General features: G+C 35.6%; 7 protein-coding genes and 3 long non-coding RNA genes across 22 annotated transcripts in view; 3 read left to right on the top strand and 7 right to left on the bottom strand.

Annotated features, from left to right (window-relative positions):
* Positions 1-699: 699 nt before the first annotated feature.
* LOC147547449 (glutaredoxin-C1-like) lies at positions 700-1,667 on the top strand. The gene has a single exon (XM_086665575.1). The coding sequence runs from the start codon at positions 787-789 to the stop codon at positions 1,219-1,221; it is 435 nt and encodes a 144-aa protein (XP_086521701.1). The 5' UTR covers positions 700-786; the 3' UTR covers positions 1,222-1,667.
* A 3,160-nt stretch (positions 1,668-4,827) lies between these two features.
* Positions 4,828-9,215, bottom strand: LOC147547450 (Pseudouridine synthase family protein). 2 transcript variants are annotated; one of them, XM_086665577.1, is made up of 13 exons: positions 9,000-9,035; positions 8,854-8,968; positions 8,697-8,740; positions 8,512-8,589; positions 8,319-8,419; positions 8,151-8,238; positions 7,731-7,809; positions 7,469-7,551; positions 7,256-7,321; positions 6,742-6,798; positions 6,115-6,225; positions 5,630-5,874; positions 4,828-5,362 (listed from the first exon to the last, which is right to left on the bottom strand). In XM_086665577.1, exons 2-13 carry the CDS (start codon positions 8,960-8,962, stop codon positions 5,260-5,262), a joined length of 1,164 nt encoding a protein of 387 aa, XP_086521703.1. In that variant the 5' UTR covers positions 8,963-8,968; positions 9,000-9,035; the 3' UTR covers positions 4,828-5,259. The 2 variants fall into 2 exon arrangements, with proteins under 2 accessions (XP_086521703.1, XP_086521702.1); XM_086665576.1 differs by having other exon boundaries at positions 8,854-9,215.
* A 246-nt stretch (positions 9,216-9,461) lies between these two features.
* On the bottom strand, positions 9,462-12,528 carry LOC147547451 (glutamate-1-semialdehyde 2,1-aminomutase, chloroplastic-like). Its single transcript, XM_086665578.1, has 3 exons — positions 12,102-12,528; positions 11,478-11,651; positions 9,462-10,799 (listed from the first exon to the last, which is right to left on the bottom strand). Exons 1-3 carry the CDS (start codon positions 12,303-12,305, stop codon positions 9,732-9,734), a joined length of 1,446 nt encoding a protein of 481 aa, XP_086521704.1. The 5' UTR covers positions 12,306-12,528; the 3' UTR covers positions 9,462-9,731.
* A 1,207-nt stretch (positions 12,529-13,735) lies between these two features.
* LOC147547452 (peroxidase 55-like) lies at positions 13,736-17,305 on the bottom strand. Its single transcript, XM_086669770.1, has 3 exons — positions 16,869-17,305; positions 16,351-16,545; positions 13,736-14,364 (listed from the first exon to the last, which is right to left on the bottom strand). The coding sequence occupies exons 1-3, from the start codon at positions 17,085-17,087 to the stop codon at positions 13,801-13,803; spliced, it is 978 nt and encodes a 325-aa protein (XP_086525896.1). The 5' UTR covers positions 17,088-17,305; the 3' UTR covers positions 13,736-13,800.
* A 6,429-nt stretch (positions 17,306-23,734) lies between these two features.
* Positions 23,735-26,227, top strand: LOC147547453 (uncharacterized). 2 transcript variants are annotated; one of them, XR_015238270.1, is made up of 5 exons: positions 23,743-23,889; positions 23,974-24,032; positions 24,712-24,777; positions 25,844-25,923; positions 26,181-26,227. It is a non-coding gene; the product is annotated as an uncharacterized LOC147547453 (long non-coding RNA). The 2 variants fall into 2 exon arrangements; XR_015238269.1 differs by lacking the exon at positions 26,181-26,227 and having other exon boundaries at positions 23,735-23,889; positions 25,844-26,113.
* A 236-nt stretch (positions 26,228-26,463) lies between these two features.
* LOC147547454 (uncharacterized) lies at positions 26,464-27,425 on the top strand. The gene is made up of 2 exons (XR_015238271.1): positions 26,464-26,603; positions 26,715-27,425. It is a non-coding gene; the product is annotated as an uncharacterized LOC147547454 (long non-coding RNA).
* Positions 27,426-30,333: 2,908 nt separating this feature from the next.
* LOC147547455 (uncharacterized) lies at positions 30,334-36,355 on the bottom strand. 8 transcript variants are annotated; one of them, XR_015236796.1, is made up of 8 exons: positions 36,225-36,308; positions 34,685-34,734; positions 34,462-34,539; positions 34,223-34,354; positions 32,798-32,884; positions 31,855-32,180; positions 31,542-31,758; positions 30,334-30,426 (listed from the first exon to the last, which is right to left on the bottom strand). XR_015236796.1 is itself a non-coding variant. In XM_086665579.1 (7 exons), coding segments are annotated over exons 2-7 (636 nt in total). In that variant the 5' UTR covers positions 35,985-36,074; positions 36,225-36,308; the 3' UTR covers positions 31,424-31,757. The 8 variants fall into 8 exon arrangements, 4 of the variants coding, with proteins under 4 accessions (XP_086521705.1, XP_086521707.1, XP_086521706.1 ...); XR_015236795.1 differs by lacking the exon at positions 34,685-34,734 and adding an exon at positions 35,973-36,074; XR_015236798.1 differs by having other exon boundaries at positions 34,462-34,534; positions 36,225-36,306.
* Positions 36,356-38,393: 2,038 nt separating this feature from the next.
* On the bottom strand, positions 38,394-39,840 carry LOC147547456 (uncharacterized). Of its 2 annotated transcripts, none has more exons than XM_086665586.1 (4): positions 39,641-39,840; positions 39,436-39,519; positions 39,192-39,311; positions 38,394-38,947 (listed from the first exon to the last, which is right to left on the bottom strand). In XM_086665586.1, the coding sequence occupies exons 1-4, from the start codon at positions 39,785-39,787 to the stop codon at positions 38,756-38,758; spliced, it is 543 nt and encodes a 180-aa protein (XP_086521712.1). In that variant the 5' UTR covers positions 39,788-39,840; the 3' UTR covers positions 38,394-38,755. The 2 variants fall into 2 exon arrangements, with proteins under 2 accessions (XP_086521712.1, XP_086521713.1); XM_086665587.1 differs by having other exon boundaries at positions 38,657-38,947; positions 39,439-39,519.
* A 9,739-nt stretch (positions 39,841-49,579) lies between these two features.
* The window catches only part of LOC147547457 (pyruvate dehydrogenase E1 component subunit beta-2, mitochondrial-like), a 22,416-nt gene continuing 2,721 nt past the window's right edge, over positions 49,580-69,274 (bottom strand). The window contains exons 3-9 of one of the 2 annotated variants that reach the window (XM_086665584.1): positions 55,886-55,966; positions 55,776-55,802; positions 55,653-55,715; positions 55,394-55,480; positions 54,784-54,909; positions 50,232-50,364; positions 49,580-50,123 (exon numbers count right to left, since the gene is read on the bottom strand). In XM_086665584.1, the coding sequence (XP_086521710.1) occupies positions 50,074-50,123; positions 50,232-50,364; positions 54,784-54,909; positions 55,394-55,480; positions 55,653-55,715; positions 55,776-55,802; positions 55,886-55,966 (567 nt within the window). In that variant the 3' untranslated portion in view covers positions 49,580-50,073. Of the gene's footprint in view, positions 50,124-50,231; positions 50,365-54,783; positions 54,910-55,393; positions 55,481-55,646; positions 55,716-55,775; positions 55,803-55,885; positions 55,967-69,274 lie in introns of both variants that reach the window. The other variant, XM_086665583.1, reaches the window with a different exon arrangement.
* Positions 65,947-68,850, bottom strand: LOC147547458 (uncharacterized). Of its 2 annotated transcripts, XR_015238510.1 has the most exons (5): positions 68,292-68,850; positions 67,786-67,861; positions 66,649-66,727; positions 66,172-66,384; positions 65,947-66,043 (listed from the first exon to the last, which is right to left on the bottom strand). It is a non-coding gene; the product is annotated as an uncharacterized LOC147547458 (long non-coding RNA). The 2 variants fall into 2 exon arrangements; XR_015238511.1 differs by lacking the exon at positions 65,947-66,043 and having other exon boundaries at positions 66,352-66,384; positions 66,626-66,718.

Genomic DNA, 69,274 nt, shown 5'->3' on the forward strand with positions numbered 1-69,274 from the left:
CTTTTTCCTTGCATGCGTCAACCACTGTAATAACTAACAAACAAAGACCAATTTATCCCCCTAAATTTAATATCAGAGGAGCTAAAGGCGCCTGTGAAAATTGCTCTTCACGCTCCCAGCCCTCTCTTTATTCCCCGAATGATTCTGCAAACCGATCTATCTTCAATTCTTGTCCTCTTCTCAACTAAACCTGCAAATCTTTTTCTTATACACCGAATAGCAACGAAAGTGTTTGATCCTCTTGCTTGCTGAAGGAAATCTGAGACCTAGGGTTTCCGAGCTCGAAGAGAGTTTGTTTTCGACTTAGGTTACAATACTTTCCGGACTGACCAGTATGATACCTTCGGACTAGGACTTCCAATGCATTTCTGAACTTGCTTTCGACTTAGGGTTTTCGAGCGTGAAGACACCTGCGGTTGCGGTACGATACCTTTGTACTCGTCAGTCCGAGAAGGGTTCATATAACTGTGTGAAGTCAAAGGATATTGACTGCGGTCAATCTACTCCGTAGGGTGCGAAGAGTAATTATTGAGGGCGCCTTTAGCCGGATTCAATATAATATTGCGCACATTCTCCCCCCTCACTTCCTAACTTATTAGTATTAAAAATAGTCCCTCACCTCACCTGTCCCTACCCACAAACACACTCTTGATATTCTCTATAAATACCCACCACCACCCTTTCCCTTTCTTCATCCATCACTCTCCACTCTTCTTTCTACTCTCAAACTGTAATTTCTTTACTTTCTCTCTCTAAAAACCTCCCATCTCTAGCTAGCTAGCAAAGATGCATTACCACCACCAGAGTAGTAGTGATCATCAATCATGGGGTTCTTACTTAGCAGCAACAACAACAGCAACAAGGAGTAGTAGTAGTGTTGTTGTTGGTTCTTCAGTAGTAGACCCATATGAGAGAATAGAGAGACTTGTATCAGCAAGTGCTGTAGTTATCTTCAGTATAAGTTCTTGTTGTATGTGTCATGCTATTAAAAGACTATTCTGTGGGATGGGAGTAAACCCTAGTGTTTATGAACTTGATGAAGATCCAAGAGGAGGTAAAGATATTGAAAAAGCTTTAATGAGATTATTGGGTACTTCTTCAGCTGTTCCTGTTGTTTTTATTGGTGGTAAACTTGTTGGTTCTATGGATAGAGTTATGGCTTCTCATATTAATGGTACTCTTGTTCCTCAACTTAAAGAAGCTGGTGCTCTTTGGCTCTGATCATTAATCATTAATCATTTCTAGATTTGAGAAACTATAGAAACAGAAGAGGAAGGAGGAGGAGGAATTGGGACTTGGGTATGGTTTTAATTTTGATTTCTCACCCATTTTGGATACAGACAATCTGTTTTTTTTCTTATAAAAGTAAGTTTTTAGGGTTTTTTTTAGGGTTTTTTTTAGGGTTTTCTTCTTTGTTTCTATGATGGGTAGTTTCTTTAGTTGATGTTGCAGAGAGAAATGTCTGTATAGTAAAGTAAGAAAACTTGAAGGAAAAAAAACAAAAGGAAAAAATGTTTCTTCTTCTCTCTTTTTCTCTATCTATCTTGTGTTTCTATTTTGATCTTTATTTCTAGAGAGAGAGAAAGTAGTGAGAGTGAAATGACTGTAACTTTGAACCTATTACCTATAGCTTGTTTTACTCCATTAAAATACAGTTTCTGGTTTTAGAATGTTCTTCTTCTACAGACAGAAGAATTTCCATTTCTGTAAAATTACTAATGGATATTGTTTTTTCATCCAAGGACCATATTAGTTAACCCTAATTAACGACAGTATCATTTACCCACTTCACCAGGAAACAAATTCTAAGTCTGGGCTAGTATCATCATCCAACCGTTGGTACACCACTTTCTCTCTGTTCATGAAAAGGGATACAGTTGGATAGAGATTCACACAAAATTTGTCCGTCACCCTATCACGGTTCGACAATGAGTCTTCTTCACCCATGTTTATCATAGGAGGTGAACAAAATTTATATTCAACGTGGATGGTAGTGGTTTCATTGAAGTAGTGGTAGGGGAAGGTTGTGGGGCCTAGTTTTTTCGTTAAAAGGGTGGGGGTCACGGCGTGAGTGTGTAATATTTGTTCTCTCTATACTTTCATGATGTATAAACCACGTCAGAATCGAGATAATGGGGGGTATCCGTACGATACCGTTGCCCTAAAACTGACAAAGATATTCTGTTACCCCCATTCAAACCCCTTGTTAATATGATGCTCTTGGTCCCTTGGAGTTGGCTTAACTTATCCTATTCCAACCACCACCACCACCACCACCACCGTAGTGATCAGGGGCGGCCCTGACAATTTGGTGGCCCGAAGCGAATGGTTAGAATGTGGCCCCTAAACATTTTTCGTGATATTCATACAACATATAAAACTATCAATTTACGAAAAGAAAAATGGGGTTTCAATCATGCTGATCTAGTGATATTTTTTAATAAAGACATTTAAATTATCCTCTCGTATGTTACCTCATAGTAAATCTTGCAAGACATCGAAAATTGCGAAATTGACTAGCCATCTTTTTTTATTGGGGAATTTAACGATACCCCCTCACCACTAATGTCAATTAGCAATACCCCTTTTTTCAATGGGAAGTTTTATAAGGCCTCCCCAATTTTGTTAAAAGGCCTCCCCATGAACCATTTTACTTGTTAAATTATCACTTAGGGGAGGCCTTTTAACAAAAATGAGGGGGCCCTATAAAATCTCCCTTTTTCAATTGGATTTTAGTGAAACTCCTTTTTTTCCCACTTAACAGTACCAAAATAGCCTTAAGATATAGTTACGAATAGTAATTTATTTTGCGAAAGTAAGAGTTAACGCTTATTCTTCGTATTTGTTCATGTTGTTTAAGAGTTACTTTTGTGTTTGACTCCCAATTTGGGACCAACTATCATTCTCATTGTGTTAAAAGAAAAAGAAGAGATGATAGTGGTCGTGGTGGTGTTGGTAGTGAAAGGAACGGGGATAAGAAGAGATTTTTCAAAAATTTGAGTGAAAGTCGCCAACCCTCTATCGGTGAGAACAAATAAAAAAGAAGATATGGGGTAGAAGAAAGAGGGAGATGAAGTCGAAGAGTGTGAAAGAAATGAGGAGGAAAAAGTTTTAAAGAGAAATTCCCTGCTGCGGTTAGATTTTCCCTTGATGAGAAATCGACTACGATCTACGTTAGTCGTTACAAGGTATTGATACATCATGAAGATGTGATTAGCACAATAACCGCCTAATTTAAACCATAATGAAAGAGGCCTAAAGCCCGACAAATTTATTATATTATTTACTTTATATATTACTTAAATTATATGTAAATTTTGGTGGCAAACTGCTTCCATCGAGACTCGATCCCACGATCGATCATGGGTTTAAGAGGATGTCCAAGCGCAGCATCAAAGAGTGGAGGGCGATTGGACAATTTAAACATACAAATGAATACTATATACATGCTACTAATGTTTTGAGATTATTTTTTTTTTTTTAGAAAAACAATATTTTCCAGATATTTATATAGAAAAAAACTAATGTTTTTTGAGAAATTAAAAAGATGATTTGAGAAACCAGAGAGATGAGTCACGTGTCACACGAGCTGGAGATACTAGAGAGAAAAATATGAATAGTGGATATGGAGGCTTTTAATTTAGTGGGGCCTACTTGTAAGTAAAAAAGTAAAAGTTGGTACTTTGTTTAGTTTAAGCTTTGGCCCACTTATTCCTCTATAATCTATTGGGCCTGCGTTTAAGTTTTACTTGGGAACATCTCTACAAGCACTCGTTGAGGATTGTGGCCCCTAGATTTTTGTGGCCCAAAGCGAGGCTTTGCTCGCTTTGGGCCAGGGCCGGCCCTGGTAGTGATACTATAGAAAGAGAAAGAAAACAAATACTCTTATAAGAATTACAAATTTCATTTGTTCTTTCTAACTTGTGGGTTAATAGGGTCTTGATTCTTGTTTTATACTTATGAAATATGCCTAAAAATGTAAATTAGATTCCACCCTTGTACGGTGCACTACTTGGGCACCTGGAATTGGAGTCTTGTTAGACACTTACTTGGTTATCAAGATTTATGACATCTTATTAGGAAAATAAATAAAATATAGATGAGAATAAATTGATTTCCAGTCCCCTAAATCTTAAATTTTATATATCTTTACCACCACTCCACCAGAGGTCTCATGTTCGATTCTCAGAGAGAGGTGGAATCAATAGTCACTGAATTTGAATTATCAAAGGTATAAAAAATGTACCAAATTTCTCGAACTTTAGGCCTATTTTATGTTGTTAGACTTTAAGTCTCTCTCATTATTGGTTTAACATAGGCGCCTTCATAGTGTATCAATGGCTTGTAACGTCTAACATAGATCGAAGTCAGATTTAAAAAAAAAAAAAAAAAAGATTCCTTATATACTCCATATTATATGCAAGGCGTATCTATATCGTGCTACGAATCCATGCCCTATAAGTGTAATGGTTCTTCGAATTCAATGTCAAAAGAAAATTAAAGGGAAAACATCTCTTTTCTTCTTTTATTTCAAGTAATGATCTCATAGTGACGATAATTCAACATGACAAAGATTGCAATTTGCCTTCAACTATAAAGCAATTAGAGCAATATAAAGTAAACAAATATACTTTTGCAGCAAAACTATGAATTAGATTCAAAGTGATATGTTTAATATGAATTAATTGCCATCGCCAACATCATCATCGTCGCCTTTATTCCAAAACATTACATAGGTCTACTCTATAGTCTATATGAAACCATTGGCTCAAATTGTTTTCCGCATCTTCAATGGTCGACATCAACTAAAGAAAACTATAAATTGCATTGGTCGAGAAAAAAATTCCGTTCTTAATTATCTTTTGTGAGAATAGTTCTACAGGCGCAAAACAGAGACGAGGTGGATCCTCTCCATCAAATTTCATATTTTGATGGACTACAAAGTAACTTAAGCCCATTCATGAAGTCCATAAAACCCAAATCTTGTATAATTACAATCTTTTTTTAAAGGAAAAATCAAGTCAATTCAGATAAATAAAGTTTGACAATTTTCCGAACAAATTTCAGATGCAACTCCAGAGTATCAGCAAATACCAAAAGTATATTCACCGGATAACTCTAAGAAGAAAGATAGCGACGAAGTGCCTGAAAATGAAAGAAAACAAGAAAGCGAACTGAAAATTGAATTACCTAAATATTTGATTGAAGCGGCAAAACTTCCGTATTTTGTGTTGGATCTTATCAAGTCCAAGAAAAGGGTTAATCTAGTCCAGCCCAGTCTGGGTATGGACATTCGTAACTCCATCCAGGACCTGTATATTTTGCACAATGCAACCATAAGCCCTCCTCATGGGCACCATATCTGTAATTACAACAAATGCAATAGTAGTAAATGACGCAGGAGATCTATAGCTTAACCGAACTGAATTGGCAGAACTCGAATAGGAAGAGAAAACGGCTTTTAAATCTATAATAGTTGCTGTTTTGGGTATTTTAATAGTCAATTAAGATAAAAAGCTTGGTCACAAATTTTGAATTTTACTTGACTTGTAATCACAACTGCGTGTAACCCGACTTGGGATTAGTCGAACGAGTAACATGGTCAACCAAACAGAAATAAAGCTCTTACCCTTTAGGAATCAAATCTGGGCAGTTGGTACACATAGGATCAATGCTGAAGTCCTCAGTTGGATTCTTCTCAACGTCGCCTAGGTGCTTGTCAGGTGGAATACCAGAGTCTGGTAAATGCTCTGTCGGCACAGAGGCTACTATAATAGCACTCGTTCCTCGAGTAGAACGAGGACTAACGGTTTCCGAGAGATAGAGTTCGTCATTAGCTATAGGATGGCCTAAATGTTGTAGATGCACCCGAATCTGTGTCAAGAAGACGCTGAATTTATTTTAAATGGAAAGGTACATTAGCTATGAAAGAAGCGTGATTACCTAGTTCAAGAGATTATTCACTGATAACAAGATATCTAGGTCTTAACTTAAGAGAAACAACAAAAAACTAATTTTTGTAAATTACAATCACAAAGAAATCATAGGATAACAATAGACAAGCAGAGAGGCTTTTTTGATAGTTATGGGAAGCAGAATTGCCAAATAGCTTACCTGATGAGTCCTTCCCGTGACAGGCTCGCATAACACAACACTATGAGTTCCATTAGTGCTAATCCTAGTAAACTTTGTACACGCAGATTTCCCATTAAGGCTAGTATCAACCTGCATAGAAGATAAACTTACAATATATATTGATGATACTTCAAAATACTATGCTTGATAAATATGGGTATAGGTATCCAATAGAGGCAATGGTACCTGCCCCTATGGCCCTATCCTTGTCATTTTTAATATCTCAAGACATATCTCAGTACCACATGCTTGGAATCAGATAACCAAATCAAGAAAAACTGAAAAACCCTAAATGCTTTTCAAAAGTTTCAAGCGATTCAGTTAATCCTCGGAAGTAGTTAATTTCAGATAGCAAACTATGACAAGGATACAGTACTTGGAAGGTAATCAATAACAAAACATATACTAGCTCAGGGGGACAGATTAGAGAATAATGTGAGGTTTATTCTACAACCCAAAAGAGACATTTTTTAGCATCGGTGACGGTGAGGAAAAAAACGTTAAGGAGATAAAACAACGAGTAAATAGGTACACACTTAAATTGAATATTCCCCCCACGTAATAGTATAAAATCTACTAAAATAAAGAGTCAAATAGAAATCTTACCTCCACTGTGCTCCTTCCTTCTCGAGCATTATAATTCACATTTGCATTGACAACTTGCTGAGGAAAATATCGTGCTGAAGTTAAATGGAAATTATGCTTTGTTATTGACTAAAATAACAAAGAAAAAAAGTTTAAGAATTGAAACTAAGTCTTTGCTGGTTCAATAAATTTTTCTTTGACATGTAACCACCAAACAAATCTATAAGCACAAAAAGGGTACATTTAGTTCAATGATGGCTTAAGGTGTGAACTTTCCGGTTGCTTAACGTGTTGTGTTCGATAACTTTTTATCATAGTGAAGCATAATTGGAGATTGAATGCAGTTAAATTACAATGTATGAAGCTTTCCAGTTCAAACGGTGAAAGATGAGGGCTACAGATAATTTTGTTTTTAATCTTTTTCAGTGACATCTCCGGAAGTATCCATTATTTCGTTGCAGAAACAAGTTCACTTTAGTCACATGAATAACACCACAAAATTGAGGCAGAACAGGTGAACAATCAGAGACCACACCTGTTTCTCCGGGAAAACACCAACAACTCTTGCAATATATTCCTTTTTCACTGCCCCTGCCTCAATCTGCAGTCATTGGATTTGATAAAACAACACAGTGGAATATATACAAATACATGTCTATGTCTAATGTACACATTTATTCTGGTTACCAATTCACCATCCAAATTTTGTACAACTTAAAAATAAACTTGTAAATAATTACTAGGTTACCTGTTGCCTAAATAGGTCAGCTTTAGCAGCAGTCTTTGCTATAATGAGGAGCCCAGAGACCAGGCGGTCTAGTCGATGCACTGCTAAGAAATTTTTAAGGTAAAAGCAGACATAATAGGCAGACAAAGACCACGGTTAACAAGAAAGAGGATCAAACAGTCCAAAAATGAACAAAAAGGTTAATTGCAGAGGGCCCAAAACAAGAATGAAAATCCATGTCATAAACAAAAATTTTATTCAGTATATAGTTTAGTTTGGATACGAAACAGAGGTGCTAAGCCATTTTCAGCTTGAAGAATGCCCACGATGGTGTTTTTACGATATTGACCGCAAGGATGCACCTACATACCATATGTCAATAAAATATTTCCACGCAAAACTAAGAAATATATGAAAATAATCGAATCAACACGGGTATATGTACTTGGGTCAATCAATTAACATTTTATCAATCGCCCGGTTCTTGAAAATATGTGGTAGTGTTTCAACTAAAATGTGGGTGAAACATGAGTCAGTTTAAAACGAACTAAAATAAGAACCACATCAAACAAGAGAAATGTGTAATTACATAAACAAAGCTACCATCGAATGGATCTACACACTCAATAAATACAACTAGAGGATAAGCAATCGATTCTGCGAAACTAAAAACGTCAATCAAAATTCAAGCGGAACCAATTACCGGTACAGATGCTGGCTTACATATAGTAACAACATCAGTCTCTTCCAGCAGAATTGGGACATCCCATGCCATCACTGGTGGTTCATGCCTTCAACAAAATTATGCTTAATCTATGTTTAATAACTCAGAATCAGATTTAATTGACCTGAAAATGTGAAATCCTACTACCTATGTAAGAAGTGGCTTATCTTTTGAGAAGGTTGGACAATATACGAAACCGGCACGATTTCACCATCTACCTGAATTCTACCACATTTTACAGCACTAACCTATAAAATTAAACAGAATTAGCAAGCTAAACAAACTCAATTAAAATGTGAAACAAATAAGTTTGATTCAAACTGGAATGAGAAATACATACATAGTAGTCGTGATTTCGTCCTTTAAATTCTTCAGTAAACAGATCAACAATGGTTTTCCCAGCCCAACGATTCTTAACCTAAACCCCAAATCAATGAAAAGAAAAAGAAACTGATAAAAACGCAATTAGGGTTTCAATAAGAAGTTGGAAGAAGGAGAGAGGAGAGTGGTTAATTGAAGACATACATGAGCAATGAACTCGAAGTAGTAAGGTCTAACGTGCCGCCTTCCTGAAACAAGATTCCCGCCAAAAAAAATAAATCAAAAGTATGAATGAAGAAGACAGAGAGAGGAAGACTAGAGAGAGAGAGAGAGAGAGAGAGAGACGGAGAGAGGTGAATACCGTTGCGGAAGATATAATCATGACGCTCGGGTGGGTTGGCTGGGGTTTGCCAAACGATCTCCATATCACCAGCAGCAGAAGCAGCTTCTGATGATCTTTTTCTCTTCATTTTAACCTTTTTTTTGTTGAACTCTCTTCATTTTAACCTAGTTACTTATGTGCCTAGTAAATTGGTTGGGGTTAATGTGGGCTAGGGATAATGTGTATAAACATTTGAATTGTCTTAAACTGGTTTGGGAGATGGTTGAGGGTCGCTATGGTCCTGCACGATCGTCTTTGGAGTACTTCTCTTTTCCACTTACTATTGCGGAGAAGGATGTCAGCTTTCGAAGACACGGAATGAAGAAAACCGTTTTAATTATGAATGTTATTTTCGTTTTTTCATGTCTATATCTCTTCTTTCAATGTTGGTTTTCTAGTGTTGCACTTTAGACTCCCTTTTGACGGAAAATCGTCACAACATCAATAACTGTTAAGACTTAGAGCGTTAGATTTCATCTGTAGAAGCCTACTGTCCCGAAGCTCAACAACGATTACTTGCTATTTTACTTCTATGGATCTCTAGAAATTGTTTTGACGAAAAGAAAAGAATTGGATAAAGAAAGGTAGATCAGAATGAACCTATTCATTTTAGCAAATAGAACAATTACAGTAGTTGTACACGATCCCAACAGCATTGTTACAAGCTGATAGCGTAATCTTAAGTTAAGCTAATCAAATGAGGAATCACATATAAAACATATTTAAGCTATAATCCAGATAGATAGATAGATAGAAACTCCCGAGCGTCAAATTCTCAGTCGTGCATAAACAGATAAAGAACAGCTACAAAATTCACAATCTGAAAGAAAAGAAGATAAAAGGCAAAGATCGACAATCTAAATCTGCCGTAGAACTTTCTCAGCTGCTGCTATAGTCTGCTCGATGTCTTCAGTACTGTGAGCCAAGCTCGTAAACCCAGCTTCAAACTGAGATGGAGCAAGATATACACCTTCTTCCAACATTCCTCTATGAAACCTTGCAAACTTAGCAGTATCACTCTTTTTAGCATCACCAAAACAATAAACAGGTCCTTCTGTGAAGAAAAACCCGAACATTCCACTAATATATCCACCACACATCTCATGGCCAGTCTTTTTCCCGGCATCTAAGATCCCTTGAGTAAGTTGTTGAGTGATCTTATCCAAATATTCGTAACTACCGGGTTCCTTCAACCTCTGAAGTGTGTGAATTCCGGCTGTCATTGCCAATGGGTTCCCACTCAAGGTTCCAGCTTGGTACATTGGCCCTGCCGGAGCTACCATCTGCATGATATCCTTTCTCCCTCCATAAGCTCCGACTGGTAATCCACCACCGATAATCTTACCGAGGGTAGTTAGATCAGGAGTTATTCCGAAATACTCTTGAGCTCCACCATAAGCCAAACGAAAACCAGTCATGACTTCATCGAAGATGAGGAGAACACCATTTTCTTTTGTTATCTTTCGTAGGGCATTTAAAAACTCGGGTTGAGGTGGTATGAAACCAGAGTTCCCAACTACGGGTTCGAGTATTATAGCAGCGAGTTCTCCTTTATGGGTCTCAAAGAGGTCTTCAACAGCTTTTAGGTTGTTTAATGGAGCACATAGGGTATCGTGAGTGGCAGCTTTTGGGACACCAGGAGAATCAGGAAGGCCAAGAGTAGCAACACCACTTCCAGCTTGAACGAGAAATGGGTCAGCGTGGCCATGGTAACAACCTTCAAATTTTATGATCTTTTGTCGGCCAGTGAAGGCACGTGCAAGTCGGAGCACACCCATACAGGCTTCTGTACCTGAGTTGACAAATCGGACCATTTCAATGCTTGGAACTGCTGAAATCACCATTTCTGCAAGTTTGTTCTCTAGAACACATGGAGCACCAAAGCTTGTCCCTTTCTTCATCGTCTCTGCCAAGGCTGCAATTACCTAGATGTCAAGTGTTACAGAGGATTAGCTAGATGACTTGGAATTATACAATAGCCTAGAGAGTGATTAACAAGTAAATTTGATGGTAATATGCATCTTCTAACTAGCACAACAAGTACCAAATGATTCATATCCATAACTTGACAGGATACATTTGTCATAGTCCTGTCCGAAGTAAAGTTAATAAACCTAACTATCTGTTTCATCAGTTTGAGTATGTAAGGGAAAACCAGAGAGCTACAAGATCTCGTAAGCCAACAGATCCTGGTCGATCAAGTGGCTTCTGACTTCAGGTATCACTATGTGGGTACTAGATGCCAGTGGCCACATTGACAGTCTTGAAATTTCAGTCGAGATATTCTTTAGACCAACTTGATAAAAACATATACCTGAAGTTCTGAATGCTAACATAAATTCAGTAAAGACGAGTTCTTGGACATACAATAATTCATAAATATATAAAAGTAGGGGTAAGAAACCGACTCATTTCTATCAAAAGAAATCTTGCAATGTAGTCATATAAACCAACTGAATTTGAAGCACAATAACACCATCCCTAAAAAGGTCCAAGATGAATAACTCGATATCAAGTTCAAGAAATATCGATGCCCATAAGCCACATCAACGTCTTCATGTATTTAAAAGTTTCATGCACAAGGTTAAGAGATATATTAGTACCTTATCATCTGCATGGCCGATGATCGCTGGACCCCATGAACCAACATAATCAATGTACTTATTGCCGTCAATATCCCACATATGAGAACCTTTGACAGAATCAATCACAATAGGTTGCCCACCAACTGAATTGAAGGCACGAACAGGCGAATTCACACCTCCGGGCATTAACTCCTACGAAACACAAACTCTCGTAAGTTTATATATATCGAGATATACGAGTCACAAATCTTATCGAAATCAAAGAAGAAACGAATGGACACGAATGGAGTGCGGGCACATGACATCTTGCCCGGACTTCGCTTCCCGAAATCAAAATTCACCAGTTTAACTTCATTGAAGACATATAATTGGGTAAAACATAACCCTAAAATTCAACAATAACTAAGTTTGAATTCTACCCAAATCTCCATTCATTTCTAACTCTAACTACATACCAACTTCAAAACACCAACTCCCTTACAAGATAAACATCACAAATCAAAATTCTGTATTCCTAATTGTCATAAAGGTTTCAAATTTGCAGAAAAGATGGGATTTTTATCATATATGTCTCAATTAACAAAGAAGAGAGACTGGGTAAGTACATAAAGTAGAAGAATTCAAATTAAAAAGGAAGTATACCTTGGCAGCTTTGAAAATTTCTTCAGATTTTTGAAGAGTGAAATTCTTTTTCTCGACTGAAACTGTCATTTTAATTTGAGGGGAAACTCCATGACAACGATGAGAGGAAGAAGAAGAGCGAGATGGGTTTTGAAGAGAAGTGGGTTTTCTCTGTGATAACTTGGATTGCCATGAGAGTCCTACCCCTGAAATTGCAGCTGCCATTTTCTCTCTCTCTCTCTAGTTTCAAACTTGTCTGAGAAAACGAAGAAGATAAGCGAGATCTCTTTGGTGTAGTGGTTGAGGAACCAGATTTTATCTCTTGAGGTTTGTATAAGTTCATCCTAACCGTTGATTTAGTGGATGGGCTTACTTCTGACCATCCGTTATCCTTCTAATCTTCTGACCCATCCCATGTGTTATTTTTTTTAAATACATCCCACATCTTAATACAACCTTTATACGACATCAACCAAATATCATAGACAAACAAAATATTTAGCTCATTTAGACCGACCAAAGGTGGCTTGTTGTCATAGTAGGAGAAATTCATTGCAAAAATTTGATACCTTCCAGAAATAAGGATAAATCTGTCAAAACTGAAACTAAGAATGTCGAAGTTGGACGAAATTTTGTTTCTTTGTACGAAATGACGCTCCACACATACATTGTAGCGTACCCCTTGTTTGACCTGCTTTGAGAGTCAAATTTTGTCGCCTCTCAAAACAGACTTTTTATAATTACGTTTACCATTTTTAATAAGTTATCTTTTCGGGAGTTTTATTAAAGATGTTATTTTATTTTGATTTTATAATATAGAGTAGTTATTTAGAAGTTATTTCGAATTTGATTAAATTAAAGGAATCCTAATGTTATATAAAATTATAGTTGGAGTAATTTTTTTATTTCTTTGATTTTTTCGATTTCCCAAGTGAAAACTTTCAAATATTACAGTAATTTTCTTTACTTTTAGTAGTTGCATTTAGTTTATCACTTTATTAATAAAACTATGAAACTATAGAAGTTTTCTTTATTTTTGTGTTTTCCGATTTTCTAAATTTTAACACACGTAAACTTTTGATGATTTTTTCGCTGCGTCAAATCGTCAATTGTCGCCTTGTTGACAATCAAGGATAATTTTACATCTAATCTACTAAACTTTATATCCTAATAATCCAATTCAAATAACCAAAGATTCCACCTTCTCTGGTGATTCGAATCTAGGACCTCCAAGGCTTTCTAGAGTTTATGACAACACCTTGGAACCACTTGGGCTACCCACTGTTGACAAAATTTCATTATAACGTAAACAAATATAAGTTATGAGAGGAAGCCCCCACTTTTCAATTTTGTCGACAAATTTACAAACCTATCATTATTTTCTTACATTAACCAATATAGACTATTACCGCTATGTGTGGAAAATTTTTGAATTTTCAAAATTTTTGTGTGGAAAACGTCTGTTTCCCCCACAATTATTAACAACCACTAACTACTACCGCTATGTTGTTTAATGCATTCCCTTTCAACAAAAAAAAAAAAAAACTACTTCGGCTATGTGCTTTCAATGAGACCTGTTGAGGTTAAGGTAATCTGACTTAATGATTTCAAATCGGCATAAATTTTGACACTGCATACCAAATTAAACTCCCGTGTAATACAACTTTTCGTATTATTAAGCATAATGATTTCTCTAAATGTTTTGTTAATACAATAAAGCTCAGTTTAGTTTAGTGCAATCCCTTCTTATCTCTCCTTCATTTCCAGTTTTAACCCCAATTCTTCCCATTTTTACCATGGCAGACCCAAATTCATCGAAAAACAATTTCTGATCATTGGCATACTTGTCAACCAACCAACGGCTCAGATTATTCCCACCTGAAAACAACACCTGATCGGACGTCAACAAAGCTTTATAGTCAACCAAACTTTTGAAGAAGAGATTATCGAAAGTCAAGTCATTATACTGATCCAGTGCTTGCACGACGTATGGATCAATGTGTGGGATTGGACAAGCACTAATCAGATTTCTCCTTAGAGTGGGGTCCATCGTGGGGTCTCTTCTGTTGACTCGGTCAACGAATTCAATACAGTGTGAAGCTCCTATTGTGTGGGCCCCTGATAATGTGACGAGATCTACGGTGGAGAGACCCTTAGATTTGAATAGACGGATGAGATCATTCAGGTTTGTTTCTCCAGATGGAATTTCAGCTTCTGCATTTTGAGCTAGTGAGATCCGTCCGTCCATTCTTCCTTTCTCAACTTCCCAGTGTGGCCCACCTGACTGAAAAATACTGATTTATATTAGTGTTTGGATAAAGAAAAAAAACGTTATAACATTGTTATAACAAAAAAACGGTACATTATACAACTTAGTTGGGTGCTTCTAAAGGCACCGGGCCAAAAGGCTGTTAGCATCCATCTCTATTAGCACCATGCCCAACCGCTACTTTCTCTATTAGCACCGTCCAACTATGTAGGCACCCGTCAAGTGGAGGTAACCGTAACTAGGGGTGAGCAGCGGTCGGTTTTTTTCGGTTTTGGTTTGAGCCGAAACCGAATCAATAAGTGGCGGTCTGACCAAATCATCGGCCAAAGTCGAGCCGACCATTCGGCCGGCCGACATGGTTCGATTCGGTTTGGTTCGGCTCGGTTGAGTTCGGTTGATCGGTTTAACCGAGCACAATTTAGAGAAAATAATAACTAATGTTATTCATTTCATTGCATATATCGAAAATAAAAATTAAGTACCCATCTTGCTTTTCCACTATTGGATATACCGAAAATTAATTAAAATTTCATCGTACTTTTGCACCATTGCAAACAAAAAAGTAAGTAGAAGTGCGAAAGCAAAGTCAATAATGTTAAGTTACTAACTAAGAATAGGTTGTGGTACATAGAAAAACAATGAAGACTTACCTCTAAAACATTTCAATGAATAGGTTGTGGTTGATGAAGCCGACAACAACTACTATGAAGGATGGTGGACAATAGTATGGAAGAGTTGATTAGGTTTTCTATTTTTTTTCCTTTGTAGTTCAACACTTTTTAACTTTACAAAATTATTATTTTAGTTTTCTTTAGGGTTCGGTCGGTTCGGTTTGGGCGGTTTTTAGAAACTCAAGTCGGAGTCAAACCAGACCGATTTGAGTTTGATCGGTTTTTCGGCCGAACCGAGTCGAACGGTGATCGGTTCGGCCCAAAAATCGATCGGTGCGGTTCGACTTAGTTTGGTTCGGCCAATTGGTTCGGTTTTTGCTCACCCCTAACCGTAACCCTTCCATCCATCTCTCACAAAATGAAGAATCAGAACAATTCTCTTCTGATCCCAGGTATCTTCTTCTACTCTTATTACTTCCGACACTTCTCTTTCTTTCTCTCTCGCTAAAATCTCTTCTTCAATCCATCAATCGTTCTTCTCCAAAGTGATCAAATTTTCAGTTTACCTTATCTGAACAAAATGGCGAATTTGAATCATCAATGTTTTAGAAATGAAGAAGAAAGTCTATCAGTTGAAGCAGCAATTAGGTTCACAGTTTTCCCTGAAGACGTTCAATTTTGCATCCTCTCATTCTTATCACCTCCTGAGATTACTTCATTTTGTTGTACTTCCAAACTTACTTCATTTTGTTGTACTTCCAAACGATTATCTTCCCTCTGTGATTCAAATAGCAAGCTCTGGTTCTCCATATGTGATAGAAGATGGGGTCCAAAAGTCAAATCAAAATATGGGGAAGTGGGTTGGTTCAATTCAAGCTCCTTTATAAAAGTCATGTTACTGTGGAAGAAAGTCATAATTTTGCTGCATCATTGTCTCCAGAAAGCCGGAATCTAGGGTTTCAAAGGAGTCCCAATGGCAATGATTTAGGGGTTAGGGAGGATTCAATTGGGTTATTGAGTACATCTCCAGGGAGTTTACCAGAACATGATCTATCTTTTCAAGTAGTAATTTTCTTAGTGCCTCGACCTAGGATTTTGTTTTAGAAGAAAAATAAATAAGTATTATTTTGGAAGAAGATAGAAGAAGTAAGCGTAAGTGAATGTCACCAACATTAAAAACCGGTGCTTATAGAGAACTCGGGTCAATGGTCATTGACCCAAGTCATTAAAATTTCGGATGCTAACAGTCTTTTGGCCCGGTGCCTTTAGAAGCACCCAACTTAGTTTCTTGATTTAAACATAAACTTGACATAGTCTACTCTGGTTGAAGATTGACTTAAACTAGGTATAACGTTTTCTATCTAAAATGATATTGAAAGACCTTACTTACCAAGACTACAACATCACGAGCTAAGATGGCGAGGATGTCTGAGCACGATACAACACCAGGACATATTTCTTCTAAACTTTTCTTGGCACGTACGATAATATCAAACCCATCTCCAGCCAATGAGAGATTGATGTTGGCATCTCTCTCTGCTATGTTATCCGTCGTTGATGTAATCAATACCGATCCATCACATCCCTACAACATCATAGAATGCATAATGAGAAAAGGATGTCAATACCATGTTTTGAAATATAAAGAGAAAGAGAGAGAGAGAGAGAGAGAGAGAGAGAGAGAGAGAGAGAGAGAGAGAGAGAGAGAGAGAGAGAGAGAGAGAGAGAGAGAGAGAGAGAGAGAGAGAGAGGAGAGAGAGAGAGAGAGAGAGAGAGAGAGAGAGAGAGAGAGAGAGAGAGAGAGAGAGAGAGAGAGAGAGAGAGAGAGAGGAGAGAGAGAGAGAGAGAGAGAGAGAGAGAGAGAGAGAGAGAGGAGAGAGAGAGAGAGAGAGAGAGAGAGAGAGAGACCTCAACAAAACAGTCATGGAAGAAAAGTCTGAGAGTGGCAGGGAGAGTGATATTAGGTCTTGGATATTCATTCATCTTCTTTGATAATACTTGACTAATCTTTTCTTCTACATTTGGGCATGTCTTCTGATAGAAATTGACAGAAAGAGATGAAGAATTCACTAACAAAACCCAATTCTTCATCATCAACAAGATAACCAACAAACCCCATAAACCCATTACTACTACTTCTTCTCTGTTTCTTCCTATTCAGTCTTACCCCTTTCCTCTCTGTGGGTTTATATGAAAAAATGGTTACATTTTCATAAAAGATCAAAAGAAAATGAAAATAACTTTTTCAAGATTGAAGGTGAAAAAGGAAATTGGAAAGAAAATAAGTAAGGGATAAAAGAATAGAAAGGACATTTTACTCCTATTGGATCTAAACAAACAAAAATACAAAAAGTGAAAGAAGTCATTAACTAAATTTAACATAAGTGTACCTACTTTTTTTTTTGTTAAGGATAAGTGTACCTACTTGATTAATGAATCCTATTTAGTGGTTGTCACAAAAGTCATGCTATCTTACTCGGTTCTAAACTAGTACTTGGTAATGCAAATTCTTTTTTTTTTTGTCAATGAGGTTAAATAAAATAACTCCCAACAAATTATACGTAGACGGTTGAATTTACTAGGTCCCAAGAGATTTCTTTTTGATGAAAGAGGTCCCAAGAGATTAAAAAATTATCATAAATATCTTTGGCAAAAAAGTCACTACCATTGTCGACCACCGCCACCAACCACTGAACCACAAATCACCATCTTCATCCTCCCCTTCACCATAAACCATTTTCATCTCCTCCAACCACCACATATCACAATTTGCATCTTTTCCTTCGCTATCAACCAATTTGTAATCTGCACCGCCGACTGTTGAATAACAAGTTGTTGCAGGTAAAATCCTCCGCCCAAGAATCTAGGGGTGATGTAGTGGATTGAGACATTGAGGGACACTCAAAGACAAAATATTTCGTAGACAGTTAAGACATTTTGGGACATTTGTCCGTAGACAAAATGTATTTATGGGCATTTCAAGAAATTTGATTCATCGACAAAATGTCTTGGAGACATTTGGCTCATGGACAAAATGTATAGTGGATGTTATTATTATTATTATTATTATTATTATTATTATTACTATTATTATTATTATTATTATTATTATTATTATTATTATTATTATTATAATTATTATTATTATTATTAAAACTTTTATTATTCTTAATTATCTCATCATTGAGGACAATTGGAAGATATTTATTATTTTAATGATATCATTATTGTCAAATCATATTAAATAATATATTTGTACTCATATTTCAAAAATGTATTTTTCGACTTTTGTAGACATATGTAGATATATGAGGACATTGATGGACAATTGGTATACATTTATTATTTAATATTATCATTATTGTCAAATCATATTAAATAACATATTTGTACTCATATTTCAAAAATATATTTTCTACTTTTGTGGACATCTATAGATATCTGACGACATTGATGGATAATTGGTAGACATTTATTATTTTAATGTTATCATTATTGTCTAATCATATGAAATAATATTTGTACTTCTACTTCGAAAATATATTTTTCGACTTTCGTAGACATCCATAAATATATGTGAAACTGATAGACATTTAGTTGATATATATTATTTTAATATTATTACGGTCTTACCATATGAAATAAAAATATTTAATTAATATTTCAAATATATAATTTTCGACTTTCGTAGACATCTATAAATATATGTGGACATTGATGGACAATTGGTAAATATTTATTATTTAATATAATAATAATATAATATAATACAATACAATATAATAATATAATACAATATAATTAATATAATATAATATAATTTAATAATAATAATAATAATAATAATATAATATAATATAATTAATCTAATTTGATAATAATAATAATTTTTATAATCTTCCATATTTTGAGAAACATTTTCTCTCCAAATTTACACTAAAATGTCTATAAATTTTTTTTAATAGAATAATCCCTTAGAGTCTGTATATGAGTGCGTCTCTCTGATACAACATTAGAGGCGTCCAAAGACATCATCACGAGATAAACAAATAAAAATACTGTAATTAGTAGCAGTAGTTAAATAAACAATAAAAAGTATTTTAGAAAATATACCAGTAATTTGTCCTCCAAAATCACATTCCTTAAAGGGTTCCCCACAGGCTTCGACGACTGCCTTTTCAAGAAGGTCAGCAGCGTCTTCAACGGACATACTAGATGTAAACCCTTTATCCAGAATCGCATTAACTTTCAAGTATAATGCATCTCTTTCATCGGGTATACCACTCACAAAGAAATTATGAATGAAATCTTTGCCTTTGTGATCGTGTTCTACCACATAGTGTCTTATAAGTGCACTTTATACCTTCCCCTATACAACGCACCTTGACTATTTGAGCTCTACCTCCACAATTATTTCAACTTTTAATCTTAAAATAATATGACATTCGTTTTAATCTTTAAAGTTTTTAAATAAATGTAACTTTTGTTTTAATCTTAAAAATGTTAATATTTAAAGTGTTAATTTTTAAAGTTTTAATATTTAAAGTTTTAATCTTAAAAGTTTTAATCTTAAAAGTTTTAATATTTAAAGTTTTAATTTTAAAAGGTTTAATCTTAAAAATTTTAATATTTAAGGTTTTACTTAAAATAATATAACTTTCGTTTTAATATTTAAAGTTTTTAAATAAATGTAACTTTCGCTTTAATTTTTAAACTTTTAATCTTAAAATAATGGTGGTGTTTGGTGAAGATAAAGAAGAAAAGTAAACAACTAATATTTAAAGTTTAACTTTTAAAATAATATAACTTTTGTTTTAATCTCAACTAAAAGTTTGGACGGTTTAGATTTGAAACAGATCCTTTAATGTTTTAACAAAAAGTTCTGGATCTTTAAAATTTTAATAAAAAGGTGTCAGAACTTAATGATCTAGGACTTTTAATGTCCCGAACTTTTAAAAGTTTCAAAACTTTAAAGTTTCTGAACCTTTAAAGTTTTAAACATTTATGTGTTAGAACGCCTACAAATTCTGAGATCTTTAGAGGTTCGGAACAAAAAATATCTAGTAAAAAGACCCGAAGAAAAAAGTAGTAATTTCCATACTCATAAATGTGTTTCTATGGAAAACGAATGGTTCAAATCTGTTAATTTTTTAGCCTTATACTCCACTAAAACAATCACATTCTACAACAATTTGAACTTCTTATAAAAATGATGATTTACAGTATAGTTTAAAACAATAACACATCCGTAAATCATCGACACGTAACTTTCTAATAAGACTGTAAATAAGTTCAAAACAGGATTAAAATATTAAGAACAAATACAGAGCCATTTACCTGTTTCGTGATGGAAACTGTAGTTGGATCATCAGGCTTATGAGTAAATGAACTTGATTTAACAGGTAATGTCGGTTCAACAAGATGGTCAAGTAAAGCTTGGACAACATCGGTACTAATCGCCATATCCCCAGACACATATGATTTAACATTCATCTCTTTAGTAGGCTGATGAGACATGAAAATGTTCCATCTGAATCTCTTAACTCGGGTTAGTCCAGTTCGAGCGGTTACTCTGATGAGTTGTTTGATTTTCTTTCTCAGGTCTCATTTACGGAGTTCGGTGCAAAAACATCGTGATAAAGACATACTTGAGGGGCATTTTGATCATTTTAATGAAAAGGGTATTTTGATCAATATTAGTGCTCATGTGAAACTAGAGTTCAAGACGAACTCGTGGGCGAAAACAGAAGTCAAATCGGAGTCCAGATGGGCAAACTAAGGTTGGTCAAAGTTGAGATTAGAATCGATTGATAAAATCAAAAATCTGACACGTTACGTGCAATCTTACGGTTACGTGAAGTTTTCGGTATACTGATGGGAATGAGTTGGTCACGTTTGGGATCTTCTCAAGTAATGATTCTATGTAGCGCATGACGTGACAGCACCGTGCTTCCGAGCCCGTCTGCCATCCAGATCCGGGTTCTTGAAATCGGACGGTCAGCCAAGCTTCCTTTACATGTGGGTCAATTTAAAGCTTGTTACAACAACCTATTAACTTACTCCATGATGCACTATAATGTTGACAGCCACGCATCACCAGATTGGCGCCCATATCTGATCTCTGGTAATCTTCCTATTCTATCAACTCTTTTGAAATAGGAAATAATCTAGAGAGAGAGAGAGAGAGCATTTGCTCCATTTTGCAGAGATAGATGACCGTGAGATCAATTGGAAAGAGAGAGATTATAGAAGTTTTAGAAACTTTTCTGGTTACAGAATTTTCAGAGAGGATATCTTATGGGAATACTAGGTGGGGATCTTTTTAAATGGAAGGAGAGATTCTCCATGATATATCTTCTCTCTAAAAATACTAAAACAGAGAAAGAGATAAAATCGAGAAAGTGAAAGAGATTTTGAGAGATTCAATCTCTTCTCTGGAAATAATGGATTGATATTTGTAGATGAAGTTTGGTGATGATGATGGAGATTTATTTCTGTTAGAAATGGGAAGTTAGAGAGAGAGACAGAATGCTCTCGGCTGGATTTAGAGATCCGATTTTACAGAGAGGGAAGAGCTGGATATTGCTAGAAGAAATTTGAAATGAAGATTGAGAAAGATTTAGAGATTATTATTGAAGATATATTTTGATAGGAAGGAAGGAAGATAATCTAACCAGTAGAGAGAGAGAGAGAAGATCAGGGGGATATCTTTAGAAGAGGGACGACTGCTACTATCTCCTCCTTCATTCTCTTATATATACCCAAGAACAGAGAGAGTAGAGATCATCTTCCCTTAAGCCAAAAACAGAAGACAAACTCCATTGAAGAGAGCTATGTTTCTTCTTCTCTGAGCATTCAATGATATAATCTTTAGAAGAGAAGGAAACAGAGTTTATTTAAGAGGGAGAGAACTTTTATGTAGAGAGAAAGAAGTTTGAGCTACCATTATATTCTTATTGTTCTTCTCCTGTTTTATACATTCAAAGATAGAAAGAGAGAAAACAGTATAGAGAGATATTTAGAGAAAGCTTTTATGTAGAGAGAAAGAGGTAGAGAATCAATTGAAACCAGTAATTTCATCTTCATTTGTTCAATTTCTGTATTATCTCTTTTAGTGACAGAGAGAGGAAAAACAGAGAGAGTGAGAGTGATTTTAAGTAGTAAAAGAGAGAGAGATACAAACCGTAGAGAGAGAAGATTCAGTTGAGGAAGACGAGAAAACTACTTGGAAAATATTTTCCCACAGAGAAATCATTTCCGGGAAGATGAGAAAATCGTGTTCCTTTACGGTCTGTTTGGTTTGTCGATAAAATTATTTTCCCATCTGCTGGAAAATACTTCCCTAATGCCCTGTTTGGTTGCAAATCAGCAAGAAAGTTAATTCTCTTCCCACTTTACTCTCGTACTTTAAATTGTTTAAATATTTATCTCTCTCACCATGTATAACTAAAATATCTTGCTAGGATTTGTGATGAAGTTTTGACATATAATTTTGATATCTTCTTTATGCTTTAATATCTTGATGTGGTTATTGATTTGAAATTGAAATAAAATCAGAGAACTTAGAGAGAGCTGTTGTTAGAATAGTATTTTCCTTAGGGGTGCGTTTGGCTGCAGCAAAGGAAAATAACTTTTAGTAAGATTTTTTGATATTCCAAATCATGTGTCTTTTCTTCTATTCGATTTTAAATCTCAATATCACTTCGAACATGTTTAACTAACTTCTACAGCTAGGGTTAGGATGAAACCGTAGTTTTGCTTAAGTAAATGATCATCATCTCACCATAAACTTCTTTGATTTGTTTTGACATTGTAGAATTAATTTCTTCACATTAGTTTCGTGATATCTCTTTCATTAGTTATACTTATATTTTGATGTTTCATATTTAGACTAAGTGTCTTTAATGTCTCATGCTTAAGATTTGATAGCTAATAGTTAGAGTATTGTTTGAACGATTGATTTGAAATTAAAAGTTTAGATAAGTTTGTTCTGAAAGTATATGATTTTCCGAGGTTTGGTAGAAAAGTTACCATTCCTTGAGTTATAAAAATATTGAGTCGTGGTTGAGTAGGTTAGTTTACAAGCATGCTAAGGTGGGTTCCGAAACCCTAGGTTTTCTCTTCATAAGTTTCTCCAGTAATTATCTTTTCGTTGTTTTTAAGTTTGTTGTTTTAGATTTAATTTTCTCATCACAAAACCAATTTCAAACAAAACTAGTACCGTATTAGATATAAGATTTAGAACAGGTTGACTTAGTCCCTGCGGATCGACTCCGGTCTTACCGGGTTTACTACTTGACACCCGTGCACTTGCGGGTGGTGACCTTTTTAGGAAACTTTCTAGGCCCATCATAGGCACACTTTTAACCTTAGTATCACTTCTGGTAGTGGACTCACTTCTTACGTGACCAGGAATATCCGGCGCACTATGAGCATCTGGAATATTGCAGGTTGCTCCAATTATATCAGTTAAAGTCGGCTCAAGTAAAGTATGCGAACATCTTCCTTCGTAAGCATTATATCCCTCGATGAAGATGACTCAATATCCATCTCTTTCATGGGCACACTTTTAACCTTCTTATCACTAGTGGACTTGTAACATCCCGTGTTTTAAAAGGTTGGTTTAGGGGCTATTTAACATTTGGGTCAAGTCAAATCAGGGGCTAAATCAGCAAAGAAGACAATTTAGGGGGTATTTTGCGAACAGGCCAAAACCAGGGACCAAACTGTAAATTCGACAGATTTAATTGAAGAAATAAAAATCTGATTTCCCTTATCTTCTATGACCGACTGAAGCTAGGGTTTTCAACTTTGGGCAAGAAAAATTCGATTTCCATGGAGAATTTCGTATGGGTTTCAAAGGGGAATTGATGTTTTATCAAATTCAAGCTTCCAAGAAGTAATCTAGCATAGTTTTATGGAATTTGTGGTAAAGAATTCATACTCTCTCTCTCTCTAGATCCAATTTTCTGTATTTTGGGTTTTAATGGATTACTTTGCTTCGAATTTGTAGAAGTTTGTGAAGGATTGATCAAGGGAAAGCTATCCTAACTAGAATTCAATCGAATCAAGGTAACAAACCAATGAATTCGATGATTTAATGTCAAAATTCTTAATTCTAGGGTTTAAGGTTTATGAAAATTGGGGATTTTGATGATTCATGTTGTTTTAGGGTTTATCTAGTTGAGAATTATACAATTTTGATATAAAAGAAACTTTAGAGAGATTATGTGATATAGGTTATCGATCGAACGACAACTCGAGGGACTGAATTAAACCTACTGTCCAAGCCAATCTGGGATTGATATGTTGCTCGTACGTACTTTCATAAAACACGAAAGTCATAGCTTAGGTTGTTAGCTTTCCGAAAAGGTATGGTACAAGTCATTTCGATATCGGACGAAAGAATTATGACTGTTTTATCGAACAGTGCGCAGTTAGGAAAAATTCTGCTTTGTTGTTCGTATTTTTGCAAACTTCAAAGGCGATTCACTTGGATTTTGGGGAATACATATAATGACTAAATGTTAAGGTTATAAGTCAGTTCAAACAGTGATTGATCGACCCCGATTGGGCATGGTTATGAAGTTAGAAGATGAATCGATATTCGGTTATAGTTGAAGTCTTCGTGAGTTAGCGGTTTTGCTATTGTTTTAAAGATTTCATCGTTTTCTTTTAATTATTGTTTTTGTCGTATGAAGGTTCTTATCGAAGAACCTAATGTTTATCTCTTTTATTTATGGATTGGTAGAGGGGGGAGCCGGAGCTTATCGTTGACGATGATGCTACGGTTTCGGCGGAGCAGAAGTACCGCCAGGTAGGGGTTCTGAATCCTTTATCCAGCATGGTTTTATAGATAATGAAATGTGCTAAGTCGTATAGTTATATATGCACCATTATAACTAGAATTTAGGTAGCATGAAACTCAATTTTAGTTATGAACTGAAATATGCTGGAATGGTTTTGTTGTGATACGAGAAATGCTTTCGAACTGTTTTTACGATGATTGCGAACTACTTGGGATTTTCTTGTATGTACCCGACTGCGGATTATGTCAACCTACGGGCACGTAGCCATTGAGGGTAGGATGACATGTGGACACGGGTGTGACCCGTGTGAGACCGGTGAGGTGGACGACACTAGTCATGAGACCTGTGGGAGTAGAGTGCTTCACTTGCTGGCCATTGGTGCTCGTGCCTCTAGCTCGAGGCTCAGGGCCGTACACCCTGACCGCTCGTTGGGGAGGCGACATTGATTGGGATCCCTCTGCTTTGTGTGTGATGTGGCTATTGGTTGTTCCACTTCCGTGTTTGATAAGATAATGAATCGAACGTAATATGGTTTTGATATACGAAAGTAAATGGATTTTGAAAGATTGCATTAGATTCATGACAGGGTACCGAAGAGAGTAAGGTTCAGGTCCTACCATGGGTATTGGGGGACGGCTCTATTACTCGAACTCGGTGATCTAAGACGTATTTAGATACTTAAGGTATATATGTATCATGAGGTAAACTCTTCAATGATTGCGGAGTCCCTTAGTGGGAGAGGGGCTTACCGGCTAGGGGTAAGTCTCTTTCTCGAGGAGACGTAGTGCATTAGCTAGTGCCATAAATGGGCTGGTACTATCTAACGCACTCTAGGTTCTCCTGAGGTACTCTCCTCTTATTGGGAGCGCACCATGGGTGGGCAGCTAATCACTGCTATTGCTTGCTAGATTAAGGAAAATGGTTTTGTATATAGTATATATGATAACTGGTTTGATAACTCGATTTGTCATGATGTTTACAACTTATTAAATGAACTTTTGAAAACGTGATGGGTTTTGGATTGGTCTTCTACCAGAATAACTCGTGTCGGTGAGTATTCTGACCCCCTACCAGTTGTTAGTGTGCAGGTGCTTGGTTGTAGCCTCGAGGCGGAGTTGTATTCCAGCCAGTGATCTTGTCTAACGAGGCTAAAGGTGTTGCGTCGTTTTCTTTGGTTTTTGCTTATATGGTTTTTTCATTATTTTCAAGTTATGTATTTATTGCAGAAACCAAACTCTAAAATGTATATATATAACACTTAGAGTTGTTTATAGGTTGTATCGTTGTGTAAGAGGCTTTTATAGTTCTTTTTGTGGTTCGGGTTTCGACCCGAAACTGAGTTGAGTTTGTTTAGCTTCCGCTTTAGTTTATTTTTTTTCTTGTTTATGCGAATGTATGGTTTGCATGACAGGTTTTACAGGTGCGGCCGGTTCGATTTACAGAGGAGATTATGTCGGATTTTTGTCTCGTCTGTGAGTTGCCGGGGCGTGGTCGTGTCTATTTTGGGACACGGGGCGTCACAGGACTTGCTTCTAATGTGACCAAGAGTTTCTAAAGTAGCATCTGCAGGGTTGCAGGTTGCTTCAACTATTTCACGTAAAGTCTGCTCAAGTAAAGCATGCACAACATCTTCGTTAGTAACCACTATATCTCCCGACATAGATGATTCAACATCCATCTCGTTCAAGGGTACACTTTTAACCTTCTTTTCACTATGGAGCTCGCTTCTTATGTGACCAGGAGTATCTGGAGTACTGTGAGCATCTGCAACATTGTAGCATGCTTCAACTTGATCAGGTAAAGTCGGCTCAAGTAAAGCGTGCCCAACATCTTCGTAAGTAATCACTATATCCTCCAACAAAGATGATTCAATATCCATCTCTTTTAATTTGTGGACACACTTTAACAACCTTATCACTAGCAGACTCGCTTCTTATGTGACCAGGAGTATCTGGTATACTGTGAGCATCTGGAGCATTGTAGTTTGCTTCAACCTGATCAGGTAAAGACGGGTCAAGTAAAGCATGCCCAACATTTTCGTTGGTAACCACTATTCTAAACGAAGAGAGAGAACAGGAGAAAGAAGAAAGAGATTTTTTTTATGTTTAAAGGTCGCCGACCAGAAAATTAGTCGGCGACCTTCGCCGGTGAAGACGATCACGGGAAGATGAGGTGGCAGAGAGATGTGATGAAATAGAGGAGAGAAAGAGGTGATGACTAGTTAACGGACTTATAACGGTAACTGGAAAAGGGGACCACCTAAATATTTTCGATAAAGTAAAGGACTAGGCAGGAAGTTGGTCATAAAATTGAGGGCTATTTGGGAAATAAACCTTGATATTTCATGTATATCTTCCTAAACCCTAAGGCCATGTTTGAAGCGCGGGAATGGCGTGGGAATGAAATGTGATTCCCGGGAATCACATTCTAGATCATTGTTTGGCTTGCGGGAATGGTGTGGGTCTGGGAATGTGATTCCCTAAAAAGTGGGTAATAACAAACCCAATGGGGGAGGTGGGTTTGTGATTCCCATTCCCCCGGAATCACATATATTGATATTTATTGATAAATATATCCTTAACAAAATATTGAATTAACAATTTTATTTTTTGTAGGATCTGGTATTAATAAGTACTATCTATGTTTATGAACAAAATTTAATTTTAGATAAATTTATAAGTTTACGAACAAAATTTTATTTTAGATAAATTTTTATGAAGATATTTATTTATTATCTTCAAATTCTAACCCTTTGATGTATCGTGTTATTATTTCATATCTACGAATTTGAAAAATTAATACTGATTTTAATATATTACAAAGTTGATGTGCATATTTTATGATAAAAAAAATTGATGTGTATTTTATGTAGTTTAAGTAAGGGTAAAAGTGAACTTTTACAAATGTTTACATTCCTATTCCTATACGAACCAAACACCTAATTGGGAATATGTCAGGAATCAAATTTCCATTCCTGATCAAACCAAACATCAAACTACAGTAATCTGATTCTCAGGAATCACATTCCATTCCTGCGCGTCAAACATGACCTAATTGTATAAACTATAAATACTCCCTTTATGTAAAATAAAAGATACAACCAAGTAATACAAACTCTTAGTTCAACAAAAAAAAAAAAAGTAATACAAACTCTTCAAATCTCTCTCTTGACTTGGTTACTCTGTTGATTTCATTGTTACTTTTCATCTATTACTAGAAGCTAATTGCCTCTTCACAAGCTCAAATGATATGAATTCAACCTTAAAACTTAAAAGTTCCTTGGAAAGCTACGGATGTTCCTTTTGCTTTTGTTGAAGGGCTGCGGATCCTCCATAGAATGTCTCATTTTCATTAAATGTTCAAATTTCATACAATTAGACATCGACGACATTTCTTTAAAAATTCAAAGGCTATAGCTCATGTAATTCGTCAAAATTGAAATTTTTATGACTGAGCTCAAATGATATTAATTCAGCCTCTAATGTTAAAAGCACATTTGAAAATCTATAGATCTTCGTTAGCATGTTGATCTAAATCAATGGTTCATATTTCATGCAAATTCAACATCAACCACTTTTCCTTAGAAATTCAAAGCCTATAGTTTACTATTTACATGTAGAGAGGTATGGGTATTTGTTAGAATGTCCATTTACATGAATGGTTCGAATACCATTTCGAAATTGATGACATCTTAGTAAAAATCTAAAGGACACCTATTTCACCAATTATCATCAAAACTACACGTATTTTGATTAAGCCCAAATAACAGAAACTGTGCCTTCAAAGTCAAAACTCTATTTGGAAAACTTTGGATCTTTGTTAGAACTCGGGTATATTCCGTGCCCTAGGGCACAGATACTTGTATCAATTAAATGTTATTTGTTGTTATATTTTATTGAGAGAGAGAGATTTTTATTAGTTATTATTTTTTTGTTTATTTTCTCTTAAGTTAGTTATTATTTTATTGAAAGAGAGAGATTTTAATTTCTTTTTTAACCCTTTGAAATTTATTTTGTTTCTTTTTTTTCTGAAATTTGTTATTTTATTCTAAGAAGGAAACGATTATTGTTTTTTAAATATGTAACTTTATTTCTACGAAAAACTATATTTTAAATTTTGAGAATGGTTTCTAGACAATATCCCTTTTAGAAAAAGATGTTTGTCCCAGTCATCGTTTTTCCTTCTGTTTTATTATATAGATGTCGGTATTCATGCAAATATTCTGCAATCCCGATATCGACAACATTTCGATGAAAATCCAAAGGCTATGGCTCTAGAATTTACGTCGAAATCAATAATTTTCCGACTAAACTCAAATGGTAGAAAATCGGTTATAAAAGTTAAAATCACACCATTCTGAACAGGTTTGGGAAACTTCTCAAACCAGATAGAACAATAGTGGAGAAACAACTACGATGAAAGATACCCTTGGCGACAACGACGATTTGACGACAACCCTTGCCGATGTGGAGAAACAATAGTGGTGGGGCTTGAGAGAAACAAAAACAAATTACTCTACTCATGACTACACTGCTAAAAACAGAACAAATCTAAAGTTGAGAGCAGGAGAGTCTGCAAGGAAAAACCACAAAGATACAAGGTTGCTCGCCAAGAATCTCTTCTCAAAAGAGGTCTCATGTACCCCCAAAGACTTATAATTAAGACTAAGATGACACTCCTGGTAATTTAGGCCGCTAGCTACAACTACGTACAAGTAGTGATAACAAAATAACGCAAATGAATTGATAAACAGAAAAGTGAAAGTGAGTCAAAGTTGAGACAGGTCTCTGGAAGTCTTGACAAGTAGATGTTTTTTAACGCCACCATTCTAAAAAAAAGCAACTGGAGGTTCACGTCCACCAAACCAATAATATTGAAATGATCCAAGTTGAAGGATGGTGAGAGTACACCCAAGTATGTATTTACTGCAATAGATTTCCAATGGTACTGGTTGCGGTGCATTGCCAAGGGTACGAGTATGGCATGGCCTGGGGTCCCGATTTTGAAGTAACCCCGAGAGTACTGCCTGGATCAAAAGGCATAGTGAGACAGAAAATGGGCTGGGCCTGGTGGGCTTCAAACAGATGTGTGCATTGACTAGAAGGAAGGCCCACAAAAAAAGTATTCTCGGGTTAAGCATAGCTGCAGAGGTAGTCTTGGAATGTGGCTTGTTTACCGGCAACCGAGAACTCGCGGGAGAAGAGATAGGGATGAAATCAGAAAGATGCAATGTGCTTGATTTATCCCCAAACCAAAAGAAATCGCACTAAAGAAACCGGGAATAAACCCCAACGTATAAAGGAACGACCATAAAATAGTTCAGACCTAAAGAAACCAGTCAACTACAAATGAGATACCAATAGATCGTAAGAGAAGGAGATGTTGGGTTTTTATTCGTGTATATAGTTTTTTCTTACTACCATATTTATTTTGTTCCTATGGAGGAGATATCTTTGCCTCAACATTTAGTACACTGAAGATACTATTGAATCTATCTTGTTAATTGTAATAAAAAAAAAGTACAACAAATAAAAATAGAACAAAAATGAGACACAAGAACCACATAAGGAAGAATAATAGTAACTCTTACCATTACTCTCCATCTGAAATTGAAAGATTCAGAAAATACCTATTTAGATTTTTGTATAGAATGATAACTTAGGTGCTGTTTGTTTTTTAATCTTTTCAGATCTGAAATCTGAATTGAGTCAAAATTCAGATTTCTGGTGTTTGTTTTTTAATTTTAGCAAATCTGAAAAGTTAGCTGAATTAGGACTTTGTCTGAATGAGCTGAAAAAGAGACCATTTATTTCAGACTTCAAAACAAGTCTGAAATACAACCCAATATCTGAAATGGACGAAATGACGCTTCTGCCCCCCCTGTTTTAGAAAAATTCTCTCCATTTCTACCACCACCACCACCACCCAGACACCACCACTGGCCGGACACCATCACCGGCCGAACAGCACCACCGGTCGGACAGCACCACCGGTCGGACACAACCACCGGTCGGACACAACCACCGGCCGAACACCACCATTGGCCGAACACCACCACCAAAGACATAACCACCAGCCGTACACCACCAACAAAGTCACATCCACAAAAGACACCAGCACCACCACCAGCTGCCGAGCACCATCACCAAAGCACAAGATCACAAAACCAAAAACAAGGTTCCAGCACAACTAACAAGCCAGTAACAATCTTAGTAGAAGTCGGATGAAATGAAACCCTATTTTTTCTTTCTTAAGCAACCAACCCATTTCTCTCCTTCCCTTTGACTGAAGAAGCCCCATTAATTTCAACTGATTCAGACTGTAACGAAATCGAATCCCCACTAACTAGGGCACGAAATCGCTCTAGTTCGAATCTCAGACTCAAAAGTTGAAGGAAAAAAAGGTAAACTCCTAATACCAGATGAAGAACAAGAAGAAAAGAATGTTAGAGCAGATGCCAGATGAAGAACAAGAATAGAAGAATGAGAGAGAGGAGCAGCCATTGAAGTGTGAAAAAGAGAGCAGGAAAGAGAAGAAGTGGAAACAAAATTTCTAGGGTTTCTGGTTCAAATAGAAAATATGAGTTTTTTAGTTGAAACATAAATGAAGGGCATTAATGTCAAAATTTATTTCAGATTTAAGAATTCAGACTTACAAAACAAACATGCTAGTTGTAAAATAATCCATCAAATTCAGATTCATCCATTTCAGATTCAGCCATTTCAGATTCAGCCATTTCAGATTCAGACCAAAAACAAAAAACAAACACCACCTTAGTGTTGTTTACTCTTATATCTATAACATCTAACTACATGCACAATATCTAACTTTTATTAAAAAGTGAATGGACATACTTTCTACTTACTAAACCATGAAACCATAAGAATGAATAAAAAATAAGAACCGTGTAAAAGTGGACCAGTTCCAGACCTTATGTCTATCAACCCAAGCTTGCTTCACGCCTTCACATGAGAACCCTCGCCGCCAATCTGTTTGCAAGAAATAAGGTTAAGAAGCTACACCATTACAATGTTATTAAGGATTAGGTTACCAAAGAACTTATCTAATGGCATATGTTCACATACCACTTTTTTGCAGGGAGCAACTTCATGAGAAAAGTTTTCCTTTCCTCCACTGACATTGCTAAAAACCTACTAGCTTCATAGGAGTTGTGCACCAAGTAGTCAAGTGCTTCACCAATTAGCATCTCATCAAAGTCCGGTACCTTCTTCAATTCATTATACAACTGTTTCACATTGACATTGATGCCAGCGGATTCTGCTGCAGAATTTCGTTTTTCTCTTCTCCATCCAGGTACCTTCTTTGATTTATTATAAAACTGGTTCGCATTGACATTGATACCAGCGGATTCTGCTGCAGAATTTAGTTTTTCTCTCCTCCACTTGGGTAGCTAAAAAAGATACTAACCACATTAGAGTCATGACACATATTCTGATGAATATATTATAATCAAGAAACCCCACACCTACTGCTTAAACTTTTTTTTCTTTTTGAAACTTAGAATGAATATATTAAAGGGGGATCTACTGCTTAAACTCATTATCATACTTGTTCGATTTGAGCAATGACAAGAAATGGCACAGTCCAAGTAAATAAACAAGAACGCGAAACAGTGTTAACGCACAATTTCTAAATGGAGTTACTTTCTCATAGCAATCCAAAGCAGTGCTTAACTAAGGTAGTGAAGCATATACTATGTGAGTCTCAACATGAAGTGGCCATTTGTAGGCTTCAAAGCTTATATCCAGCTATAACTGAGGCCATATTAAAGTCTGAATATAACGTTTTATGATTTATTATACGGGAAGATATATTAGGAGCTAAAACAGTTTGAGAAACAATCTAGAATTTGTCACTCTGCCAATGTTGTCTTGATCATCTCGAGAAACTAATGAATTAAGAGCCTCGCTTGCTTATTTTATATCTGGGATCGAGTGTCTTAACTTTATTTTATACACGTACAATTTGGTAATAGACTTTCTTAAAATACATAGATAAAACTCCAACCTGAACGGAGGGTCCGAACGTTACACGCCCCACTACCGGCACACCGCTAGCTGCAGGAGCAGCAACTCCACTTACAGTAAAGACGGACTGCAAAAATACAGTGAGTCGAGTCTAAAATGAAAAGAGAAGTTTGGGCAAACATATTAACCGACCAAATTAGCTAATAGATAAAGATGACTAAAATGCATGCTTGGGAATCCGACAAAAATTGTTAAGTTTGTGATCATCCAACCAATGTTGTCAAATCGTCAATCGTATCGTAAATCGTTTTTCAATTTACTAAATCGTATCGTATCTGTGAATCGAAAATCGTAGGATATATATATATATATATATATATATAAATATATATATTAATTTATTGCTATATTAATAAGTTATTAATTTATACGAGTATAATCTAATATAATTGTAAGTTACTGATTTTTATACTTATCTAATATAATAAGCAATAACATATTATTATAGTTATTATTATTATTATACCATAAAAAAAGTATTGAGTAAAGAAAGAATTTCAGAAAAAAAAAAAAGAGTAAAGAAAGAAAAGAAAAAACTGGAAATCAGACATGGGTATAAAAGGAAGATAAACAGTAACTTTTATTAATAATATAATAACTGGTAAAAGTAAGAAGACAAAAACAGTAAAATTGTTGACGTGTCCTACTATTATCTAATATAACAATTAATCTAATATAATAATAAAAAAGCCAAGTAAATAAAAAAACATTACAGTAGATGAAAGATAGACTTTAGAGAGAGATACTCGTCATTCTAGAGAGAGAGAGAGAGAGAGAGAGAGAGAGCTATGTATATTTTTCTAGAGAGAGAGAGAGAGGAGACACCATGAAAAGGAGTTAAAGAACCAGGAACCAGAAATCAAGATCAGAGCTCAAAGTTATTAGGGTTTTCTATTCTTACTTCTTCTGATTTCCCCCTTTATTTCTTTAACTGGGAGTTGGATTTCTAATTCAGAAGCCAAAACCCTTGAAATTCTGGTCCAATTTTGAATCCTGGTCCAATTTTGAATCGTGGGATTCACAATAAATCCCACGATTCTCGACTCATTAAACGATTTAATAAGAAAATCCCACGATTTTAGGTCAGATCCGATTTGAAGAGCGATTCGAATCGAAATACAACCGACTCGATTTAAATCGTGCGATTTGAATTCCAAATCGCACGATTTTAACAACACTGCATCCAACTCAAAAGCAATTGCCAATGAGTGGTAAGGAACTAGATATTATATTTTTGGTTATTCGAGTGCCCATTCTCAATGTTGGACTATTCTCACAAAAGCATAATGGTTAAGGTCTTGTTGAAAACCTCAAAACCGTCTCAGTACCATACTTAGCCAAAAGCCTCTTAAAAATCTAAAATGCAGATGAAAGAAATATACTACCACCAAGTTAAAAGTCCAACCTCTTCGGAGGATTCGGAGGGTCCGAACGTTATACAACCCACAACCGGCTGATTGTAATCTGCAGCACCGACTGTTGAATAACTACTAGTTGCTGCAGGTAGACTCCTCTCCAATGATTTCCGCCCAAGAATCTAAGAGAAATACAAATTGCAACTTAAAACAAGTCTACGAAATTTCCATCGTCATAATCATCCTAAGCACTCTAAAGTAAGAAAAAGACATTGTCAGTAAAGTTTACCACCGAAGAAGTAAATCCTGATGAAAAAACCTTTTGTCTCATAAGACCAAACAACATTTTTCCTTCTTGATCGCTGCCCTGAACAACAATCAACATATAACGACAACTTGTTGATTTCATGAACCATTTGAAAACTGTCTAATGAGTGTAATTTAAATCAAAAGTAACCTTAATAAACAAAAATCAAATGAGTGTTACGTATTGAAATTAAACCCAACCTAACCTTAATCAAATAAACGCTTTGTGTATTGAATCAAACCTAAACTCAATAACCTAAGTCAAATCATATTAAACAATAGCCAATTAATAAGTGCGCTAGAAATCAAATTAAACAAAAGTTTAAAAGTAACTTTCAATAGAACTGGAGGAGATAAGTATCTGTTGAGTGCTTAGGGTTTATAAGAATTATGTATTTATATTTCAAAAGACTCCACATCTCAAGATACGTGAAGTTTACATCCGTCCCCCAAAATGACTAGAGGCAACCAGGGGCGAAATCAAGATTTTAGGTCCGGAGGAACAAACCCCTTACTTAAACTTCTCCACTGAGAAACTTCATCTCAGTATATGTACAAAACACTAATAGCATTTTATTGATTTGATTTCTCTCTCTATATCTCTCTATGTCTGTGTGGAGAGGTAACACAGGGATTTGGTGAGGTTGCTACCATTGTAATACAAAGTTGTGTAGCCCTAGGTAGGTAAAACAGCATGTAATAACACAAATAAAAATAAAATAAAAAGGATAGATGAACCCACATCAGAGAACATATTATTAATATCAAACAAATCAATACAAGCAAGTGAAGGAGATGAAGAAGCAGAGTTAGAGCTGCTACACAAAACCCTCATTAATGCTAATAGAAATTCATAAAATTGATAGATGAAACTCAAAGCATAATTTTCTATTCAATGGTCAGTAAAATTCATAAGATATGCTTATTCCAAATCTACCAAGAAAAAAAAAACTCAGGAACAAACTAATACAACCAAAACCCTAAAACAATCGAAACTAGATTTTATGTCAATCAAAGTTACTAACCTTAAGTTGGATTAGATTATTGAAGGGTAAGAAGCAGGGGCGGAACCAGGATTTCATATTAGTCCGGGCAGACTATTTGCTTAAAGTAATTCGAATTTTTTGACAAAAAAATTACTGAAGATTATAGAACTGATGCATGTTACCTTTACAACTACAATATAGGGCAGCGAATTCCTAGAATCTCATATCACATATATGCTCAAGTACAAAAATTTAATATGGTATTGAAAAAAATCGAGAAAATGTAATAGTGGATGAGCGTGCAAAACGATCTTTCTTGTTTGCCATTAATTATCTATGTAAACCATGTTTATTAATTAGAGCTAGGTTGGAATTTACCATGTTTATTAATTAGACCTAATCTGATTTCAGTGAAACTAAACTATTTATAAATTGTAAAATAAGTCCTAGAAAGAGAAACTAAAATAAGCCCTTTAACCCTAATATAATTTTTTGATTTTAAACTTACCATGAGTTTCATCTTCAATCAAACTCTCGTCAGCCTTTAAATCAAATGGTAGATCAATTCATAAACCCTATGTCACATTGAAGTATTACTCTAAACCCTAGCCTAGAGAGAGAAAGTGGAAAAACTTAAACTTGGAAATATAATATATAGATTGAAGGGTACAAGTTAAGTTAGAAGATCAAGCAGACAAATTTGGAGATCAAGCCTTCATGAATCAAAGTGAAAAAACAATGACTTGGACAAGGAACTCACCGTCCTCTCTGGTTTCACCGTTAACGATTCCCAAACTTCCCCTCTCCAAAAATCGCCCCAGTTGAAGAAAAGAAAATAAAGTCTGAAGAGTCCATAGGTACAAAATAATGTTAAAAAAAAAAAAAAAAAAAAAAAAAAAAGTATATGATCGAATCTTCCCAAAATATGGATATTTAGTCATTCTTCGTTATGGACATAAATAACACATATTTTATTAAATAATACTGTCCATGTCCCTCCTAACAAAATCATTTTGGAAATAAAAATTTCTCCCGAATCGATTGAATACGGACCTTAAAAAAATCGTAACTACTAAAAAGGTAGCATCCTTTCTTCTTCTCAACTTTTCCTTTTCATTTTTATCAGGTAAAAGATAAGATTATTCATTAACACCATTTCGTTTTCAAATCTGTTAAAAAACGAATCGTCGTTATATTCAGGTGAAAGCTTTATAAATCTGTTGTTGCATGTTGATTTTATGATAAAGTATGAGTTATTTTTGACAAATACTAATCATTTAATAAGAATAAATGACCGAAAGCATGAGTTATATAGGTGTGCCGCTTACGCCTCGGTGTTGTAGTAACTTTCTTTGTTTTTCTTTAATTTTTAGAAGTAGTCAGAAGGGTAGACGTGACCGAAAGCATTCATATCCTTTTACTATACTATTAAAAAATTAGGCCGCGGCTTCGGGGAATAAAGAAAATTCTCGAGGGAATAAAAAAAATTTGACATTTCCATTTTTAATCCAAAAATTAGTTTTGTTATATTTTACCCCCTAAACTTCATCTCTCTCTTTCATGTTCGTCTCTCTCTGTCACTATCTTTCTCTTGAAATCTGAAAACTCGAATCTCCCGATTAAATTGTCCAACAAAATCAAGATTAATCAAGTTTAACACGAAATAGGTTTCAAAAATGCGAATAAAAAACACAGGGAAACCCTATACTTAATCAATCTGAAGAACACGAAACAGATCTGAAAAACACCCGGAAACCCTAGCCATAATCAATTTCAAGAACACGAATCAATCGAAGTCAGTGCTTCAATCGAAGTCGGTGCTACAATTTCAAGAGACGAGAGATAGAAAAGAGAGATCGACCTATCCTAGTGAGAGAGAGAAGTGGAAGAACATTCAAATCAAAGAACCTCATAATTTTTAGTAATTAATTACAAAAATGGTGATTTGATGACTATATACCCCTCTCTCTCACCTTCTCTTCTTCCTCCTTCTTCTATTCATCTTCTTCCTTTGTTTTTTCTGAGAACCAATAATTTGATTGAAATCTGGTTATGGATGTCATAGAAAATCAATGGAATTCAAGTTTTTATCAAACCCCACAGTGGAAATCTCCAATGCAATTCTACAATGGAAATGATCATCCGGCTTTAGACGACCACCATGAAGATGGCGATGATAATAAAGAAATCGAAAACGAACAAAATAACATCAAGTTCCAAGATATTCGTGTAGTTATTCCAACATTATCAATGGGGAAATTCAATATGAAGATGAAAATGAAAAAGATGGATTCAGAATTTCTAACTTATTAATAAAAGAATTCTAGTGATTCCACCGTTTCCACCCACACAAATGAAATCCAAATCACGATCATCAACTACAAAAAGTAAACCGTTTAATTAAGAAATTCTTGATATCTCAGATAGAGAGAGAAAGAGAGAGAGAAAGAGCAGCAAGAAAGAGAGACGCCTAGATAGAAGGAGATAACGAAAAGAAACGAGAAATCAAAATTTGGGAGTAAAAGATAACTAAGTACATTTATGGACCTAAAATAAAAGTGTCTTTATGCCCCAGAGACGTATCTTTATTCCCCAAAGCCGTGACCAAAAATTAATATTCTGTAGTGTTAAAAATAAATTCAATAAAACATATAAATCTTGCAAGCTCAAAACCCATCCAACCAAAGAAGACAAAAGACAACATATTACTCAACTCATGACTACACTGTTGGAAATAGACACCCGAATCTAAAGTTGTGATCAATAGAGTCCACAAGGGAAAACCACAGAGGTTCAAGATTGCACACCAGGAATCTCTTTTGAAAATAGATATTATTTATCCAAAAGACTTATAAATAAGACTAAAAGATGACACCTAGTAATTTAGGCCGCTAGCTACAACTACGTACAAATACTGAGTCAAGCGAACAAAATAATGTAATCAACTTAACCACACCTACAACTTAAACTCATTATCATAGTTCGATTTGAGCAATGAAAAGAACGGCAAATACCAATTAAATAAACAAGAAAACAAAACAGTGTTAAGGCACAATTTCTGAATGGAGTCTTAACATGAAGGGGCCATTTGTACCTTCAAAGCTTATTATATCCTAATAACTGAGGCCATTTCTAAGGCCGGATATAACGTTTTATGATTTAATATATGGGAAGATACATTACGAACAAAAAAACAGTTGAGAAAAAGATGGTTGCTTTTGACACACATTCTAGAATTTGTCACTCTGCCAATGTTGTCTTGATCAACTCAAGAAACTTATAAGCACCAAACTAATGGCCTCGCTTGCTATACCTCATAGGGTGCCTTAACTTTATTTTATACATGCCCAGTTTGGTCATATAACATAAACTTTTGTTAAACAGAGATAAAACCCCAATCTGCACGGAGGGTCCGAATGTTACACGCCCCACTACCGGCACACCACTAGCTGCAACAGAAACTCCACTTACAGGAAAGACGGACTGTAAAAATACAGTGAGTTCAGTCTAACGTGAAACAGAAGTTTGGGCAAACATATTAACTGACCAAAATTAGCTAATAGATAGAGATGACTAAAATGCATGATTGGTAATCCAACAAAAGTACAATGGTTAAGGTCTTGTTAAGAACCTTGTAGCCCTCTCATGACCATACTTAGTCAAAAGCCCCTTGGAAATCTAAAATGCAGATGAAAAAAATATACTACCACCAAGTTAAAACTCCAACCTTCTTCGTGGAGGATTGGAACGTTATACGACCCACAGCTAGCCGACCGTAATATGCACGGACAATTGAATAACTAGTTGCTGCAGGTAGACTCCTCTCCATTGATTTCCGCCCAAGAATCTAAGTAAGAGAAATACAAATTGCAACTTAAAAAACAAGTATATGAAATTTCCATCATCATAATCATCCTAAGCACTCTAAAGTACAAAAAAAAAAAAAAAAAAACATTGTTAGTAAAGTTTACCACCGAAGAAGTAAATCCTGATGAAAAAACCTTTTGTCTCATAAGATCAAACAACATTTTTCCTTCTCTTTCTTGATCGCCGCCCTGAACAACAATCAACCACAACTTATATTGAAATTAAACCGAACCTAACCTTAATCAAAATAAATGCTTTGTGTATTGAAATCAAACCTAAACTCAATAACCTAGGTGAAATCATACTAACCAATTTTATAAGTTCTCTTGAAATCAAATGAAACAAAAGTTTAATAGATGAACCCAGATCAGAGAACATATTATTAATATCGAACAAATCAATACAATCAAGTAAAGGAGATGAAGTAATAGAGCTAGAGCTACCCAAAACCCTCATTAATGGAGTAATAGAAATTCATGAAATTGGTAGATGAAACTCGAAGCATAATTTCTAATTACTATATTACTGGCACTAAGAGGAAATGGGCCTAATTAAGGTGGGGGACAAGGACGGACGCCCTACCTAGGGATGGGAATGGTTCGAACAGGCGGCAAACAAACAATTAAGTCAGCAAGTCCAGGCGGGAAGGGCACAAGTCCCAAGTGTCCACTCAGACATCCGGACTAAACGGACAGACATTTCGGATTTTTCTCCAGCAAAGTGTCCGTCTGAGACCGTTTTGATAGTCGGAACCGCGTGTCGGTCTGTTGGTCGGGTACCGGTCACTAACGAACAAATAAAGAATTTTTTATTCGAAATTAAAACTGTTTAGTAGCTAAATACAAGTTTCTAAACTCCCACTTTACAATTCCAAAAAGTAAATGAATACAAAATTAAAAGATAATCATTGAAATTTTTCATGGATTACGATCGGTTCTATTCTTCTTCTCATGGATTACGATCGATGTATTGTGGATTATAGGCTTACTGACGAGATATTGAGATTTTGGAGGAGAGAGAGACTAGAGAAGTAGAGAGGCGGAGACAAGATTAAGACAAGTGATTCCTAAGATTATATATTTTTACTCTTGAAATCTAGTGATTGTAGCTAACCCCACAAATCTAAAGGCTTAAATTCAATCATACCAGCGGACGGATATAACAGGTAGGATAAAAAGACGGGTATGGTCTGGTTCGGGCGGGCGGACTATATAAGCTGGCAGATTCGGTCGGGTAGTAAACTACAATGCCGACAATGCTTACTTTCATGCCTATGTTATTAGCGGGTGTTACACTAAACTAAAAAGGAGTTCCTAAAATGACCCCCTTGTGGTGGGGGTCAGTGCGGCTGCACGACCCACTTTCGCCGCCACACGGGCTTGATCGTTAGCATTTTTTTCTTCATCATACCATTTTCATATAGGTCAGCAATTGCCTACATTTTGAGCTGAAAATTTCAGTTCAGCTCCAGCCTTTGGGTCTCCTTTGGGTTCGGCAGGGTATGACATATTTGACATTGGCCTAGTTTGGGCCCTCACGCATGCCCATGTTTTTGGTTGTTTTTACTGACCATTGAAGCCATAGGCAAGAGATCAGAATCAGTACACCCAGATAAAGCTTTTGTTTTTTTTCTATTTTGAAAGACCCAGATAAAGCTTAGGCACCACATAACTTTTGAATTTCCATACTTACCGCTTTGAGAATAAGTAACTTTGAGAATAAGTAACTTTTTTTTTTCTTGAACTTTGAGAATAAGTAATTGATGGAGAAGTCCTATATCCACACCCTATTCAAAAGGTTTTTACGGGGATGTTTGATTTTTTGCACTTTTAAGTGATTTTCCTTTATTAATTGCGGATCGCTAATTCTAAGTCGTTGGTTTTTCACTTAATTAGGGTAACTCTAATGTAGCAGTTCGGGCTCTCAAATTTGGGAGCCTCAAAATTTTTCCAACTCCAGTGTCAGGCTCCTAACAGGAGTTCCTAAATCCAAATCATGTACGTGTGTCATATATGTGAGCGGGCTTTTGATTTCAGTTTTCAACTATAAATTAATAGTTTCAAATATAAAATTAAAATTTGATATTATTCTAGAGAGATAGATAGAGAATTTTAAAAAGAAAAAAAAAGATAGACAACGAATTAAAAAAACAAATTTGAAACAATTAATTTTATTTAAAAACAAATAGATTAAAAAAACTAAAGACTAAATAAAAATCAAATATGATTGGGTGGATCCCCTAAAATGTGACCGTTGAGGAAGTCCCCAACGATCACATTTGAAGGTGGGAGCCTCCAGCCCCACCGGGAGCCCAGTCTCAGGGCTCTCGGGTTGGAGCTCCATGGGGCTAAGCAGAGGCTCTCAAATTTGAATTTGGGAGCCCTAGCCAATCCACATTGAAGTAACCTTAAGTGAAAATCAATCCGAAGTAGTGACAAATTAAGTGCAAACGAAACGATCCCTCCGTAACCAGTCATCCATAATATCAATTAAATCATTTTCGTCTTTGGTAAATCTACCAAGAGCTACAGTCATAGTGATCCTCCAATTCAACTACTTCAACCATTTCCAAGCACCACATAGATTCTTTGGACATACGTGGGTTCGATCATTTATTTATGATTCCTCGCCCGCTGGCTCCATCCTCGTAAGGGGAGAACCCGTCGATGTCTCGGTTGTGCTACCAGAGGCTCTGGGGAAGTCGGAATAGGAGAGCACTCGTCTTGGGGTGGGCTTATTACTTTGATCCGTTGTCGAACTTATCAATTCCAATCGCTCGGACTCGGATCGTGGAGATCGTCGGAATACTTCGTATCTACAGAGAGTAAGTGTGTTGACCAAAATCCACACCAGGGCCCTCAACGCTAGAGTGTCCATTAAGACGTCAAGCTCAACGCAACACTCTCAGGCCCAGCCCCGAAGTCTCTTAATGGGCCCTCGTCGACTAGACCCTAAAACTCGTGTCAAGCCCAACCACGTGCAAAGAGTTTTCGCGTGCACAAAACTCCACACGTCCGAATCTCCACATGTCTGGCGCTTGACACGTCTAGATGATCTTCTGGATAAAGTCATCGTTATCCTGACTAACAAATTATACGCATTGCCATCTTGGTCGAAGGGCACTCCTTCGGAAGGACATCTCATCCAGATCGAAAGACTATATTCTTCACGGGTGCCTTAACTTTATTTTATATATGCCCAGTTTGGTCATATAACATAATTTTTTGTTAAACAGAGATAAAACCCAACCTGCACGGAGGGTCCGAATGTTACACGCCCCACTATCGGCACACCACAGCTGCAAAAGAAAATCCACTTACAGGAAAGACGGACTGCAAAAATACAGTGAATTCAGTTTAAAATGAAACAGAAGTTTGGGCAAACATATTAACCAACCAAAATTAGCTAATAGATAGAGATGACTAAAATGCATGATTGGTAATCCAACAAAAGCACAATGGTTAAGGTCTTGTTAAGAACCTTGTTGTCCTCTCATGACCATACTTAGTCAAAAGCCCCTAGGAAATCTAAAATGCAGATAAAAAAATATACTACCACCAAGTTAAAACTCCAACCTTCTTCGTGGGGGATTGGAACGTTATGGGACCCACAGCTGGCCGACTGTAATATGCACGGACAATTGAATAACTAGTTGTTGCAGATAGATTCCTTTCCATTGATTTCCACCCAAAAATCTGACAGAAATACAAATTGCAACTTAAAAACAAGTCTATGAAATTTCCATCATCATAATCATTCTAAGGGCAACTCCAATGTGGGGCTTCTCTCGATTCTAACGTCGGGCTCTCAACCGGGGCTCCCAAATCAAAATAATATACGTGTGCGAAGTACGTGTGCGAAGTACGTGTGCGAAATTTTGATTTTAAATTTCGACTATAAATTAAAATGTGACATTATTCCGTCGAGATAAAAACAAAAAGATAAACACAAAAAAAATAAAAAATTAGAAAAAAATACTTAAAAAAGAAGTACTTAAAATAATAACAAAATAAAAAAAATTAATTTAAAAAAAATTAAAAAAATAAAACAAAGTGGGGTGGATTCCCTTTTTAGGGAATCCACCCCAAATGTGACCGTTGGGAACACCCCAACGGTCACATTAGGGGCTGAGGGGCTCCCAGCCCCACCGGGAGCCCAGCCCCGGGTTGGAATTATGGGGCTGGGGCTCCCAAATTTGAATTTGGGAGCCCCAGCCCCTAAACATTGGAGTTGCTCTAAGCACTCTAAAGTAAAAAAGAAAAAAAAACATTGTTAGTAAAGTTTACCGCCGAAGAAATAAAATCTGATGAAAAAACCTTTTATCTGATAAGACCAAACAACATTTTTCCTTCTCCTTCTTGATGCCGCCCTGAACAACAATGAACATTTAAACAACAACTTCTTATGAGTATGATTTGAAATCAAAATTAACCTAAATAAACAAAAACTTACCTTAATCAAATAAGTGTTTTGTGTATTGAAAATTTGAAATCAAACCTAACCTCAATCCTTCATCTTATGTAACTAGGTGATTATACTCATTAACCTATTGATAAGTGATCTTGAAATCAAATTAAACAATAACCTATTAAATAAAATAAAAGATCAAAACTTAAACATGTGGATATCTAAATTAGACAAAATTGTGAGTAAAATTGTTTCTAAACTTTTCTAAGGCAGATTTTAGGTTTATAGGTTCTGAATCTCTAGTGAAAACCGAATAACCTTTTACTACTTAAAGGTTCTTATAAAAATTTTCATAAAATATGGTTTCCTCCATTCAATTAAATTCGTTTTGAGTTTCAAAGAACAAATCCATAAATTAAATAAGAAACAACATAATGCATATTGAACATGAAAACCAGACCTAAAATTTGTTTGATTAATGCTTCCTTTCTTCTTCTTCTTCTTCGTCTCTCTCTCTCTCTCTCTAAAACTTGGTGCGACGACAAGAAGAGAAGGCTTAATAAGAGGGAAATGTTATATACATTTGTCGTTTTTACCTGATAAACTCATGGTTATTCAAGCTCACACTTAAACCGGTTTTTACCCTAACATACTCAGTTTTCCTGTACACCCACGTTTTGGGTCAAATGCTTTGACCTAGAGGGTGTTTGATTTTTTAGCACTTATAAGTGCTACCACATACTAAGTGATAATCACTTAGTAAGTGATATCACTTGTAAGTGATATGGCGTTTGTTTTCTATTACTTCTAAGTGCTTGATTTTTGCTTTTTTATAATTCTAAATGTCATAAAAATGAGAAATTGTCTATTTTGACCTTAAAGTATTTACATATTAGCATTTCATACTAATTCATTATGCTCGCAAGTTTGGATACAAGAGAATTACGGTTTATGAATACTTTATGTTGAAAATATTAACCTTAAGTAATTTAAAATTATGAAGGAGAAAGAACTTACGTTGCATCACGGAGTTTGGGTGGTTCTGTGATTAATGAAGGAAGAGATGTGAAAAAATTTAAGAGAAAAGCTTAGGTGAAGGAGGAGTGAAGAAGGAAAAAGAGTCATTGATAAAGTCATAAAAAGATTTTTTTACTTATCAATTGTTTAAGATTTTCTTTTTAGTTATAATTATATTGGTAATTATTATATCCGGTAGGGATAGAAATGTCTTTTTTAGCACTTAGAAAGTAAGTGCAAAAAATAAGTTCCAAGTTGGAGCTTAGTTTTTTGCACTTACTTTGACCCCACTTACAAGTGATATTCACTTATTAAGTGAAAAAACAAACGGCCTAAAATTGCCGGCCCGCACTTATTAAGTAAAAATCACTTAATAAGTGCAAAAATCAAACACCCTCCTAGTTTTCATCGGTAAAATGAAACCAAATCTATGTTCAAACTATTGGAAAGATGGACTGATTTGTAATATAAGACATTGGTGCAGTCATACCGACAGATATCGGAGGGGAACATTGAAAGATAATTTTGAAGATAATTTTGAGTCGGTAAGATAAAACAGATATAGTCCATTACATATCGATGTCGATTTTTGTCAACCTCGGGAACAGTCAAAATCGTGAAATCTCGATGTTGGATCTCATCCGATTAACAGTTACGCTCCCGCTCCTGCTCATGAGAACCTATGGGGTCACCTTCAAGAAGCTCGGAAACCTCTCCAACGCTTAAAACAGTCAGATTGCCCTTGCAGTTCAAAGATTGAGTATTGAGTTAACTGTGGGTTCAAAGTACATTAAATGTTCAGTTATCATAAAGTGATTGTACCTTATTCAAGGCGATGTAATTTCCTTTTATAGGCAGTTTAACTGACTATTATTAGGCCGTGACTTTAGGATGGTGGAGGTTCACCGTGTTGTAAGATGATTAGGGTTTTTCGCTTTGGAATTATCTCGTATCTTTGAGATTCGGTAGTTGCCTTTAATCGAGGATTCTTGATAGATTTGATTATATCTTCTGGAGATGTTTCCAGCGTGGAAGATAATTGAAGTCCAAGTTATTTAAGATCCTAACCGACTGAGATATTTGATGAGATTCGGATTAAGTGGGGAAGCATTTGGCGCACTTTTACCTCCCCATATTTCAGGATTAAGGTATCGGTATTGCTGACATGGACCTCCATAGTCTCATCGTAAATCCTAGGGTAGACCTGGTTGTATTTGAGGAAGTGCAGGGTTGGTGCCCTTAAGACGATCGCACCGACCCCCCCAGTTTTGGGCTTCAGCGGCAGATCCCTTTGGGACCAACGGTCCTGTTACTTTAAGACGGGTTGACCCTTTGGACTTTTGGTCTTTTCTTGACTCGTTGACTTTAGTCAACTGATGATCATTTTTATGCATCATCAGTGTCGACTTACAATGCAATCAGTCGGAAACAAGAAACTGATGTATAACATAAGGCATCGATACTTTCTTATCGACAGATAACAGAGAATACCATTTGAAGATAATTTTGATAAATTTTCTGTCGGCAAGATAGAATTGATATGTTATATTACATATTGGCAGCTTCGTGCAAACTTGTAATGCAATCTGTAGGAGAGATTAAGTCGATTTATAACATAAGGCATCGATACCTTCTTACCAAAACATAACAGAGAACGCCATCTGAAGACAATTTTGATAAGTTAATCTGAATGTGAGTGTGGCAGGTAAAAATGGTGAGTGTATATAAAATTTCCCTTAAATAAGATTCGACATCTCAAAGTACGTGAAGTCTACAGGGGCGCTTAAATTGACTATAGGCACACCACGTTATTCTTGTGAGGGAGTTTTATAATAGACCCACAACATCTGAGTTTCAATTGAAATTCTCCTATGCAAGTGCTTCCATAGATTGCCCACTCTGAGCATATATTGCAATCAGTGAATTCCAAGCAACAATATCTTTATAACATCTGAACATTCAGTCGCTATAACATCTCAACATTCAAAGGACAAACTTATCTGGACTCCAACATATTCAGGTTTGTTCACCACAAAATCGTATTATACATCCATCAAAACAAGACTTGTTTTAAGTCAGAATAGTCAGGAGTTCCCATGGGCTAAATTATGGAACTTAATCAAGTATGTGTCCAAAAATCCAGTTGTTTATTTAAAAATTATACATAATGGCCTTCCAAGTTAAGCTATATAGGTAAGTACAACTCAAGTATCCCTCAATATGCAAGATCTGTAACCCACGAGAACTAGAAACAGTATGTCCAAGATTTAGAAATAGAGGATAAATAAAATAGGGAGATGCTAGAGTGACTTAGAGGATGACTCAGAGGGTGACATAATGACGTGGAATTTACTAAAAGACAAGGTTTTTTCAAAGTTTGACTACGGTGGATACAACTTTTGTTTCCAAATAAGGAAACATGTCATCCTCTAAGTACCAAATTCTAAGTCACTATATCATTTCCGAATAAAATAACTCAAAATGGGACACATAATAGGAAATCACACCCAAACATGGAATAATATTTAAAAAAAAACATTTGGTACAAGTACAACGTTACTCCCGAAATCAACGTGGAGAGCATTTTTGAAAATTTCTGAACAAATCTTTGTTTGCTCTTAACAATTTTGTTAACTTCTAAACAAATTTGTTTTTGCTCAAACCTTTTTTTGCAAAAATATTTTGCATTTGACACACATTAACTGATACTAGCATTTTGGCTAATGCATTTTTCGGTTTTTCTTGTGAAGAAAGAAACAGTTTCCGCATTTCTTTTTTCTTTCAACAACAACACTTAGACTAATGCATTTTTTATTTGTTTTTTACAAAAATTAAAATGTTATGCATATTATCATTTGTATTTAACAAGCCCCTTAACGGACAAATAATATTTTGGCTAATACATTATATATGTTGGTAACGAAGGGAATAAATCATGGATATTGTACGCTTATCTTCTTTGGCAGTGGTGGAAAATGAGAAACGATGTAGTCTTTCACTCCAAGAGGGTCGACCTACAATGTTGCTGGTAGTCAACCAAGCAAGAGGTAAGTTTTTCCTCCCCATTTTCTAATCGAAGTACCTCTGTTTCTTCTCTGCAGGACATTAGTTGGTTAACTCCTCCTCGAAACACGATAAAGATTAATGTGGATGGTTCTTTTAAACAGTTAGAAGCTTTGGTTGCAGCTATCGCCAGGAACTATCAAGAGGACATTATGGGTTCGGCTATGAAGAAGTTTCCAGCAGTTTCACCTATCCACGACAAGATGAAGGAATTTAGCTTAGGATTAGATATGGCAGAAACCCTAGGGCTCGACGAGTTTATATTAGAGGGAGACTCTTCCTCCATCGTTGAACTATTATCTAACGAGAATGTGTGTCACGTCGGCCTATCCAACGCTGTAACAAACTTAAGTGGACGGCTGTAATTTCTAACTGTGGAAATCAAACATCCCCCTAGAATTTGTAACATGGAGGCACATAATCTCTCAATTGCAGCTTTGGCCCTTCAAGACTGGTTCATTGAGATTTAGTCCTTTCAGTTAACTGATGTAGTGTTTACTCTCAGTTTTTAACTGTCTCTTTATTTAACAACTATGTAATCTGGGACCAATTTGTTACGTTTATCTATGGAAGTGATTTATTTAACAAAAAGACATTTCTTTGAGTCATTTCATGGAAAACTTTCCTCGTAACAACTAAATCACCACACTTCTCGTAAGCACCAAAGTGTCAACACCGCCTAAACCCCCTTCAAATCAATTTTTATTAAAAAACCCATTAACCCCTATGGTAATTCTTGCACTCGAGACACAGGAACACACCGAAGTTAGGAATATATATTATGTGGTTTATCTGGAAAGCAAGGAATAAGAAGGTTTTCGAAAACAAAGCTCCGAGTATTGATCAGATTATTCTTGAAGCGAAATCACTGTATGACGCTTTTGAGAAACAAGAAATTATCCGAGACGGTGCAGACATTAATCTACAAATCTCCTGGAAACCTCCGAATGGGGAGACAATGAAAATAAATGTAGGTGGGTCATATAAATATGGATGGGGATCAATTGCTGCAGTCCAAAGAAATTATATGGGAGTATATCAGGCCGCGGACACAAGAACTATTGATTCGAATGGACCTCTTGAAGTTGAGGCAGAAACAATTCTCCTTGGGGTTCGATTGGCGGTTACTACTCGTACAGATAGTTTGATTATTGAGAGTGATTCAATCACAGTGATACAAGCTTGTACATCAGATTTAGACCAAGTACCGTGGAAGATCAGAAATGTGATATCACATGTACAAGAAGAAGCAACAAATATTCAGAATATCAAATTCCAACATTGTCCAAGACAAGCCAATCAAGTGGCTCATAATCTTGCAGATTTTGCTTTCGATAATAGATTAAATAAGAGGTAGATAGGGAATTTCCCTGATCCTAGTACTATAACTGATTTTGAGTTAGTTAAACTCAATCTTGTAACCTCTGAAATTAATTAATAAATTAGGCAAAAGCCTATTCATAAAAAAAAAAACCGAAACAATTGAAACCATAGCTACTGAATCCATCTCAACCTCTCGACTTCATCTCTCTACCTTACTATGTTGAGTCTCTGCTCTCAAAAATACTTAAAAAAGCATTAATGATTCATGGGCATTGATGTAATAATTGTTTAAGTCCAAGAAACAACATTCTTGTGGAGAATTCTGACCCAAAACTCAATTTTTCCCACGTATTTGTCAAAGAAAACTGTGAGGTTTGTTAAATTTGATGAAAAATGTTAGATTTGAATTTGAAGTAATGAAACTGAGATTAAAATACGTTTTGAAAACCAAATATTCATTGCATTCCTATTTGATGGTTTGATTTTTATAAAAGAAAATAGGTTCAATCTTTGAACAAGAACTTCCAATTGAACATACGAAGCTTAAGGTAAAATCTGTAAAATCCTTTGTTCAGTAACTTCAATATCTACCTGGTCTAATGAAATGAAAATGAACGAAGATTCTTTAAGACCTCTTATGTTCATCGCCCATCGCGCTCTGGAAGCCAGTCATTCTTTCTCCTGGGAACAAACCGATAATCCATGAACTCTTCTCTTCGAGAGACATTTCCAAAAAAATTTCAGCCCTGTATTGGTTCTCTACTAAATACTCGAGTGCCTTGCCTATTTGTTTCTTGTCGAAACCCGGTAATTCCCGTAATTCTTGAAGTAGTTGTTGGACATCCTCGGTTTTCGTCATTTTTAGCACCGCAAGCGATATGTATTTAATATCTTCTGCAATCTCCTTTATACAGCGGTCAACCGTAGACGTCTTAACGCCAAATGAGGCAAATCGAATCTGTCGACCAAGTCCCCTGTAAAACTGCACATGATAACAGTATTACAAATTATGAGGAAACAAATTGCTCACAAATTATGAGGAAACAGTATTAGGATAGAAGTTCAGTAGAAACGTAACAGAAATGCTCACCTGTGAGTGTTGAGCGCCAAACCCTGCAGCAGCAAGACCATTTGGCCCCTTTGGAAACAATATGTACATTAGCTCTAGCAGACCTGCTCATCTGACAAGCAGACGCAGCAGAAATAATGAGGTTGCCAATTGCCTGTGTCGCAAAACTCCAAAATCAGCTCTAGCAGATATTTTCCAGGTATGTGGAGCCACAAGTATGTAAATTCACACTTACATCTTAAGCTTATTATCATACTTGGATCTGAAGAAGGGAGCACAAATGGAATATTTCAAATAAATGAAGAGCATAAAAAAGTCTCAGTTACAAATAGTTAACTTAAGCGGATACTAAAACAATGGAGAAATATGATGGAGACCATCAAGATGGGCCTCACGGCCGAACTAGTTAGAGGGCCTCATGGCCGAGTCCATTAGGGTTAGAGTTTAGGAGTTTCCATGTTTTAGTATTTCCTACTAAGTCTAGGTTTAGAAGTTTCTATATTTGAGTATCTTTGATATTTAGAAATCCTAATTTGAGTCTATCTAGAAGTTTCTAAGTTCCTATAAAAGGAAGTCAGGTCTGTCCTTGTTATTCAGATCAGAGAATATTATCAACCAAGTTTATTATTAATCAAATTTATTGTTTATCGTTATTTTATCAGTTTTATTTCGTTAGTTTAATTTATTAACAATGGTGGATTCCATTACTTTTACGCTTCCGCAACAATCAACATCAGCTGGTATCAGAGCTTTAAGAATCTGGGAACAGATAATTTTTTTTTAAATACTTCTCATCTTGAATGTTGGAATAATCTTCCGCGTTTAGGTTGGGATCCTTTAAGAGATGCACAACAACTCTATGTTGATCGAAAAGATCAAAACAAAATTAATGTCGATTCCAAAATTCCTATGTTTGATTATCAGTATCATATAGATTTTTGGACTCAACAGATGGAAGATTGGTTTATAAACCAAGAAGTCCATGACGAAGATAAGGTTTTTGTCATCGAACAACACTTGTCTAAAAGAGTCTATGAAAAATTCAACGAGATGCAATGGATACTCATTGATCAAGGAAAAAAATTCGTCGACGATTGGACTACATTGAAAAGCATCTTTAGGTATGTTTTTCTTCCTTTAGATGAATATTTTTCATATGTGGAGACAAAGATTGAATCCAGTAGACAGTTCTCGAATGTTACTTCGGTCACCGTGTTCGATGGTATTGAAGAAGTTCTTGACAAAAAAATACAATTTTCTCAATGACGGAAGAACAAGAAGAACAAAGTCAATTATCCTCTTTTAGCTTGAAAAGGTCAGTTCATTCTAGTTTAGATTTAATTAAGCCATATTCGAGTTTGGTTTATAAGCAACACGAAGATGAACGTGGGAAGATCGTTCAAGTGAAGAAATTCAAGGTTGATTTTTCCATAAAATATTATGTGGTGTTTGTGGTCTTCTTCATCAAATTAAAAGATGACGGGAGATGTTGCAATTTGTTGGAAGTTTCTTTCCTACATTTATTTTTACAAGATTCTTTGCACCATGAGATTGAAGCTAGTGATTTCGTCCAAGTGGGTGTCCTTCGACCCCAATGCACCGTTCGCTCGAAGTGGGAATTAAGGATTGCATTGTTGAGTCTCACTTGAGGGCAAGTTCGTTCTCGGTCGGGGAGTATGATGGAGACCATCAAGATGGGCCTCACGGCCGAACTAGTTAGAGGGCCTCATGGCCGAGTCCATTAGGGTTAGAGTTTAGGAGTTTCCATGTTTTAGTATTTCCTACTAAGTCTAGGTTTAGAAGTTTCTATATTTGAGTATCTTTGATATTTAGGAATCCTAATTTGAGTCTATCTAGAAGTTTCTAAGTTCCTATAAAAGGAAGTCAGGTATGTCCTTGTTATTCAGATCAGAAAATATTATCAACCAAGTTTATTATTAATCAAATTTATTGTTTATCGTTATTTTATCAGTTTTATTTCGTTAGTTTAATTTATTAACAATGGTGGATTCCATTACTTTTACGCTTCCGCAACAATCAACATCAGCTGGTATCAGAGCTTTAAGAATCTGGGAACAGATAATTTTTTTTTAAATACTTCTCATCTTGAATGTTGGAATAATCTTCCGCGTTTAGGTTGGGATCCTTTAAGAGATGCACAACAACTCTATGTTGATCGAAAAGATCAAAACAAAATTAATGTCGATTCCAAAATTCCTATGTTTGATTATCAGTATCATATAGATTTTTGGATTCAACAGATGGAAGATTGGTTTATAAACCAAGAAGTCCATGACGAAGATAAGGTTTTTGTCATCGAACAACACTTGTCTAAAAGAGTCTATGAAAAATTCAACGAGATGCAATGGATACTCATTGATCAAGGAAAAAAATTCGTCGACGATTGGACTACATTGAAAAGCATCTTTAGGTATGTTTTTCTTCCTTTAGATGAATATTTTTCATATGTGGAGACAAAGATTGAATCCAGTAGACAGTTCTCGAATGTTACTTCGGTCACCGTGTTCGATGGTATTGAAGAAGTTCTTGACAAAAAAATACAATTTTCTCAATGACGGAAGAACAAGAAGAACAAAGTCAATTATCCTCTTTTAGCTTGAAAAGGTCAGTTCATTCTAGTTTAGATTTAATTAAGCCATATTCGAGTTTGGTTTATAAGCAACACGAAGATGAACGTGGGAAGATCGTTCAAGTGAAGAAATTCAAGGTTGATTTTTCCATAAAATATTATGTGGTGTTTGTGGTCTTCTTCATCAAATTAAAAGATGACGGGAGATGTTGCAATTTGTTGGAAGTTTCTTTCCTACATTTATTTTTACAAGATTCTTTGCACCATGAGATTGAAGCTAGTGATTTCGTCCAAGTGGGTGTCCTTCGACCCCAATGCACCGTTCGCTCGAAGTGGGAATTAAGGATTGCATTGTTGAGTCTCACTTGAGGGCAAGTTCGTTCTCGGTCGGGGAGTATGATGGAGACCATCAAGATGGGCCTCACGGCCGAACTAGTTAGAGGGCCTCATGGCCGAGTCCATTAGGGTTAGAGTTTAGGAGTTTCCATGTTTTAGTATTTCCTACTAAGTCTAGGTTTAGAAGTTTCTATATTTGAGTATCTTTGATATTTAGGAATCCTAATTTGAGTCTATCTAGAAGTTTCTAAGTTCCTATAAAAGGAAGTCAGGTATGTCCTTGTTATTCAGATCAGAAAATATTATCAACCAAGTTTATTATTAATCAAATTTATTGTTTATCGTTATTTTATCAGTTTTATTTCGTTAGTTTAATTTATTAACAATGGTGGATTCCATTACTTTTACGCTTCCGCAACAATCTACATCAAAATAGAGCTAAAACAGTGGAGACGGAGCTAATATACACTAGGCTATAGTGCTTTTGACATACATTCTAGAATTTGTGCCACTTTGGGAACGTTTTTTTGGCCATTTCCTGAAACTTATAAGCACCACATTTACAGTCTAACAGTTGCAATTGCTTATTTATCTTAATGTGCATCATATTGTAATCAAGATTTTGGACAACTATAAGTATAGTTTCAAGATAAACATGGGGTATATAACTATTCTAACAAGAAATCCATGAATTCTTTTCCCCCTCTCTAATAGCTTTCCAATTTCTCTCAAAATATAACTTCATGGATCATGGATACACATAGATTTGATGTTGTGGAGGACTTGACATTTGAAATGCTTGAGATCATTGAAGAGTATATCATGTGATTTCTTTAACAAATCACTCTTGTTTGGATCTTTCATCTTCTTGTTAATCTTCATCATCTTCAAATACTATTGAGAAAAGTATTGAAGAATGATTAGATCTCAACAATAGAAAAGAACTACTCTTATTGGAAAGAAAAAAAAAACACTAAACTTGAACTAAAAACCGATAAAAGTCCGGCGGACGGTAGCCATTAATGGGACTACCGCCGCCGGCAAAGCGGAAGACTCTATTGACTAACTATTCCCAAGAAAGAAGAACTAGGCTCTTATACCATGTAAGAAAAGAGAAATTGTATTGATTGTATTGATTTCCTAGCTATTACATAAGATCTTTATAAAGAGTAATACAAGAGAGAAGTTTAAGCAATTGAACAATGTGGGAATAACTATATATTCTAACAATGCTTTGATTGCTTGGCCTTGGGTGTAACAACTCACAACTTGTTTTACACATCTAAATTTACAATCTAAAGTTTAACAACCATCACTGATTTCCAAGATTTCTAACTCAAAGAAGGAAAAAACTTGTGCCTTAACTTGGGGCAAATGATAGAAATCCCTTAAAGAGTTACCATTTCTAGTTAAGTGTGGTTTACCTACTATGTACAAGTTGCAAGTAAAGAACAAATAGAGACTGGAGGCCTGTGATGATCTGAGCATCTTTACAGAATCGTAGCAATTCAGCCATATCAAATAGTAGTTCAGATGTCAACACTATCCTAAATTGCAGGTTACAGATTTTGTGGTTGGTACACTATGGCTCTATGCCATGATAACAGTACCACATATACAATTTTATCAGGAAACAAAACTGCTCACCTGTGACTGTTGAGCGCCAACCCCAGCAGCAGGACCATTTGACCCTCTGAAAACAATAGGTACCTTGCTCTGACCAGCGGACATATAATTTGATTTTGCTACCGAATTAGTGACGTGATCAATTGCCTGCCACAAACCCAAAATTAGCTCCAGCAGAAATTTTTCAGGTACATAACTAAGCCACAAATCAGAGAATATAGCCAACCGAATATATTCACACCTACAGCTCAAGCTTATTAACATCTCATGATGAGAACCTAAAGTGCACGATAACTGAAGGCTTCGAATAGTTTACAAAAATGGAGACGGGAACGCAATATTCTATTGGATAGTTGTATAAGAAAACACATAAGAACTAAACCAATGGAGATATAGAGCTAATATACACTAGGCTATGGTGCTTTGACATGCATTCTAGAATTTGTGCCACTTCGAGCATGTTATCTTGGTCATATCGCGGAACTTACAAGCACCAGAGTTTAGAATCTAACTATCGTAATTGTTTATTTTATGCTTGATTGTTTGGCATCGGGTGTCTCAATTTTGTTTTACAAATCTAAAATTTCTGCAGATACCATAGACTTCAGCTAAACAGATATGAAACTAGTACCTGCGTGGAGAAGTTGAACGTCATAAACTCTTCAACAGGCCGAAGACCATAGTAAGCTGCACCAACTTTAATTCCAGCAAAACCAGCCTGCAGGATGCAGCACAAATGCAGTGAGTTGACTCTAAAATGAAAAGAAAATTTCTGCAAAATCTAACATATATAACTACTGACAAAAGCTAATAACATAGTAATGACTAGCTTGGAAAGTATAACAAAGGAAGAACAAATTTGTGGTAAAGGTCTCGTTAAGAACCTCAGCCTCAGTAATGGGAGTATCGATAACCCTCTTAGGACCATATTTATCCGAAAGCCCCTTTGAAATCTGAAATGCAGAGGAAATAAGGAACCATATACATTTCTTATATAGTTGTGCATATCTAACCTTGTAGGCCCCTTGGTATTCACCAACCTACAGCAGTGATACACAAACATGATATTATGAACAATAGAAGAGATAAATGTGTGGAAAAAACTTATTGTTTCTACATATACCTCTTCACCCTTCAAAAAGAGTTTTGGATTGGCAGCCATTTCCTCGTCGAGTGCAGAATTTAGAGCGCCTCGCACTGTCATCTACAAAAATTTGGAGGTAATTAGACGAAGGAGTCATTACCCAAGTGCATAAACGAAAAATACTCTCTAACTTACAAAACAAATTCTTAAATGGCTGAAATCCGTAAGAAAATTAACTTCATGTGACTTTCTAGAATCTATGATCCTCTCATAAATTTCTAGTCAGAGAGTGTATATATCCGACCACATAAAATATTCCTTTCACGAACAGATCTGGTGTTTTTGTTCATGAATAAGTATTCGAAGCAAGAAACAAATGTGGAAGTGCTTGAAAAGTTCTATCATGAAGAAGTCGACATTCTCGGGAATCCACCGCCATCGTCATTCCATCTCTTGTATCCGCTAACCTTTAGAAGGCCTCCTTAGAGGGTGGAATGGGTGAGAAGGGCGAGTGAGCTTCCCCACTCCATTTAGTGGCTATTTCCTTTTAGAAGATCATTCGTTCCAAAATATTGTTGTCACCCATTTTTATGTGTTGAGTCCATGTTAGTGATCACACTCACACATACGAACAAACCATTCTTGAGTGATTTCATATTTGGAGTGTATGTCCGTGAGGCCAAAATCGAGGCGAAATGTACTAAACTATGAATCAAGGTGTTGTAGCTTCGGAACATAGATGTCGCTCAATATGGTATGTCACTTGCATTTTAGAGTAAGACCATTAGTGAAGAGGTTTTTAGATTTTACATGAACTTATTTACTTGATTCATTATGCGTTGACATGCTTACCGATCAAGTTAGTCCTTCGACCAAGGATGCAATGCGAGCAATTTGTCGTATAGGACAATTGATGAGGAAGATCATCAAGTCCGGATGAATTAGGGATCGTAATGTTTAGCTAGAAAACAACTATGATCGTCGAATTACGAAGTGATTCGCGGCTAACTTCGTCCGAATCCTACAACGGGGTACACAAAGAGTGTCAACTTGATCGGAAGATATGGATAGAGGAATGAGGCATATACGCATGAGTGAGACCCATAAGATATGCCCAGAATGCCTAAAAAAAAGTTTAGACAAAGATAGTACAAAAGGCCTAAAAGAAGTTTAGGCAAAGATAGTACAAAAGGGCCGAATGGAGTGATTTTGGGTCGGGACACCAAAGGGATGTTTTGGGTCCAAAAGAGGGGTCGGCCATGCTTGGCCGGGTGCCCTTAAGGGGCCGACTAGATCTGCCCAAGAATGACTTGTATGGGGTGGCCACACTAAGAGAATTAGAAAACATAAAGTACTTTCTATTTTCGACTATTTCCCAATCTTATTCAAAAGACACTTTTAGGAAACCTAATTAGGATGAGACTCTAACTTATAGTTCTATATAATGTATCTTAGGGACTTGAATAAGGTGTGGAAAATTCTCAAGAAGCTTTCAACCTCTACAACATCAAGTAGAGAAAGAAAGAGGGAAAATTCCCAACTATTTATCTACTCAAAGAAGAAGGTGTTCTTCATCTAACCACCATTGGTGTTCTTGCTGGAAACAAGATAGGAGATCAAGGTGATTGTTTGGTGTCCCAAGTAGAGGAACTACAATTTGAGCTCTTGGTCTTCTCAAAAGTGATTGGAAAGGTTAGAGGGAAAACTAGCGATAAAGGTATTTATGCAACTAGTTTACTTAGTTCATCATTATTAGCTTATGCATGACATCCTGTGAATACTAGTGTTAGAAATTAGATATCTAAAATTCTCAACAGATGAACGAATTGGCCGTTGGATTTAGACCTGTGAAGATCTCGGGTAAAACGCCAACCGTTGGATCATGTCGGATCCAACGCTCTTGGACAAATTCCACTGTGATACCGAGGACACTCCAGTGAAGCTGTTAGATCTTGTCCAATCTCGCGGAGTGAACGCGATCCGTCCAGCTCTTGGACGTGCTCGCTTCGCTCAAATGCCCCAAAACTGACTTTGCCCTATTTGTTGTTTTAGTCCCTATTTCAACTTATCTTCGAACAAACTTTAAACTTGAATTTTTCATTCATCCGGAATCGGATTTGAGTGATTCTTGGCTCTAAGTTTAAGAGCTCAATGAGACGAACGCAATGGTACATTGCGTTTCTGAGTTTGATGAGTCAGGCCGAGCCAAAATCAGTTCCAATTTCAACAAGAATTTCATTATAATGTCAAAAATACAAGTTATGAGGGGAAGTGACCATTTTTAAGTTCTGTCGACAAACATTCTTACGTATCATTATTTTCTTACATTAAACAATATAGATTACTACGAAAATTATTGATGCAGGGAGATTTTCATCAGATATTCCAAGTATCTTGGATATGTTAAAATCTAGTTATTTTAGTAGCATAATATTTTTGTTAGTAGAGAATTATTATTTTTAGCAGTTTTATATTTTTAGGAAACTTTTTAGGTTTTAGATTCTAGTATTTTATTTATTTAGAAGTCGTTATTAGAATTTGATTAGGTTTAGGAAAGTAGTATTTTATTTATTAGAAATTGTTATTTGAGTTTGACCAAGATTAGGAAACCCTAAGTCTATATAATGAGGGCTTAGAAGTTGTTTCAGTGATTCATTCAATCAATAAAATTCAGTATTTTAGTATTCTTGTTATCAATTTCGGTTCAATAGTCTTTAGACGGAGTTCTAAGGCTTTTATCAGTTTTTCCGCTGCGTCAGTTGGCATCAAGAGCAAGGTTTCTCCTGGCTTAATGGCAGAAGACGAAGTTAGAAACACAAACCTCGACGGTGAACGAGGTAACAATGTCATGTGGGCAAAAATTGACGGTTTGAGTCATCAACTAACCCAAGTTATGGAGATGATTAACAACCTGAATGTCAATACAAACCCTAGGCAACCTATTAACAGAGAACGTGTTGAGGGATTCGCCCACAACCAAGCTGTTAACGGAAACGAAGGCAGAGAACAACCACTTCAACAATATGTTGGCAACAAAGAAAATAGAGGTAACTATTATCCTAACCAATTATATCCGCGTAGATATTATGATGAATACAAAATCAAGGAAGAAATACCACTCTTCAATGGTTATTTGTCGGTCGAAGAGTTCCTTGATTGGCTACATGAGGTTGAGCGGCAAGTGAATATGTCATATACTGTTCCTGGTGAACAGATGGTAAACATTATTGCTTGTAAACTGAAAGGAAGTGCTGCTGTTTGGTGGGATCAGTTACAACGTCAAAGAGTGGGGCAAGGAAGGGCTCCAATCCAGAATTGGCCGTCTATGAAAGAAAACCTGAGAGAGAGGTTCTTACCACCAGATTATCAACAACACTTGTTTATGACTTACCAGAATTGTAGACAAGGATTGCTTTCGGTGGGTGAGTACTATGAGGAGTTTTCAAAACTGGCTCAAAGAAACAATATGGAGAACATTATAGAATATGAAGATGTTGTAGCAAATCGATTTTTAAGCGGATTAAAATTTAGTTTGCGAGAAAAAGTGGGGATAGTTACAGTATGGACTATTCAGAAGGCGTACAACTTGGCCCTAAAACTTGAAGCTGAGGAACGGGAATATAGGAAGTTTGGATTTCGGAGGGAAGAACAACCTCACTTAACTATTAAAAAGGTAAAAACGACTCCCTTAGAGAATGTTGAACCACCACAAATTGTTAGCATAGAAAATTCAAGTAATATTACTCACAAATCAAAATCTAACATTATTGTGTTCACAAATAAATCTCCTGATATCAATTTACACGGTAAGGAATTTGTTTCTGAAGAAATTATTCAGAAAATTGAGTTACAGAAAGTGGTTCAACCAATCGAGTCAAAGAAAGTTGTTCAGGAAATTGAGACAACGGACGTTGTTCAAGAAGCTGAAACAAAGGAAGGTGAAAAACTTCGGAAGTCAAACATTAGTCTAATTGAAGTTCCTTCATACGATGATCCGTTCTCAGAATTTGGCGAATCTAAAATTGTTTCACGTAGATTGATAAGTTGTTTTATTAGAAAGTCTTCATCGAAGTTCGTAATTTTCAATCACTATACTCATGATCTATACAAGTTTATTTTTGGAGTGAAAAGGGAGTTTGAATCACATCACAATTATAGTCCGCAAGTTTTCTGTGACTTAATAAAGTCTCCCGTCCAATCTGATAGCTTGGTGATTCCCATGCACAATTCACGACAAAGTTTTCTCATGGGTGTACCATTCAAGACAACCTTCCAATCAATCAGTAAACTCGAGGCGAGTTTCTTTGAAGTGGAGGAGACTGATGCAGGGAGATTTTCATCAGATATTCCAAGTATCTTGGATATGTTAAAATCTAGTTATTTTAGTAGCATAATATTTTTGTTAGTAGAGAATTATTATTTTTAGCAGTTTTATATTTTTAGGAAACTTTTTAGGTTTTAGATTCTAGTATTTTATTTATTTAGAAGTCGTTATTAGAATTTGATTAGGTTTAGGAAAGTAGTATTTTATTTATTAGAAATTGTTATTTGAGTTTGACCAAGATTAGGAAACCCTAAGTCTATATAATGAGGGCTTAGAAGTTGTTTCAGTGATTCATTCAATCAATAAAATTCAGTATTTTAGTATTCTTGTTATCAATTTGCCCCTCCGAAAAAGTGGGGATAGTTACAGTATGGACTATTCAGGAGGCGTACAACTTGGCCTTAAAAATTGAAGCTGAGGAACGGGAATATAGGAAGTTTGGATTTCGGAGGGAAGAACAACCTCACTTAACTATTAAAAAGGTAAAAACGACTCCCTTAGAGAATGTTGAACCACCACAAATTGTGAGCATAGAAAATTCAAGTAATATTACTCACGAATCAAAATCTAACATTATTATGTTCACGGATAAGTCTCCTAATATCAATTTACACGATGAAGGATTTGTTTCTGAAGAAGTTGGTCAGAAAATTGAGTCAATTGAAGTCGTTCAAGACGTTGTTCAAGAAATTGAGTCAGTTGTTAACAAAATTGAGTTAAAGGAAGTTGTTCAGGAAATTGAGACAAAGAACGTTGTTCAGGAAATTGAAGTGGTTCGGAAAATTGAATCAAAGGAAGTTGATTCAAAAGAAGAACTTCGCAAGTTAGACTTTAATCCAATTAAAATTCCTTCATACGAAGATCCATTCTCAAAATTATGCGAATCTAAAATTGTTTCACATGGATTGACAAGTAATTTTATTCGAAAGTCTTCATCGAAGTTCATAATTTTCAATCACTATACTCATGATCTGTACAAGTTTATTTTTGGGCTGAAAAGTGAGTTTGGGTCAAATTACAAATATGGACAGAAAATATTCTATGTCATAATAAAATCTTCAGTCAAATCTGATAGTTTGGTAATTCCTATGCATAGTTCACGAGAAGGATATATCAAGGGAGTACCAATCAAGATAACATTCAAGTCAATCAGTAAACTCGAGGCGAGTTTTTTTGAAGTGGAGGAGACTGATACAGGGAGATTTTCATGAGATATTCCAAGTATCTTGGATATCTTAAAATCTAGTTATTTTAGTAGTATAATATTTTTGTTCGTAGAGAATTATTATTTTTAGCAGTTTTATATTTTTAAGAAATCTTTTAGGTTTTAGATTCAAGTATTTTATTTATTTAGAAGTTGTTATTAGAATTTGATTAGGTTAAGGAAACCCTAAGTCTATATAAAGGGGGTCTAGGAGTTGTTTTATTCAATTCAAGTTGATCAATAATATTCAGTATTTTAGTTTATTCTTATTAATTTCGGTTCTATAGTCTTTAGACGGAGTTCTAAGACTTTTTCTAGGTTTTAAAGTTTTAGACGGAGTTCTAATTCTTTTATCAGTTTTTCCGCTGCGTCAATTATATCGGCTTTGGTGAATTTTTTTGAACTTTCAACATTTTTGTGTGGGAAACGTCTGTTTTTCCCACAATTTTTAACAACCACTGGCTATTATGGTTACGTGCTTTCAGTGAGACCTGTTAATTGTTGAGGTAATTTGAGTTAATGATTTTAAATGGGCATAAAATTTGACATTGAATACCACAATAAATTCCTATATATTACAATATTTCGTATTATTGAGCATAATCACTTCTCTAATGTTTTGTTTTTGTTTTGTTTTTGTTTTTTTTTTTTTTTGGAAAATCTCTAATGTTTTGTTAATGCAATAAAGCTCAGCTTAGTTTAGTGCAATCCCTTCTTATCTCTCTTCATTTTCAGTTTTAACTCCAATTCTTCCCATTTTTACCATGCATACCCAAATTCCTCGAAAAATGATTTTTTACCATCAACATACTTATTGTCCAACACACGGCTCAGATTATTCCCACCCGAAAACGACACCTGATCGGACGTCAATAAACCTTTAGAGCAAGTTCAGTGAGGGTCGGGCTGAGGCAAAAAATTCAAATTTTTGGCCTCCATCCCACCCTCCAACCACAGTCGGCTGGGACTCCCAACGGTCATGTTGGGGATGATCTTGGTCGTTGGAAAAAAATCCAACGGCCAAGAGCTTCTCCTATTTCTTTTTTTGTTTTTTTTTAATGTAATTAGTTTTAATTTTTTTTCAACTCTAAAAAAAATTTCCACATCATTATTAAAATTCGTTGAACGAAAGTGTCGGCCCCTGAATAATTTTTCAACCTTGGAAAAAAAATATTATTTCAAAAATAGTTCAAACACGTGTTTTGTAAATACACAAAACCACACACGTTTCTCGCACACCAACAAAAACGCCACACACGCATTTCTCACATAAATAAATTTTCGGCCTCAAGAGAGGCTGGGGCACATCCAATGCGTGTGAATCCCTTTCTATACTATAAATCAAGTGGCATAACCCCTTCAGAATATCCAACGAATTTCTCTCTCGTCTGGCTCTTGCTTTTTTATTCTTTTGTTATTAACATAGAAGATTGTTTGAGTTTTATATTATCAAGTCATTTGGTATTTCGGAGTCCATTACTTTGGCATTATCAGTTATATTTCGAGTGTTCTCGATTTTGGTCAAGGCGTGCATACTTTGAGCCAAGATAGTTGTTAAGACTTCATCGTATCCTGAAAGCATAATTCCTGACCCGTTGTGTACTCGTGGTTTATACCAGAAGGGGGCGAATTACTGTCTAAAAGAATCGATTTATCGAGCTTTGAAGTTTAGTGTATAACAACATCATTTCCTGATTTTTTTCCATTTCAATCTATTAGCAATATCCTACAACAATTTTTAGACAGTAATTTGTAGTTGAAATGGAAGTCATTTCAATTAACATTTCTCCATATGATCATGCGAACCCAATGAATAAAATAAGCAGAATATCTGTAAGTAGTTCAGTTAAATTTGATGCATGATTTTATGTGATAAAATAGAGTAGATTTGATATCTTTTGTTAATCATGCTATATTCAAATATCTTTTAGCCATAATACATTGTTAAGGTTGGTTGTGATTTTTAGGATACATGAAACCCTTAACATTAGTGTTGGTCCAATTTATAGTTTGTGAGAACTATTTGATTTTGGAATCCAATTGTTTAACCACTTGAAGCGGTATTTATGAGCCTTGGAGAAAAGTGATTTTGCCCACACTATTGTTGTACTAAAATGTATATCATGTTTAATAAATTTTGTTTTTTATGAACATGTGAAACCTTCTAATTAAGATTTTAGAAGAGATATGCATTTGAGAAATTCAAGTCTACAGAATAAAGAAACATTATTTTGTTTGCATCAAAATATTTATCAAGTGATTAATAATGCTCGTCATACTATAATTCATTTTTGTGGAAGAAATGAATGGTAACTTCTAACTTTCATGTTAAAGTTAACGGTGACCTTAGAATTAAAATTCTAAGAAATGAATAATCATATTCTTGAGTGAAGAATATAATGAAAATTGTATTGAGTAAGAGTACAATTATAGTTCCTTTGGACCATTTATTTTAAAGTGACATGATATTTTTATTTTAAAAGAATATCTCATTGTATTAAGAGAATACAATTACACAAGTTGGTGGATTCATCTTGGGTCCATACATGAATCCTCGTGTTGTGAGATGTTGTTGTCTTGGGCATCCAAGAAACAAGTGGTGATTTAGTTTCACTGAAATTGACTTATTTGAGTTCTCTAGTAATGTGCACTAGAAAGAAGCTCAGAGATGAATACTTTGATAAGCTACATGAGACAAATTGTAGACGATTGAGAAACCGTCACTCATAAAATATTTTGGCCAAAACTAGTGTTGTCAATTGTCATTCATGTAAAGTTATGGTTGATTGTATTGAGTCAATTTTGTATCTAGAGGAATATTTTCTAATGTTGTTATCTAGATTAATATTCTCTAATGATTTTCGAGTTATCTAGAGAACTTATCTCTAAAGAAAAAAGAAATGGGTTAAGGTATGTGAATGAAGATTGATCGCCTTTAACAGAAACCCAACTTATGTCTTGAAATAGATAGGCAAAGTTCAACGGGTACCAACAAGTTAAAGCTTTAGCGATTATGGAATACTAGCATTTTATATTTTCCCGTTTCTGAGCTAGTATTGGTTTTCTGCAAGACGAAGGATGGATAATAATCCTTAATAAGTCCTAATTTTGTAAGTGGTGCCTCGCGGAAACACCTCAAGTGGACTTACCTAAGTGAGTATGGAGATCAGGTCGTTTCCTAATAAAATAAAACCGTTTTCTAAAGAAGACTCATGAAAGGGATATTGCACATGGCCATTAATGTGCTGAGTATAAACACTCTGATTCACCAAAACAAGTATGTGCGATGACTCTGATTTCATCACTAAAAGATTCTTGGTTCAAGATACGTTCACCATAGCATTCTGATAAAGCTTTGAGTTGTTTGCACTAAGAGAAGGTTCAAATCCATACGATGCCTATCATGTATGTACAAGTTTCTACAATAATGTCAAAGTTGTTTGTTTTGTCTCATTTTGTATTTTATGTTTTGTGTTCTATTGAGTTATTTTATAACTTTCAGTGTTTAAAAAATGGCGGGGGCAGGGGCGGACCCACCAAGGGGCATGTGGGGCACGTGCCCCCACGATCCAAAGGTGAGTTCCAAGAGCCACGTCGGAGGTGTGTCGTTCTCTGGCTCTGGTCAGAAGAAAGCTATATTAAGTTTAATAAGTGAGAATTGTAACATTAGTCGTAGTTCGCCTATTGCTAACTTAGGTTGTTTTGTACTTTAAAGGTCTCAGGTTCGAGTCCAATAGCTGGTGCTTTTTTTTGCCTTTTTTTCTCTCATTTCTTGAGTTACTTTCTTGTTGTCCCCCATATTTGTCTATTTTAACTTTTGGCTCCAATTTGTGTCACCTACTCTTGACATTATCCCTTTCTGGCCATTTTTTTTGTTAATTTAGTTTTCACTTCCATTTTATTAGACTTCATCTAAGCTATTGTTAATGTTATATCTTTGCCCGAAAATTATCTATGATTTTTATTATTTATCTAATAACCAACAAACATCAAATGGTTAGTTTCATGCATTTCTGCGATGATTCAATCATCAATAAAATTTACGCAAATCTCATTTATTTTTATGTTTTTTTTTGTTAAGGAATCATTTATTTTTACACTACAAAAAATGAAGTCTATTTGTGACGGATTAAAGCCGTCGAAAATATGGGGAAATCCTTTTTTCTGACGGCTAACCGTTGGAAAGTGGTCGTAAAAAGAGGCGACGCAAATAACATACCTCCAATTATTTCCGACGGGTCTGTTCATTAACTCCGTCGGAAATAGGGTACTTTTTTTTTACAAATATTGTTATTCCTATTTCCGCTGTTGCTGCCCAATATTGGTTTTCCTGTTTTCCACTGCTACTGCTAGGCCAGCAGGAGCATTAGCACTTAAACAATACAAATCTGATGACAAAATAACATACAACTTGTATTCATCTACAAACTGCATAACTAAACCAAAAAGTAATTGAAAATGGTCATCTTCACAAGAATAAGAAATTAAAACTAGTGAATATTTCATTATAAAGGTCTAAGATTCCAACTATTGGTTCCATAAAAGTACACTGCAAGATAACAAAGTCAATATGTAAACAATAAAACAAACCGAGTTAAACCGAAGCTAAAATCAAGCGTCCAGTTGATATTCCATTCAGCACCCTAAACAATATGAGTTGTGATGGTAACTGCATTAACATATATACAAAATGAATTTAGTAAGTTATAAATTAGAATGTAGGGTCAGAAAATTTGAGAGGCTTTTCAACTTTGTGGCTTGACCAAGACTGCTTCAATAATAAAATGAAGCTATAACCTGGTTGTACTTGTTCGACTGAGAGAATCTTGCTTTTTTTTGACATTTGCGGACTTCCCACTGTAGTAAAAACTAGTCAAATCCAGCGCTTCACTTGCAACAGCACCCATTGAATAAATTTCAGGTGTTCTTCTGATAAAATCTGGTTGAGATAACCAACTGCATTAGCAAAATCACGCGGTAGCATCATTTCTCTAGGTCTTTTTCAGCAGTCTGCATACCCCATAATTTTTAAAGACGACTTTAACCTGGGCTTTAAGTACTTGAAACATAATTAATTATAAATGATAAATCATGCAAATTTATTAAAATCAAGCAAGGAACAGTAGGACAGTCGGAGTATAAGTATACTCAAAAGATGCCCCATGTACAACAAAGAATATGATCAGAAAATTAGTAATGACAATGATTATCATAGGGGACGAGAGACGTCGGAATGGACATAGAAATAAACCTTAATTAGATTGAGCACAATACCAGGATTCCCATATCGTCTTGCCAGGTCCTCAAAGTGCAATTCGGTTGCTTCGTATTTAGGATCATATCGCTACACACACTAAAAAAAACATTCAAATCAGTTCGCATCAAACTGTCTGTAAGTAAAGCTAAAACAACCAAATATGGGAATGACTTTTAAGATTGAAAACACACCCAATACAACAAAGAGGAAGCTGACAAGTTTTGATTTACAATATTCTAGCAAGAAAAGGTTACAACTTACACGAATTCTTATCCGATAAAAAGAAGTCACACATGTTGACAACTGCCCTTATGAAGCACGGATTCTTCAAACAACTTCCTCATTTAATATGAGGGCAAGGTAACTTTTTAGGATTGCTGATTGGCCGATCTTTATGAAAAGAATCAAGTTTAAGAGGACAAAGAGGAAACTGAATTCATACAAGTACTTATGTGTAGTGAAAGAGTTATGTGACCTTTGTTTTAGGTTACCGGTGATACAAAAACAAAACCACACGTCTTCAAAATTAACTTGTCTGTGAAAATTAATTTCATGAACTTTTGTACCAACATTCTTGTAATACTAAGTGTAGAAGCTTATAAACTTAAAGATGGAAGCTTTTAAGGATAAAAAGAGAGGAAGAGGGTCAACACAGGAAATCAACAAATAACACGCATTAGATTTAGTGCCTCCACCCTCTGCCCCAACTAGAAGTCTAAATAAGACTATATATTGACAGTCTAATAAGTCTAAGAAGATTGTTGAAATTGAGAGAAAGCTTCTTTGCAAGAAAATCAGAGTTGAAATTATTTCTATGAAACTAAGACAAATGCAAGAGAAGATTGGGAAAAGAGGTATGGTAGTTGTGGTTGGCGTTGGTGAATTAGGCCGTAGTCTTCATAAGCATATACCAACAAATCATGGCTTTATTGAATTAAAAATACTACAAGACTCAACACATATCAATATCGTGCGTTTCTAGAGGGTCAGCAATGTGATTGACAACATCATGGAACAAGAATACGGGACATGAATATAAATACAATTACCAATGTCGAAACACGAATAAAAAACAAAGAACAGCAATGTGATTGACAACACGACACTAGAAGATATATACTGACATCGAAACTAGTTGTATTATGTCACCTCACCTTCTCAATCCACCTCGAGAAGTAACTGCACAAATAATTGATGCAACTCTAGCTCCTTGTCTCTTTAATAGGAACCCTACAGTAGAAGATCCAAAGATAATGACAGATCTAAACACAGAAGAAACCAAATTGCACATTCATTAAAATGATCACCATCTGCCAAATCGCACATTCATTAAATCAATCGATTTCCTACCGTTCTAATTAGCCACTCTAATTTAACATGTTGATTGATATGGCCTAAGTAGTAACCAAATTACACACACATTACATAGATCAAGTAGAGACTAGAGAGTTGTAATTAGCTAATCTAGTCTAACTAATACTAATAGATTAATAATGCCTAGTAGTATAACTTGATGAACAACTGAACTACCCTAACCTAGTAGTATTTTTTTCTTTATAAAGATCATATGATTCTAGATGTATAAACTAGTTCAATAATTAGAAGAAATGAAATTAAAATACAGATCAACAGTAAAAAGAAGAAAAATGGGTGCTTACACCGAACTGTATATGCTTCTTCTTCAGTAGCTCCACTGAACTCTAGATGTTTCTTCACCACCTTCAAATGAACACTAAATAACTTGAAACAAAAAAAAGGCCAAGTGAAATCGAGAGAAAAAGTAGAGTGTTGTTGTTTTAGGGCTTTTTTCAGAACTGAGATAGAGAGAGAGTTGAACCCACCGAGAGAGAGGAAGAAATCGAGACTTGACCCCACCGAGAGAGAGGAAGAAATCGAGAGTTGAACCCACCGAGAGAGAGAGAGGAAGAAATCGAGACTTGACCCCACCGAGAGAGAGGAAGAAATCAAGAGTTGAACCCACCGAGAGAGAGAGAGGAAGAAATCGAGAGTTGAACCCACCGAGAGAGAGAGGAAGAAATCGAGAGTTGAACCCACCGAGAGAGAGAGAGGAAGAAATCGAGAGTTGAACCCATAGAGAGAGAGGAAGAAATCGAGAGTTGAACTGATGAAATCGAGTGAAAATTTAGGGTGTTGATTTAGGGTTTTTTTAGAAACTGTAGGAGAGTTAAGGAATCGATAAGGAAAGGGGTAGATGTTGTTTAGGGCTTTTTATTTCGACAGAACTAATTCTGTCGAAATCATTTTCCCGGAAAAATTCTATGAGAATTTGGTGGAAATTTTTCGCGCCAGGGAAATATTTTTCAAGCAAGCCTTTTTTCGACGGAAAATGAAAAAAAGGTTGTCGGAATACCAATATTTCCGATGGAATCAAGTACCGTCGGAAATACTTTTTCGTCCCACAAATTTTTGTTGCCTGTCGCGCATGTCTTTCCGACGATAAAAGAGGAAATCCATCGGAATTTCACAATTTTCTTGACGGAATTATACGAATCCGTCGACAATAGTGACTTTTTACGACGGCTTTAAAAATTCCGTCGAAAATAATCCGTCACAAAAAGCCCCGACTTTTGTAGTGTTATGTGGAAGTCTAAAATTAACTTATTTTGAATTTAAAATTTAAAT

The sequence above is a fragment of the Eschscholzia californica genome, unplaced genomic scaffold (genome assembly GCF_041429995.1).
Source record: "Eschscholzia californica isolate CP2 unplaced genomic scaffold, dmEscCali1.0.p SCAF_3, whole genome shotgun sequence".
Lineage (NCBI taxonomy): Eukaryota > Viridiplantae > Streptophyta > Magnoliopsida > Ranunculales > Papaveraceae > Eschscholzia > Eschscholzia californica.

Excerpts from the sequence above, each read along its gene's own strand:
- LOC147547455 (XM_086665579.1), bottom strand. Across the intron at positions 32,885-34,222 it reads CCTCCGAATCCTCCGAAGAG|TCCGTCTTTACTGTAAGTGG; the intron begins GTTGGACTTTTA and ends GTATTTTTGCAG. Across the intron at positions 32,181-32,797 it reads CGTTCGGACCCTCCGTTCAG|CTACCCAAGTGGAGGAGAGA; the intron begins GTTGGAGTTTTA and ends TATCTTTTTTAG.
- LOC147547452 (XM_086669770.1), bottom strand. The coding sequence starts at position 17,087 with ATGGGTTTATGGGGTTTGTTGGTTATCTTGTTGATGATGAAGAATTGG. Across the intron at positions 16,546-16,868 it reads TCCATGACTGTTTTGTTGAG|GGATGTGATGGATCGGTATT; the intron begins GTCTCTCTCTCT and ends ATGATGTTGTAG. Across the intron at positions 14,365-16,350 it reads CTCGTGATGTTGTAGTCTTG|TCAGGTGGGCCACACTGGGA; the intron begins GTAAGTAAGGTC and ends AGTATTTTTCAG.
- LOC147547451 (XM_086665578.1), bottom strand. The coding sequence starts at position 12,305 with ATGGCAGCTGCAATTTCAGGGGTAGGACTCTCATGGCAATCCAAGTTA. Across the intron at positions 11,652-12,101 it reads AAATTTTCAAAGCTGCCAAG|GAGTTAATGCCCGGAGGTGT; the intron begins GTATACTTCCTT and ends TGTGTTTCGTAG. Across the intron at positions 10,800-11,477 it reads TCGGCCATGCAGATGATAAG|GTAATTGCAGCCTTGGCAGA; the intron begins GTACTAATATAT and ends CTTGACATCTAG.
- LOC147547449 (XM_086665575.1), top strand. The coding sequence starts at position 787 with ATGCATTACCACCACCAGAGTAGTAGTGATCATCAATCATGGGGTTCT.
- LOC147547456 (XM_086665586.1), bottom strand. The coding sequence starts at position 39,787 with ATGAGGGTTTTGGGTAGCTCTAGCTCTATTACTTCATCTCCTTTACTT. Across the intron at positions 39,520-39,640 it reads CAAGAGAACTTATAAAATTG|GGCGGCGATCAAGAAAGAGA; the intron begins GTTAGTATGATT and ends ATTGTTGTTCAG. Across the intron at positions 39,312-39,435 it reads CAGGATTTACTTCTTCGGTG|ATTCTTGGGCGGAAATCAAT; the intron begins GTAAACTTTACT and ends TCTCTTACTTAG.
- LOC147547450 (XM_086665576.1), bottom strand. The coding sequence starts at position 8,962 with ATGAAGAGAAAAAGATCATCAGAAGCTGCTTCTGCTGCTGGTGATATG. Across the intron at positions 6,799-7,255 it reads GTGTTTTCCCGGAGAAACAG|CAAGTTGTCAATGCAAATGT; the intron begins GTGTGGTCTCTG and ends TATTTTCCTCAG. Across the intron at positions 5,363-5,629 it reads CCAGATTTGATTCCTAAAGG|ATATGGTGCCCATGAGGAGG; the intron begins GTAAGAGCTTTA and ends TTGTAATTACAG.